The 64,433-nt window shown below is 34.2% G+C and overlaps 1 protein-coding gene across 1 annotated transcript; it reads right to left on the bottom strand.

Annotated features, from left to right (window-relative positions):
- Positions 1-13,452: 13,452 nt before the first annotated feature.
- Positions 13,453-60,715, bottom strand: LOC114632256 (ephrin type-A receptor 5). Its single transcript, XM_028780791.1, has 9 exons — positions 60,653-60,715; positions 51,172-51,239; positions 49,838-49,963; positions 48,948-49,133; positions 33,865-33,926; positions 30,145-30,354; positions 26,502-26,651; positions 15,645-15,838; positions 13,453-14,088 (listed from the first exon to the last, which is right to left on the bottom strand). The coding sequence occupies exons 2-9, from the start codon at positions 51,191-51,193 to the stop codon at positions 13,929-13,931; spliced, it is 1,110 nt and encodes a 369-aa protein (XP_028636624.1). The 5' UTR covers positions 51,194-51,239; positions 60,653-60,715; the 3' UTR covers positions 13,453-13,928.
- Positions 60,716-64,433: the final 3,718 nt, after the last annotated feature.

Below are 64,433 nucleotides of genomic sequence, written 5' to 3'. Positions count from 1 at the left end.
CCAGGTAAAAATGAATCACCCGTGATATCTGCTGTTAGAAGTTCTAATCCAGATGCTGGACTCCGAACTTACACTACTTAGACCTTTGAGGGTCCACTGACAAGAACATCAAACAGCTAGAGATTGACATCATTAATCTGAAGAAATCCCTCGTTTCACTGTCTGAAGAGACCTCCTAAAATCGCAAAGATCCTTATTGGACTTGATTTATTCTATTACAATAGAAAAGGCTGTGTACAGCCCTTAAAGAAGAAGGTTGCCTTTACATAGACAAGACAAGGAGGGTTAAAGAGAGTATGAAATAGGTCAGTGAAGGCCCTAAGAAAAATCAGAGAGAGAAAGAGACAGATGAATGCTGGTACAAGAATTGATTTTCAGCTTCTCCAAGGTTGTCAATCCTATTTCCTCCCATCTAGGGACCACTATTTGGGTTCTTTTTGCTCTTTTCTGCTGGTCCCTGGCCCTCAAATAGGTGAACTAATTCTAATTTCGTGGGTGATAGCATATAACTTTTGATTTTTATTTATTTCTTCAATGGATTTTCTGTTTTTTGTTGTTGTTTTGTTTTGTTTTCTTCAAGTGCATTTTGGATAACTTGCCACCGTGAATGAAAGTCACGTTGTATAATCTCAGTCAGCCTCTCTTTGCCAGACAATTGTTTAAATGTATGTTCAGGAATATGCTTTTATGGGGAATGTATATGATCATCTTTATAACTCAAATAACTTTATAACATAATCACATTTATAAAAGTAAACATATTTCTGAGAATAAAAATCCCATGAAAAGTCTATTAATTTAATATATTAGGAGAGACCAAGTAGGACCATCAATATTTTTCTATATTCAAATGTTTTTTATTTTATGAAAAAATATAAAATTTAATATCTTACACTACAAAAACATGTACACAAACTAAAAGCACAAAGAGATGCAGATGAGAACCGATACAAAACTCTTCATCCTTCCTGAATTCACTCTGAGGCAGGAACACAAGCTACCATAATGCCTACCAAAGAATCTGACAGGTTGCAAAGAAGTCTCTGACCTGCCTGAAAGACTGTGCCTTTGGTCAAGATATTCACAAAGGACAGAATCTGAATTTAGTCTCAGGCTATTACAAATCTAGTATATATATATACTTTTAAATTATTAATTGAAAACTACAGTAGTCTAAATGTTCACAAATAATTGACCACTCAAACTTCAGTGAATATAGTACCCAGCTTACAAAGATGCAACATATTTTGCCAACTTCTTTTTTTTTCCTTATTAATAATGAGAAAATGAATTTGAGTCTGGTTATTATAAAGACATTTTTTTTAAAGAAATAGCAGCTTCTTCTATGTGACAATTACGTGCTCATTCTGAATAAGAACACCCAATCATTGATGTGTGAAAAGACTTAGTTTTTTATCTATTTCTTTCCTGATGCATTACTATATAATTAACAGCATAATGGAGGAAAAAATATTCAATGTAACCAGCTGTGCTACTGCACAGAAAAAAACAAAAGTGATGACTTGTTCAGCTATCAAATTTCAAATAAAGCTACCATTCTGGTTCTGTTCACTCATTCGTTAGGATCTTCATTGCCATAATATTATCCCTACATCTTATTTACATTGAGGTTAAACATCTGGCAATGTCTATACAAAGAAAATTTATTATCGCATTTGCTTTCCCTCCTAATGTTTAGAAAGAACAAAATAAGAGATACTTACTACTATGAAACATCATATACTTACTAAGCCTCTAACACCATCTTTGCCATCTAATGCACCATTACAGCCAAAACACCTTCCAAAGGTGAATATTTTTCATTGTGCTTCTGAAAACCCACTTCAATGGGTGTACAAATACCTTCTTTACTGCCTTTTACTTCCACATAGAGTTTAAATAACCGACATGCAAATGCATAAGTGCTTAACTGATAGTAACAGCTCCACTTAACAGGAGATGTGAAGTTATATCTCTTTTATTACATAGTGGTTAGAATAGTTTTATAAACAGAGCTAAGGGTGTTTGGCATTATTTGTGGCAATTCCAAAGTTCTAGACACACGTAAGTTTTGATAAAATATTTCTATGTAAATTTTACAATGAACCTATTACTTTAGAACACTGGCTTGCTTAATAAAACACAGGAATTAAAAACACATGCACATTATAATTTTTTTAAATGGTGAAAATCTGTATCTTTACATTTCACATACAATTAATACATTTCAAAGAGGAAAAAAATGTCACAGCACATGCTAGCGAATGGCAAGGTTAGATATAAATTATGATTGATAACCATAGTTAACTATCTGACTTCACATAGGACAATTCCCTGTTGTTCCTTCTTACAGTACAGTTAAACATCATTTTACAAATCAGTTGTTATGTGGAGATTATGGAATCTTATGCTTTATTTTTTTTTCAGAGTCCATGGGTAAGGAAATGAATCCACAGGAAGAGAATTCACACCATCAGGATTTACCGAGTCTGCTGAGTGGCAGACTCACGATATATACTTCATGAGAACTGTCTCTTCTCCCCTCTTCTCACATTGATCGATGAGTTTGGCACTTGTCAATTGGTGACACATCCAGTGGTGAACAAATATTTTAGAAAGGCATTTTCTCCTCTTTGAGGGACAGAACACTTATAATTTACAAGGCTGTTTCTTTTAAAATCAGAATGACAGGCTTTAGAAACCCTCACCCAAACTGAGTGTGGATGAAAACTGTGTGGCTATTAAGCTTTCCTTCGGAATTATTCTCCGAATCTAACACTTGAATTGCAAAGGGAAATAAATTTGAATCAAATTGATTTATATTCTATTGTGAGAAAATGAAATCATCCCTCTAACAGCTAGCCTCTCATGTATATGTCTACCAATATTCTCAGCCCATACAAAGTTAGAAAACAAATTAGAATGTATTTTTTGATGTACCTTGTACAAGCTCTAAAACATGCATCTGTAAATGACTTTCTTTTGTCTTGAAGTTCTCAACATGACTCTATCACTTAGATTCAAAAAAGATTATTTGCACACTAGTAATTAGTTTCAATGGTTTTTATGTTTGTTTAGATATGTATAAATCCACTTTCATAATGATATCACTTTGTGATTTTTTACCAAGATTATATTAATCTATTCTCAATATTTTCTGAAAATGTCACTAAACTAACGGAATATTGTTGAACACTGTGTGGATTCACAGTGTTATTCAGAGAAGGGAATCAATGTATAATATAAAAAATGTTTAAACGCTTCACACCCTTTCGTAATTTTAATATTTCCTTATTTAGCAAGCAGCTATTTCATCCTTTAAAAAAAGGGAAGAAATAAATAGTCAGTTCCTCAATTATTTTCCTTATATGGATTCATATTGAAGTGAAACAAATACTTATAAGAGAAAAAAGAGTAGTGCTCACAAAATACTGGCATCACCCCTACAGATCTCACTCTGCTCACATGCTTTTTCCAAAGTAGTAAAGTCCTGATCTAAGTTCTGTGCTCCTCAAATATCACATACAATTCTCCAGATTTTATAATGCATAATAATATAAAATATCGTTCATCTTCCTATCATGATCACTTATGTGAACATTTCAGTCAAACGGCATGGATTTTTCCATAAACGTCAGACCTTTTCTGCTGTAGTATATAAAATATACCAAAAGACTGTCACAAACTACCTAAAAATTCTAATGGTTTAAATTAATCCTTCACATTGGTTTTTCCAAGCGTATTCACTGTTATATAATGGAAGACAAAATGTAATTACAAAGCACATAAATAATTATCAATGAAAAAAAAAGTGGAAACAGAAATTCTGAGCAAAACGGTTTTTTGCTTCACTTTTTACTGCTTTCTTGGTATCAAACTCTCTGTGAATGAGTCACTATGGGAGTGATTACAAGTGGACAAGCATACAGGAAGATTTTTGAGTACACTCTACCTGAATGGAATGCTAACAGTTGAGTACCCTCTGCCAGGATGGGATGCTAACAGTTGAGTATGCTCTACCTGAATGGAATGCTAACAGTTGAGTACCCTCTGCCGGGATGGGATGCTACCAGAAGCTAGCACAGTCATGTCTCTCTGCATTCTATGCAAGTGTGCTCTTTTTGTCAACCTTGCTTTAGAAGATACTTTCAGGAACTTAGGAAGGTGCAATTTCAAAGAACCATGAAAGACTAACGGTGATAACTTCTCTGTCACAGATAGCTAGGGAGTGTTTGTGAAATCCAAAGGGAATTTATTCTAGAGGCATTAGCTGTTCAAATAAACTAACTATTTGCTTTCAAAATAAGAGTGAAAGACACCAGTGTGAATGGGAATTTGGTCTACGGCTTCCTAATTCCTCTTACCCATAATAGAGCCTAGAACACCCTTTGCTGTGTGTTGCCAAAATTAAAACGCTATCCAAAAGGCAAGCAGAACAATACCCTCTACATATTCAAATATACACACATACACACATACACACACACACACACACACACACACACACAATTCCAATGTAAGTCAGTTCCTCCTTATATTGCAAACTATACATATATACACATTCATTACCTAGTACTCTCTAGAAGAGCAACTAAAAGTAAATTTTATAACACAGAAAAATAAATATGCACGCTGTATTGAACTTTTTCCTTGACCAAGAAACATGTTTATAAACTATTTTCTATAACTTAACAACATGAATTTCATTTTAAATTACAAACTGTATTTAAGAAATAATCTAATCATATTGCTCTTCAATACACTCATGTAGACAATTAAGACTTGAAGTAAACGTCAGTAAAATGCAGCTTTGCTTAGCCCACACATGGCTTTAAAACTTTTCCTTTCAAGTCAATCCCTGGAAGTTTTGAAAGGGGCTGCCTTAACAGTCTCTAAAGGTGCTGTGTCTTGATATATTTCATGTACAAGATTCCGCGGAAGAAGTGGGGGACAATCTAGTTACTATTTTGTTATAGGATGCTGATCCTCATGTTAGCTCTCTTTGCCGGTTATGTTTGCATCTTGAAAAATGAAGACATTAAGAGGAAGATCTGGAGAATTTAGTAAAATATTGATTATAAACTCAAAGGTTGAGGCAAATGCCTCCCAAGGTTTAGAAACGACCCTTTTCCCTTTCTCTGTTAAAATAAATCTCAAGGCTGTTTACAAAGTGCAGAGTTGTTCACTTGGAGAGGTGACCCATGTGCGGGTCACACTGGCACCATCCCGTTTACCAGCTGCACCTTCATCTCTTGAAGGCTGCTCATGATCTTCTTCTGGTGACCGACCAGAGTCACTCCCAGGCGTCTCAAATCCCTGCATGAAGAGAGCACACATTGGATGTATGTATTGATTCAATTTGTAGCACACCTCAAAATCTCACGCTGGCAAAGGGAAAAAGGTTTGCAGAAGTTAGGCATAAAGTAGTGACAGTTTTAGATATTCTCAGTCCAGTTCTCAAAGGTGGGTTCTAAAATGGTACCTTGAATAAAAAAGAATCTCTTTGCCGTCAAAGAAAATGAGCATTTATTCCCATGGATGACAGTCATCATTTAAATGGTACATAGTGATGAAAAATGAATGTTTATATCTTATCAGTAAATACTGAATTTAATGGGTACAGTTTCATTGAACAGTATTGAAAATGTGATCCTAAAACCACATTGAACATTATTTTTGCTAAAAGAAATATAAAACATAAAGTATTATGCCATAGCAATTGAAGACCAAGCACGTTAAGAGACTCACTCATCCCATGCAGCTATTACACACGAAAGACACCCTTACGCAGCAATCATTACAATAGTGGTTTTTTCACAGTATTCTGTGCCATATTTAAGTTTGGATTCAAAGTGCTACAGTTTCATCTTTTATTAAATCAAAAGAAGCTTTTGTTTTCTTGTGGCATTTAGGGCATTTGGAAGACATGTTTTCAAAACGGCTTTCAACCTAGATTGTTTTTCTAGGTTGAAAAAAATTATTGTTCAAAAGGAATGTTTGAATCCTCAGTTCATGATATCTTACATAGCTAAAAATTGGATTTTAAATGCTATTTCATAGACCAATAAAGGAAATTAGTCCTCAAAAGGGTTTTTGAACAAATTTAATCAATCTATGTATTTGGAAAATTATATGTATGAATTCTAGGAAAACTTAGCAATTATAATTCAAAATGCTAAATGACAAATATATCTAGCATATGATATTTCTTTAAGAAATCACCTTGCTAAAGACATTAGTCTATTAATGGAAAGTTTCTTTAATTAATGTTTTACCTATAATTTTCGTAGATATTAATACAATGAAAGACAATAACAACAAGATCATGTTGGGAAAACAAGGACGTGTCAAGTAGCACAAAGGTATCACTGCGCAAGAAAACTGAGAAGCCTTGTTTCTAACCTTGCCATCCTTGAAAAGAATTGTCTACTAAGAAAATTTCATATTTCTTGTCTCCTTTATGTTTTCTCAATTTCTTATAAGAGTTTTAGGAAATGAGAAAAAACAAACATAATTCTACTGGTCTTTATGACAATGTTAGATTTCTTCATTACAATGTGAGTATTAAATATTAATTATAAGATCTCATTGCACAATATATGGATAAAAATGACTGATGCGGTTTGCAAGAGAATCATCATTGAAACATATGTTTAATAAAAATTCACTTGGAAACAAAGCCACCATTATTACCACAGTAATAGATAACTGAAGATTAAAATACAAATTAAAAAACAATTATTTGAATTTAGTTGCATTTCTTTCCAGTTAAATTGATATTAGCAGGCATGCCCATTGGATAGGTGAGTCTATGACATTAGAGGACTATTCTACACATTGCAGGTGACTTAACAGCTGTCCTGGATTCTGCTGAACAGATACTAGCCTAAAAGGGAAGAACTCCTCATTATGGAGGAATAAAGTTCTTCAGACAGTGGTGAGTTACTAATGGAAATTCTCTCCATATTAAACACATCATGCTGACAGGACACTGATATAGCTGTCTCCTTAGAGGTTTACCAGAGCTGGACATATACAGAGGTGGATGCTTGCAGCTAACCATTGAACTTATCATGGGGTTCCCAAAGGAGGAGGTAGAGAGAAGACTGAAGGTGCTGAAGGGATTTGCGGCTCCATGTGAAGAGCAACAATACCAATCAACCAGAGCTCTCAGGGTCTAAACCACCAGTCTGTGAGCACACAGGGAGAGACCCATGGCTCCAGCTGTATATGTAGGCGAGAATGGCCTTGTGGGACATAGGTGGGAGAGGAAGTCCTTGGTCCTGTGAAGACTGGTTGCCCCAGTGTGGGGGAATTCGATGGCGGGAAGGTGGGAGTGGGTGGGTGGGTGTGGGCACATCCTCATAGAACCAGGAGGAGGGGGGATGTAACAGGGAGCTTCTGGGTTTGAGAGAGAATGGGGAAAATTAATAAACAATTAATAAACTTTCAGCTTTTTCATACTAGAAAGGCATCTCACAAAAATACAGAATTTTTAATAGTTTTAATTTATGGGTAAGTAGACACAGATTTGGAAATTTTAAATCATTTGACTGTAGAACACATTAGTAGACAAAGGAGATAGGACCAAAGCTAGGTACCTAACTATAAAATTAGCACTTAGATTTCTCATTATATTTGTGTGCAATTTTGGAAAATATTTCACACTAAATGCAAAAGTTAACTAACTTATAAAACAGGAAATTGTGTAAATATTGCCTGTGGAAAATAAAAAAAAACAATTTTAGTTCATGTTTTGTTGCTGTTTTCACTGAAGTTTCATAACGAGTCTTCATTTTAACATAGTTTTCATTTTTCAGGCAATTTTAAATATTTTATGAAAAATTGTGTAAAGTGAATATTTGTGGGTGTTTATGAGCAGAGTATAGAGCATATCCAAGAGAAAAAGGATTACATTTTGATGTTGGAAATAATCAATCCATTGTAAAAACATTTTTGAACTGAAAATTATAATTTAAAATCTATGTTTGTCATCTGCATAGTGTGATCCTAAGCGATAAACTCTAAGTCCTGAGAGACATTTCCTTATTTAAGTAACATGTATTTAAGTAACATAATTCATAATTACTCAAATAGAAATAACATTTAAAATAACTATTATTGTTTACTCTGAATGACTTCAAACCTAAAATGTACTGATTTTCCAACTCAAATGAAATGGACTTTTCACATGTAAGAACAATTTGATTTGAAGGTCTTTGTGTGTGTGTGTGTATGTGTGTGTGTGCACCATATTCTGACTCAGTTAAAGTGACACTGATTCACTAGTTTGACTTTTTTATATGTGATATACTTATCCTGCAAAATAATCCAATATGTTAATATAAGAAGTGTCCTATGCTGAAAAATTATTTGCCTTTGGATAATGAATACCGGTACATAGTGTGTGTTTATGGGAGTTACAATTAATTTCTCTTTTCAAGTGTTAGAATTAAAGGAGTGTACAATCATATGTGACTAGAAAATCTTATACAAACAAATTTTAAGTTAAATTTGTCCTAAACTTCCTATCTAAAGACACATAAAATAGCTTGTCTGCGTCAGTGTATTATCTGACATTTTCTGTACACACATGCATATGGCCAGAGTATTGAAATTATTTTCACCCTCCTTTGTCCTCTGTTACTTTTCCCCACATCCTTTGTTTATTTCTTTCCAAGAGATAAATGAAATTTATAAAAATGGAATTACAAAAGAATCACAAAATTACACTTTAAACATTTTTATGAATAATATACATTCTTAATAAACTTCTATGGTATTTGATGAAATATGATTTGTTATTTTATAAATTATGAAAGTGATATACACAGAATACAAATCAGTTTAATAATATGCTTGCAATAGAAATATTCATAATTGATTTTTTTCCATGCAAAAGAGAGAGAATAACTATTTAGGAAATTTAAATTTTCTTAGATACTTCGTAGGAATGTTACGCCTGCGTTTTAGAAAATTATTGAAGCTTGAATATCTTTTTTCCAGTCTTGACGAAGGCATTAAAATACTGTAAGTAGTTCGGTCTCACACATTTCACTATTTCCAACAACATTCTTTGATACTTCCATTGTGAGTGCATGAGTGCTGAGTTTGAATGTGGGCATGTGGTATATGCATACATGTGTTCAACAGTGTAGACATGTGTGGTTACCAGAGGCTGACATCTGGCTGGCTTCCTCAAGAGCATTTCTAGCTTATTTACAGTCATGTATTCATTCATTTATTTAATGAGAGTGTCATTTATTTACTGAGAGTGTGTTACTTAACCTAGAACTTGCTGCTGCAGATAGGGTAGCTGACTACTGAGTTGCCGTGGATTTGCCTGTCTCTGGTCCCAGAGATGGGTTTGTAAGACGCTTACCTCTTATGTGCTGCTTTATGATTGCTCAGAAAGTGCTTTAAGCAATAAGCCACCTCACAATCATAACAGTTTCTACTTTATTGCATCGTACATATATAAAGTGGGCAGATCAGTAGTAGTAATCAGAAATATTGGTAAGATAAATATCTTCATTTTATTGTTTTACGTTGTGTGTAAAACTGAAGTGGGTCCATTAGTGTACAATGATTCCTGGGATGAAATATTTTCTGATGGTGAAGAAAACAGTCCTTTTCTTATTTTGCTTTGCATCTAGGGCATGTCATGTCTTGGTAGTTTTAGATGTGTCCCCTTAATATACATTACATTAATGGCTTTGTGACCACTTGTTATCTGAGAAATACTTAGGGCTGTTTCTAGTGCAGGCACAGGACCCTTATGCACAGACTTACTTGGTTAAACATGATGAAAAGACTTAGAAGACTTCATTATACTGACAAGACTTGACATGTTTCAGATCTGTAACTGAATGTAATGCTGTTGCTGAGATCATATTTCGACATCTTTTCAGATATTGTTTTATGGAATTAAATAATGAGAAACACTCTTCATTGTGATTCTGAAGTAGTAGGATAAACTAAAGAGTAAGAAGTATCTGATACATATGGAGTACCCATTTGATTACTTAGAATACAGTGCTTGTTTGTGTGTTTGTGTGTGTGTGTGTGTGTGTGTGTGTGTGACAGAGAAACATATTTCAGAGAGAGAAAGATAGAGAGACAGAGAGAGTCAGAGATACAGATGACACACATACAGACAGAGAAAGAAAGAGGACACACACACACAAAGAGAGAGAGAGAGAGAGAGAGAGAGAGAGAGAGAGAGAGAGAGAGAGAGAGAGAGAGAGTTGTTCATTCTACATTGTGTTTATATACCTTGTTGCCATGTCATTAAGTTCCATCACTACTAGCTGGATAGTAAAAGGGACAAGAGAGGGAAATGAATAGTCACTCAACTTCATAAAATTTTGCCTTTATCAGTTTTATGAAGGAGCCTTGTGATTCCAGTTTTTTTTTCCTCACTTTTTTTCAAAAAAAAAAAATTCTGAATAGCCACTTATGAGGTCTGTGCAAGATAAATATATTTACCAAGAGCATATTCAATTGTTTTGAGGAGATGACATCGTGTTAAAAAAGTCTGTCAGAACTTTAGCTTAATTGCATAGAATACAGAGAATAGCAAGCTCTCCTATGTGTGCTTTGAGAACATAGTTAAATTATGTATAATGATTTCCTTCATGGGTTAATGAAGCTATTTGTGTTAAACTGCACAAATTTGGGTTCCAGATTTAGAAAACTGATGTTTTAGTATCATAGACTCTATCCATATAACTGTTTCAGGAACCTATTCTGTTTTCATAACATTATCATAATATTTAAACTCACTGGATTTTCCTCATTTTCTGAATAACCAAGGTTTGAGAGCACTAGCCAGAAAATAAATCTACAAAAAAGCTTTAATGATGCTCTTAATTGAAATCATTTTTTCTTTTTTCTTTTAAATTGGTTATTTTCTTTATTTATTTACATTTCAAGTGTCCCCTTCCTGGTTTCCTCACTTGAAATCTTTGATTTCACCTTTCTCCTTGCCTCCAGCTCAGTTTCCCTTGTCAATTGTAACTCACAGTACTTATGTATGATAGGAGAGTATTGCCATCACTTTAGCTATGATTATTCAAATATGATGACTGTATACAGACAGAATAGCAAAGTTTGGGAACAGAAGATAGGAGAGGGGAAAAGTATCTAAAGTTAAAAGCTACTCTTATCAAATATATCTTACTTCAAGATATTCAAGCCTTTAATATTTATTCCTCATATATATATATTGCCAAATAGTTGATGAACACAATAACCCACATGAAGGTCACTTTCAGCCAATGGTATAGTTGGAACAGTTTTCAATGCTTATATTTATACATTTAATATGCACCTAAACTTGTCATCAGAGAAATATATTTTGTATGCATAATAATTGTGCATTTGTTTTTTGATTGTTTTAACATTTTTATAAACATTTACACACGAAGAATGTTTTCAGTCCGTATTGGCTTCTAAGGGTAACATTGTATTGCCTTATTATAATATTTCCAAAGATCCATAAAATTAATATTTAGATATTGGGTGGCAACTAGGTATACAAGTTTTGTTCGGGGTATTCCAAGAGCGTGTCCCTGAATTGTGTGGCTACCTCATTTCTTTTGTATTATTTATCAACAGTGGGCAATTTTATTTTTCTCTTTGTTAATGTCAAAGAAGTATATAAATGATTCTTTTAAGCCTTTGACCAAGGAACAACTGATGATTCCTTATTTTGTGATTTACTTTAAGTAATGTCTTGATAAATATACCGTACTAATTACAAATACTGTGATCATAAAAAGTCACCACACGCAGCAGGGCATGCTCCAAATAATTTCAAGCTCTTCAAAGAAATTTACCTCTTTGATGATGGGGATTGAGCATGCCCAGTTCCCAGTAAGGATTATGATAATGACTATGGATCTCAGAAATTTGAAGTAATTTACAAAAGACAACATTTTTTGACTTTACTGTTTCCAGTCAATGACTAGAAAGGTGAACTGAAAGGGGCAGTTTAACAAGAAAAGAACAAGTATAAAGAGCATCTTCAGTCTTGAGAAAGTACACACATACTAAAGAGAGTCTAGGAGATTACAAAAATAGGAAAAAAAAATTTAAAAAAATCTAAAAACAGAACACAATAATATTAAACACATTTCTATTATTTTGAGGTCCCCAAGAACTGAAACAATTCACAGGAAGATAACATACACACACACCAAAATAAATTTTAGAATATAGACTAAATAAATTAATATTCTTGTATTGTCTGTGAAGGGATAAACAAAAGAGTTACAGTCCTAACTAAATATATGACCATGTATAATCTCAATAAAAACAGAGACATTGTTTAATGCAAATAATTTTATTGTATATGTACAAGTAATCTGACATTGGGTAGAAGAAATACCTACAGTATCATTTTAATATAAAATGACAAATGACTTTAATAAATTAAAATGACCATTTTTACTGAAAAATTAAATAGTAAGTATGTAAAAATAGTTTTAAATCATTAGGAATTTTTCTTTTTTTTAGTAACTGTCTTAAATACAGCACAGATGAGATTCTTGAGCATCAAAAAAATAATGGGCAAAACATTCATGGCTTCAAAAAGATGTGACTTAGTAGTAGCTGTGAGAATGGAATTAAGTAAACTAAGAAATCAAGCCAAGTGGTTGTGATTTTATGTTCGTTTAGTGATCAGTACAAAGGAAGACAGTGCTGAGACTGTGATATTAATCGGTAATAAATGGTACCCTGTTACCTTTCCTGGGGATGAGCAGTGAATTCAATGAATCAAGAATGCCAGAATGATAGGTAGGGATGTCTGGAGAACCTCTCAGTATTGGTACTACATGGAAGGATGGAGTGCAGACGGTGGTTTTGTGACTTAGAACATCCTAATATTTTAAAGTCCTTATAACAATATTTTAAACTTTAAATTCACAGGTCATTTGAATTCAGTTATATTCGCACAGGTTAAAACATTATTCATTTAGATGAACTCTAGATGGAACCATAATAGGACAATTAACTTTCACAAATAGCAATTAGGCTAAAATAATTACACATAAAGATTATATAATAAAGTACAAATGACTTACAATCTTAAAGAATTCAATATTTAGCTCTAGTAATTTTTATTTAATAGGATTCAATAAATTGTATCTTAAACGTGCAAACAGAAATGGGCACAACTGGTTCCACTGAGATTGTATCAAATTACAACACATCAGAGGCAGGATCTAACATATTCTCAGACTGCAAAATTTAAGTTGCACCATTTAGCTATTAAATGAAATTCCTGCCAGAAAAACTTTATTTAAGCTGTTACCTGGTTATTCACTGTTGAAAGCTGACATTTTGTCATTTGGAAATCTTTCTTTCTATCTATCTATCTATCTATCTATCTATCTATCTATCTATCTATCTATCTATCCATCCATCTATCTATCTATCTCTCTCTCTCTTTCTTTCTTTCTCTCTTTCTCTCTGTCTTTCACTTTTTCTTTTGTTTCTTTTCTTTCTTTTTAATCGTTTTCTATTTCTTTATTTTTTTTTTTGTTACACAGGACTAACGACACCAATTGTGCTTACAGCTTGTTTCGTTTTATATTTACATTCATATAACATAAGTACCAGTATAAAAACTCAAGGAAACATCTTTTTCCACAACACAAAGTACCAGTACTTTGCCAAAGAGTTGTGATTCCAGTTATCTGAACACTCAAGTGCTGTTGAATGAACAAAATAGCAAAGATACTGGACACAAGGAGCATGGACCATGCAGCTGTTAACAGCACAGGCTAAAAAAGATGAGGCTTCTTTGAAAGCTGCCACATATGGACACATGTTAACTTTTTTTCTCTTGATTGCATCCACTCTGGTGTCTGAATATACATTTCTTGCCCCAACAACTATGTAAAAATGATCAGAAAAACTACTCACTCCAAGGTCACCTGAGCCACAGCGTCCATTGAACTGTATCCATTTTCCATGAAAATCTCTGTGTATCGGCCCATTTTGATTGCTTCCAGCCATTCACCTACTGATCTGTAGGCCCCAGAACCCAAAGAACCATGTTCTGCCAACAAAGTAGATACTCTAGAACACACAAAACATAAATATTAGAAGTAACAAACTGATCCTTTTTGATTTGTACATGTAATGTTCAATCAAATTCAATAAATCATTGAGACAAAGTTTAAGTTATAGGAAATATATAAAATCATTATTCAAAATATAAATGGGAAAAATAAAAAATAAATCTTAGATTTTTATTTTAGATTATGAATACGGACTTATAATAAACTAGTAAATTTTCAAAAGATAAAGGAAATTACTTTTCATTGTTCATTTTTGACAGCATTAAATAATATTCATTTTGTAAAGTTTTAATATCCAGTTAAGGTTTCACATACACTTGATTTCAGTTTCCATATTTCTCATATGAATTTCAAGCTATGACCAGAATAAAATATATGTATAAGAATGTAAAATGGTGATTTTGAAAACTCAATATGATTTAGAACATTAAGTACATTTCTCCTATCATCTTTCCTTATATTCATTTGTGACAATCACTTCAACATCATTCAAATAAATAAATACGAGAATGGCTTAATATTGTACATGACCAAAGGGAATTTTAAAGTAGTTATTTAGAACATGACATATGGAATAATTGCTAAGAAGATATAGGCTTTAGCTGTTATCTTAGAAAGTTCAAAGAGCATCAACAGATTTCGAAGGTTCATTTTTGTCTTATGTTAAAATGACTTTCTGACTAGTAAGCAAGTGTTGCATAAACATCATAGAATTTATTCAACTTTATTGTAAGCAGCAGTTTTACTCAGTTCACTTTAATAGGCAGCCAAATCAGCTACTAGCATGATTTCCTTTCTTGTAAAAAAAATACACATCAGCATTAAATACACCAAAAGTGATAATCTAGTAAATTTCATAATTTAGAACCAACTTGATTTTTATTAGAGGGAACATTTCAATATTTTTCTGATAAGGAGAAAATTATATTTTGCAAGTACTCAATATTATTTAAATGTATTCCTTTTGCAATTCAGAAAAGTAGAAACTATGGTTATTGGTTTGTACACGTATTTCCAAGATTATTCATTTATCAGTTTTAAATCTTCAACTGAATACTAAATGAACCAAATATCTCTGTACAAGCAAATAGGTCCTCACTGTCATCACTGTTCATAAATTGGATGGTATGGTGTAATTATATGTAAATCACCATTGCTGAAATATATTCTAAAGAGTTCATGGGTAATCACAGTTAGACGGCCAGATTAAAAGGCACCAGTGCTTCCTTAGCTTTCTTTAATCTGATGTCTCTATCTGGACGTAGGCTCCGAACACATTTGAACCCTGTTTTCTAATGCTATTTCAATGGAGCTGTGCATTTATTTTCATAACAATGACAATTTACACAACTAGGTAAGGCAAATGTCCTTTTAGTTATAATTGCTCATTCTTTTTTACTTTCAAGGGTTGAAATATTATGGAAGATTATAGTTAAATAAACTAATGACATACAGACTTGCATATTAATACATAACTGACTAAATTGATAACATATTTATGACATCAACCTGATTGGATATACTCAGGAAAATTATTCAAATCTGGCCTTGTACCTGCTTGACGCATTCACCAATGTCTTCAAACTACTTGGGTTTCGTATCAGCTTGTCCAGCATGTTGACTATTTCATCAAACTTGGGCCGGCTGTTTCGATCTTTCTGCCAGCAATCCAACATTAACTGATAGAGAGCAGCAGGACAATCCATGGGGCTTGGCAGGCGGTAGCCTTCTTCCACTGCCTTGATCACCTGTGCAAAGCAGAAGAGAACCAGGTCCATACCACCACTAATGTAACATAACGCAGAAGAGTCTGAGAAAATCCTCCATCTAACTTCTGTCTTGATTCTTACCTTTGTTTTAGTGACCAAAATTACTATTTTATAAACCACAACTACTTTTATTTGCTGTGAAACATTTTTTTTTTAAATAGACCATTTGAACATGTTTAAAATTTAAATGGCCAGCTGGGAGTGAAGGTATGTTTGTTTTTTAATCTCAGCAATAGGGAGGAGAGGCAGGTAGTTGATTTCTGTGAGTTCAAGGCCAGCCTTGTCTACATACTGACTTATGGGATAGCCAGCACTAAGTAGAGAGACCCTGTCTCAAAGATCAACATCAAAGATCAAAATAAGACCAAAACCTAAATGCTGGTGATTTTTACCTGTAACTTTTGTCTCCACAAATAATTTACTAAACTAATTGCCATAAATAGTCCATATTTTAATCATTTTTACATTTTAGAATAAAATAAAGATCATAAGTTTTTGCAATGTCCCTGAATGTATATCGTCTTTATTTTTTTTTTTTAAAAAAAATGTATTTGCAGTCACATTTTCAAAGTGCTGGAATAGCAATTTTATTTCAAAAGAGACTTTTGGATGGTAAATGATGGATAAGTCTAAGGCTAAATTAGCATAACTGTCTCATGTATCATTTAATAATGTCAAGGTCTGACTGTTTATTATCATCTTTGGATTTCTGTCAGGAATTTGAAATGAGTATCTACTGGCAAAGGAATTACGAATATTTATTTTAAACACATGTATGAGCATCAATCCCTTTGTGGGGATTAAAAAAAACATGCATAATGTTGGTTCTGACATCAAAATATTTAACCGCAAATAATATATATTTGTATTTCTAAAGTCTCTTTAATTCATTTATAAAAATATTCCCAAATATTATTAAGGAATGTATTCTCAAAAACATATTATAAATATGCTTTCAGAAAGTTTAATCTTATCCCCCAAATCACTTAGGTACTGTTCAACTAACTATAAAATAGAACCAGCAAAAGCATTTTATAAGGATAATTTTCAAGAATTGGAGATAAGGCAGTTCCTTTACAATAAAGGGAATGAAGTGATTGAATGTGGTGGCCGATGGGAAGAAAAAACTACATCTGCATAGTGTATGTGACTAGAAAGTAGAGGTGAAAGATATCAGAAATCAAGGAGGTCAAGTGCATCACACTGAAAGGTGATTTCTGTTATCTTGAAGTTATCATATTCATGAAAGAAGTATTATCAGGTTTAACATGGGGCTTCTTTTTATCTGAGGTGAATGGGGATATCCCAATCATAATTTACCAGAATCTAACTGGTACAGTGACTACTTTGGGGATATAAATGCTAGGACCATAAGCAAAAGGCTTATAACAACCTGACGTTGTTATAGTTGCTATCCACCAAATAAATTTATAACATAATGCAGTCTAAGAAGCTCAATGTAGAGGCAGTAAAATAAGAAGGATCATTAAAGTAATCTGACAAATAATTGGAATACTGCAGACAAGTGACCTCAGCATTGTTCTATTGTAGTTAACCTATTTAACTTATATATATATATATATATATATATATATATATATATATATATATATCAAAAGGCAAACTCTGCAAGCTACTATTTTTAGCAACTGTAATTTAGCTGATGCGCTAAAAGCACAAGCAGCTTGGAAAATAAAAACAATAGATTAGAAAATAATTCCCCCCTCTAGGATGAACCATAGACCTGGGAGGTGAGAGATTCTCAGGACTCTAAGGGAGAAACCTTTGATGAAACCCCCTACATGATCTGGTATTGGGTGAGGGAAAAGGACTGAAGTCCTGAGGGCCAGCAGAAAGAAATAGGCAACCTTGGGAGGGAGGAGGTTGAAGGGACCCACTAGAATATAACAGAGACCTGGGAGGTGAGAGACTCTTAGGACTCAAAGGGAGGGACCTTAGATGAAATGCCCTACATTGGGGAGAGAAAGTTTGTAGAGCCTATCCCCTGCCAGAATGACAGGCCATTAAGTGAGAGATGGGGTTGCCATCCCACAGTCAAAACTCTGACCCATAATTTTTCCTTTCTGAAAGAACTGCTGGGACAAAAATGGAGAAGAGACTGAAAAAATGGATGTCCAGCGACAGGCCCAAAGTAGGATCCAGCTCAATGAGAGCCCTCAAGGCCTGACACTATTACTGATGTTATATAGCGTTCTCACGAAAAGGGGCCTATCATGGCTGCCCTCATAAAGGCCCCAAAAACCAGCTGAAAATGTCAGATATTTACATCCAACCAATGGACAGAAGCTGCTGACCCCTGTGGTTGAAAGGAAAGCTGGAAGAAGCTGAGGAGGAGGGCAACCTTATAGGAAGACGAGCAGTCTCAATTAACTTGGACCTCTGAGATCTCTCAGACACTGAACCACCAACTAGGCAGCATATACCAGCTGACATGAGGCCTCCAACACATATACAGCAGAGGACTGCCAGGTCTAGCTTCAGTGAGAGAAGATACACGTAACCCTCAAGAGACTTGAGGCCCCAAGGAGTGGGGAGGTCTGGTGGGGTGGAGGATAGGGGAGTAGGCACATCCTCTTGGAGACAATGGAGATGATAGGGGGTGGAGGTATGGGATGCAGAACAGTCAGAGGGTGGACTGGGAGGGGGATAAAGTCTGGACTGTACAAAAAGATTAAAGATAAACAAAGGATAAAAAATAACTCCCAATTGAAATTTGGAAATTGGAAAAAAATGTCAAACCTGACAAAGAATGTATTCATGGTACCATTTGTGCTTATACTTTAATGGAACTTCACTTATTTACTTGTGTGTTTTGTCCTTTAATTTTTTATGAGATGATATTTTTTTAGTGTCCTAAGGCTGACATAGAGGTCTAAAGACAGCAGCTTAATTCAGTAAATGTTATTAACTTAGTGAACATTTACTCAAAAATTAGTATTTTGCAGTATGCTATTCTCTCAATGTTTTCAATTGATTCTGTTCGTTTTTTTAGAGTATATGTGTGCCACAGTAATATTACACAGAGAGGAGTTGGAGGGCAAAATGATGGTTGCAGAAGATGCACATACAGTCCTCATGATTTTACCTCATTTACCTCACTTTACCTCATGGTAAGTTTTCAAAACAATATGCAAAACTTAAAGTATTATTTCAATACTTTAATTTGAGCATCTATTTTTTATATATAATTGTCAAGTGGATAAATTAAACCAATTTCTTGACTTTAATATAAGAACAATGGTTTTGTCTATCTGCTCTGTGTCCTAGAGGTTCACATGGTGGAAGCACTACCATCATTCAGTGGGTTGACAGGTGACTCTAGAAGAGGTAAAATCTAGTGGAAGTCAATGATGTCAGAATGGATCATTCCCAGTAAAGAATAATTACCTTTCTAATTGTACTGAATTATTTTTTTCCTCCCTGTTTCTTTATTATTCTTTGCTGCTTCCAGGAGTTTGTATCTCAGATGACCTGGCTGCATGCTGTTTGGACTTTTCATCCTTCAGAATCTTGAATAAGTCAATAAACCTATTTTCTTTATATGCTGTGGTGCTTTGAATGATAATGGCTTCCTAGGGTGTTATGTTTGGATGGTTCTTCCTCAGCTGGAGGAACAGCAAAGAAAGATTTAGAATGTACACATGTGTCACTGGGGGTGGGGAGGCTTTGAAGTTTCAACAGTCTCATGCCATTCCCAGTGTGATCTTTGCTTAATTGGCTTGTGTATCAAGATGTTAAGATCTCATTTGTTACTCTAGCCAATAGTCCTGTAATTTGCTTGTGCTGTAATTTGCCCTGTAACCCTCTGGAACCTTAAGTGCAATTCAATTCAAAATTGCTTTGGTTATGGGGCTTTATCAGAACAGTTGAAAAGTAATTGATACAGTAGTTTGCACCGGGAAGTGGGTCATATTTATGACGGGCCAAGTGATAATGTTCCTGAAAGAATATGGAAGATTTGGGATTTTTTGGACAAGGAAAGTAGTTGATCGTTGTAAATGGAGATAAGTGTGACTCCCTGATTGGATTTTGAAAGACTCTAGAGCTGAGAACTATGTGGACTACAGAGGCCTGATCTGTGAGTATGGGGTGGAGCGCAAATTAATAATCATGCTTGTGATTCTTTTGCAAATAATGTAGGTGGTTTCCGCCCTCTCCCTAAGAGCATGCCTGAGGTCAAGGCTAAATTTAAAGGTAGGGTCTACTTTCTTTGGAGGACATTTCCTGAGAGTCTAACACTGACTCTGTCCTGTAATGGGCAACATTAGTTATGCTAATGCAGCCTTACAATGAACATGAACAAGTAGGGCAAAAAGGAATACAAAATGTACAGTTTGAGAAGAAAAGGGGCAGCCAGGACGCTTACTATTAAACTCAAACCATGTGACGAGAGAGATAAGGAGATGAAGATTTAAATTGGGATAAAAGGGGAAGCGTTCCATCAAGGCAAAAGCCTGCACAAGGAAGCTTCCAATAAAATGAACACAAAACGACAAAAATACACGTCTACCAGCAGAAGACTGAGACAGAGGTAGATACTTATAGCCAATCATTGAAAGGAGGTCGGGGGCCACTATGGAAGAGTTAGAGGAAGGACTGAAGGAGCTGAAAGCGATAGCAAGGCCATAGGAAGAACAACAGTGTCAACTAACTCCGACTCCTGGGAGCTCCCAGAGACTAAGCCACTAACAAAAGAACACACATCAGCTTTTCTGAGGCCTCCGGGACATGTATAGCAGACGACTGACTTATCTGACCTCAGTGGGAGAAGTTGTTTCTAATACTGTAGAGACTTGATTCCCCAGGGAAGGGGGATCCCAGGGAGGAAGGGAAGTAAAAGGGAGAGGATATGTGAGGAAGGACTATGGGATGGGAGACTGGAATGAAAGGAGCAATATTTGGGATGTAGACAAATAAAATAATTAATTAATAAAAGAATACAAGTCAAAGGAACTGTAAATATGATTCAAGGGGCCGGGATACACTCCAAATTTGTAGCCAAATTTTGCATTCTTGTTTATGTAGCTCTGGCCTTTGAGCCAGGAAAGAAATATGAGTAAAGTCATCTTGCTCCCCGAGAACTGCTGGGCCAGGCAGTGTGTACCAAGGCAGTCCCAACATGAAAGAATGTTGTGAGAGGGCTAAAGACCCTAGAGGTCATTGCATAAAGCTGCAGACAGGAAGCCAGGATCTCACTGAAGGCTCCAAAATGTTAGACATGCAAGAGCCATTACATATCGGACAAAGAAATCGGGACACAGACAGTGGAACTAGCCAGAGATGCACGCCACAGGAAGTAAAGCTGCCAAGCTAGAGCTATCTAAATGGTTAGACACTGGATAGAGAGCTACAGGATTTGGTATTTGTTGTGTATTATATTTTGGTTTATTCCCTGTCTCCCACACCCCACCCCAGCCCCCACCAGATATGTTAATGTATGTTCCATACCATTGTGTTTTGGAAGAAATAATTTGGTTTTTGTCTGATTGTTTGGTTTGTGCTTGGTTTTCTTTTCGTTTTAAAGGGGGCTACGTCACTGGGGGGTGCGTCCTTAATTTCTATTTGTACATTGAGATGTGAGCTCTCAGTGCCTCTCCAGCCAAAGTATTTACTGCTTGCTGCAACGCTGCCCAGGATTGAGGAAGCCCTAGACCTATGAAATTAGAAGCCCAATTAAATGATTTCATTTACAAGTTGCCTTTGTTGTGGTGTATTTTAGTAACAGTAGAAAAGTAATTAAATATATGCTATTTTGGCATTAAATATTCTGCTACTATAATACAGAATGCTCTAAGACAACCAGTTATTTATTGTGATTTACAGAATCTGATATACACATATGTGTATAAAATATCCACATCAAAAATTAGAAACTGTATAGGATTGGTAGTAGAGGTACCCCCATTACAAAAGTAGGTCGATGCACTTTACAGCTCTGTATTCTTGTAACCTGTTATGGACATTGTAGTTTATCAAAAGCAGTAATAAATCTATTGAATTAGCACTTGCAGAATTAAAACAAAATGAATTGAAAATAAATTGCCCATGAAAAGACAAAGAAAATCAGATGCAGGAGTAGAAACCAGATTAGTATAATTATAATCTATCTTGAATTTATGTCTTTAATAGAACATACTTACTCATATGTTCAGGAATACATAACAAAGAATGTCACTGTGTTTAAATATAAAAGTGTTACATCATGAAATATTAATTTTTTTATTTTGTGTTATGGAAAGTCTTGACATATAAAATGTTTTCTAGTAACAAACTGGATTCCACTAACTATAGGATACTCTCAGTTCTTCGGAGTTCATGGATTCATATTTCTTAAGATCACCTCACTCATCCATGTGCATTTTCATTGTGACTCCTTTTGCTCTGTGATGCTAGAAGCAATCCTGAATCAAAAGGAGATGATTGTGTTCTGTATTATTCCTCTTCCTGGCACAGAGGAAGATTCTGTGAGATTTAGAGTATTTTTGATGAATTTGTAAGATTACACTTTATGATAACAAAATCCCTCTTTTGAATCAGATCATATCAGGAATTAATATCAAGGTTTAATTGATAGTATCAGGATTGTAGGGATTATATAATCTTAGGACTTAAGTTCTGAAATTGTAGAATCATCTCTGAGGTTGTTTTTTGTTTGTTTATTTTTATGTGATTTCTTCCCTCCACCATCCCCCTCATCAATGAAAATCAGTGATTATTGAGTTCAGTGTTTCTGATGTGTGGTTGTTTGTGTAAAATTTAGGGAGAAGTTGAAGCACAATCCACTTAATACAGGATCCAGAAATGAACTGTCACTGATGACTAAAAGCAAACAAATACTACTCTACATTGTACTTAGAGGCACTTTTTCGAAAGATTTGTGAGTAGATGAGCATTTGTTGTAAGGTTCATATACATGAGTAGATCTGACCAAAACTTACTACTAGTATTCCTTTTTATATTATACTTGAAGATACAGCATTCCTATTTCCTTCTATTTTTTCTTGAAATGTTAGTTAGAAAATGATAACCCCCCCAGAATAATAAACTGAAATAAATGAAATAAGCAACATAAACTAACAGGGAATAAGGACTAATGATAAAAGCAACAAAGATAGCAGCCGTGACAGAAATATTACATAATGCTACAGTACCAAATAAGCTATGAATCACCAAAGAATTAAAAATCTAAAAAGTATAAAGATGGCGATTTAGTATATGAGATACATGCAGATATAGATCACAGTGGGAAGAAAGATGAGTATATAGTCCATAAGTCCTTAAGCTTCCAACCCCAATGTCTTTTTCCCTGCAACTATATTGTCGACCTACTAAAACACTGACATGGATTTACCTGCCAAATTGTGGAGTTGACCAGGGGCTTTTAGTACAGAGTTTGCTAACATGCACTGAAGCTTATTCTTACACTTAGGGTACTTGGCAATGTCATATGTTTCTATTGTCATAATAACACAAAATGAGGGAGAAAGGATCTATTTCAGCTTAAGGTCTATAGTCCATTCCTGAGGGAAATCAGGGTAGGAAATCAAGGCAAGAGCCTAGAGGCAGGAATTGAAGCAGTGGCCATGGAGAAATGTTGCTTATTGGTTTACTTCTCATATAATTCTCAGTTCGTTTTACATAATTCTCAGTTCGTTTTCTTATAAACTTGAGGACTATTTACCTAGGGATGCCACAATGGCCCGAGTCCTCCCACATCAATCATCAACTGAAAGAAATATTCCTCAGTCCTGACTGAAGACCCAATCTTACCAAGATATTTCTTTTTAAATTGTTGTTCCCTGCCCTCAGATGATTCTAGCTTGGGTCACTTCAACCAAACCCTAGAGAATTCAGCAAATTTGGTAAGTTTTGGGTAGCCAGGTAGGTGTAGCTAAAAGGGGAGAGACTTGTGGAGAAAAGTAAAACATCTAACAGTGTAGACTTCCTGTGTCTGGACTCTGGGCAATCTTAGAAAATATCCATAAAGATACACAGCAAAATTCATCTTCAATCAGAGTCATAGTTTGATCTATGACTTCATCTATTATAATTTCAACTCTACCTGATATAATACAAAAATCTGGTATGTGGGGACTGAAGGATTCATTGCACAATTAAGAAGGACTATTAAATCAGAACTCAAAATATCTCAGGCATGAGGAGAAGTAACTTTGGAGGCTGGCAAACAAGGGAATGGTATTTCTATAGAATGATATAGAATCCATACATGGTATGGCTTGTCGTTTGAGGGCTTTGTGACAGCACATACAAAAGAAAATGAACCTTGGCACAAATTAAAAGCAAAACTACGATGGTGCAAAGATGATGTGAGTACCTGGTATACACATGAAAAATAAAGATTTGTAGAAAACAAATCTTTGTCTAGCTATCTTCAATCTAGATTAGTCGCTATGTATTGAATTTTATATCTAATGTGTCATTCATTTTGAAGGATGATATGGTTGGGACACAGAGAGCATTGGTACATAATAATTCAATTTCTATAAATCATAGCAATTGTGGTAAATCATAGATTTTAAAAAGTATGTGAAAAGTTGATATGTCTACTGTAAATTTCATTATTTTGTGACATTAAGAAAATCACTGAGCTTCTCTATGCCCCAGTTTTCCATTGAAAAGAAGAAATAATAATAACATCCCTGTAATGTGTTAAGTATACATATACAAATATAATCTTAAAATATTTATTTATATAGGTTGAATTTATAGACAAACACATATTACAGGAATTGAATGATATTTTTTGATGTAGCTCCATGCCTTAAAGCTCAAGAATGAAGACAATAGAGACTCTTCTCCACTAGTTGTAAAGAAGTATATGTCAATACTCACTTTCTCAATCCAAGTGAGTTGGTTACAAAATAAACTATAACAATTGTAGGTGACTACAGAGGGCTGAAGGAACTCATCACTATCATCTGCTGAGGCCATGGGAGAAAAATACTAAGATGTAAATCCAGAGAAAGCTGAGATGTTTCTCTGGCTACCCACTTAAGGAAAATTAAAGAATATAGACTTGGCATTACAGCCTGAATTAATCATTACAAAGTTGGAGAAATGGAGTGCTCCTAGCAGGAAACACAGGCATGCTGAGGCAAGAGATCATGAGAAGGGAAATGAGCAGCAAGATACAGTAGCTTTAACATGTCAGCTACACTGCATTGTCCTCGTTGGCCTTTCCAGAAAACTCTTATAGGTATCTTTGTAGAACATAGATAGACGCATACCTTAAATAAAAAGTATTAATGTGTATTGATATCCAGGTGTTTGTTCATAACAGGTGTTAACAACTTATCAGTAAAAATCAAATTTGTCTGAAGTTTTCTGCTTCTCTACTTAGACAAAACTGGATTAATCCAAATACAGATTTGTATAAATGAAAAGGAACAACTATTTGCATAACTTGTGTTGCTATAGCCCACAGTTGGGGTTTATAGCTTGAAATGCACCTGAGATATAGTTTTGGCTGGGCTTCAAACATCAGTGTTAATTGCTTGTCTGGAATTATTGTTGCAAACAAAATGAACTGCAAACTCATAGTATCTGCTATGAACTCCCGACAGCACACAAAGGAAAGGAGATGCTACAATGTTAGGATACAAGAAGGAATTGGAGAACAAAAACAATGTTTCCAATAAGCACACTATTGAGTTAATATTGTTCAATATACATAATTTGCAAAGAAATAATGAGCTATTCGTTGGTAAGTAGTTAATATCATACTACTAAGGAGTTGTTCTTAACCTCCTAATGCTGTGATTGTTTACTATAATTACACACGAGCATGGATCCCCAACCATAAAATTATTTTCACTGTTACTTCATAAGTGTCCTTTTTTTATTTCAATGGGTCATAATGGAACTATCTGATATACAAGAAATCTCATAAAGGAGCCTGTGAAAGAGTCATTTTACCCCCAAAGGGGTTGTGAACCACTGGATGAGAATCAGTGCTCCAAGGATCATCAATACAATCTATATGTCTATATAATTATTAACAGAAAGAAAATATCAAATTTCATATTCAGAATTAAAGAGGATGTATTGAATATTAATGATGGGAAATGATCAAAGCTAAAACTATACCTCTCCTAGCCATCATAACATAAGCATTTGAACTTGGAAAGAAAACTGTTCAATGTTTTCTTTCATGTTAGCTTTATATACTTCTAAAAATTAATTATATTTCTATTGTAACAAGAATATTCACATTTCTACCTATTAAATGCACAGTGTAACTCATCTTATATTTCAAACGCTAGCCATTCAGCACTCATTCTTATATGGTTGCTCCCATTTCATCTTCCGAAATAATATGGACATGAACCGAGTGAAGCAACACTATGGTACAGCTAAATCTACTTGACAAGAGATTTGAGGAGTTTTTTTTCCTTACTTTATTTTCCTTTATCTCATCTCACATTTAGCTCTTGCATAAAGGATATTTCAATAGCAACGAATGCATCAGAATGTAAACAAAGTATTTCATATTTTTCAAGTAACTGTCATTTCCACAATTAAAATACTACTAAGAGTCTCTACTCAAAGGACAAAACATTTCACTCTCAACTTGAGAGAGAAAGAATATCTCTGTACTTACATCCTGATTGGTCATCTCCCAGTAGGGTCTCTCTCCATAAGACACAACTTCCCACATTACAATTCCATAGCTCCAGACATCACTGGCAGAGGTGAACTTTCGAAAAGCAATTGCTTCTGGGGCAGTCCATCTGATTGGAATTTTGCCTCCCTAAAATTAAAATCACACACATATACATATATATGTAAATATACATATGTATATTCCTATATAAATATTAATATATACATATATTCATATTCTTGCATACTTCAAGGATATCTAGGGATACTGTGTCTTGTTTGAGAAGATCTAGAAAGAGATGTAACATTTTTAAGTGAATCTGTTTGACAGCAGGCAGTCTCTTTTCCCATCTCCCAGCCCATGAGCACTTGTAGACTAACAACTAATTGGCTGTCGGGAAGGTTTCTGCTATAAATTCTGTTTGACGCTTGGAAAGCATACAGGACCTACATCTCAATTATAGTGCTCAGGATGGCAGCTCTGAGTAGGGGCGGGAGGTATTCAAGCACATCAATACAGTGTATGCTGAGCATTGGGAAAGTCAAGGACTCTAAATAAAAGTTAAGGGCTCTGCATGCCTTTTATTAAAGTACAGAATTATAAGTGGAATGTCTCAGTTGTTAAATAAAACTCTGAGTTATTTAACAGTTTGTAAGACAAGCAGGGGAATTCTACATACCAAACACTAAAAGATATCTATCCCTTGACATATTTTATTTCTGTAAAGCTTGACTTTTCTCCTTTTAATAATATACTTTGGTTTTTGCTCAGTTAGAATGTTGAACCTAAAAAAATGCTATTGTTTAACTGAACTAATCAATAATTTATTGAGCTTGAGGTATTCAGGAAAAACTCATTTTAAAGTTATTTTTCTGTCTATTTGCTAATGCATGTTGAAAGAGACTCAGAATTTTTTTTGTAAAAAGATTACTTTACACCTGTTCATTGTAGAAAAGAATAATAAAAAGATAGCAAAAAACAAAAAAGAGAGAGAAATTTCCACTACAAAACCAAACTTTCAAGCTTTTGGGGGAAATAAGTTTAAAGTTATGATTAACATTTTGGAAGGAATTAAACTTAGGCTTAATATATTTGTACACACACACACACACACACACACCACTCAAAATAATATGTCTGAAATATTTTTTTGGAAGTTGTTTTGCCTAGTAAGTATATATAAAACACACAAATGTACATGACATGCTTATTTTATTTTGATTTATTTTCATTTGTCTATTTATTTATATAACTTTTTAATTTTGAAATTTTTACTTCTGTGTAGTGGGCGGGGAGTGCATATGAATGGAGGTACTGCAGAGGGTCCCAGATTTTCCAGGGCTGGAGTTCCAGGTGGTTTAGGTTGTCTGATGTGCATGTTATGAACCTAACTCATGTTTACCTCATGTTCTTTACTAGAGCAGTATGTGCTCTTAACAGCTGCTGTCACTTCCAGCTGTTGATTACATTTATATTGCTTTGTATTTTAAAATAAAAATCTTGCTTTGTAGACTAGATTGGCCTTGAAATTTTGGCTCCCAGGAATGGTCTTATCTTAGTATACTGAGAATTCAGAGTGCTGGAAAATTGTTATGTTTTGCATGTTATGATTTAATTACCTTTTCCAATTTGTAGTTTATTGATTATGCCGAGCTTCATCCCTAAATTGTTCTACTGTTTATTGGAATAATACGTGTGTATCACTAACTTCTGAGATTCACAAGGCCGATTATTTCTCATTACACATATTTTCTACAAACTGCTGCCACACGACTTTTGTAGAAGGAAGCTTTGAACATATTAGTGTCTCTGGTTATTCTTCAAGTGTTGCTGCATAACACAGTGACAAGGACCTTGGAAAAATCTACTCTTAATTTAACTAAGACACCCATCCATCACAACAGCAACAGAGTTACCATAACCTCAATCTTGCATGGGCCAACTTTATTAAGTGCAACTCTAGTCCCAGGAGAATTCTTAATTGAGTTTTCATTTAATGAAAATAATGGTAGTAATAGGTGTAGAAGAGAAGAGACATCTCATCAATTAATTCATTGATTTAGTGAAATGACCTTTGGAAGTCTTTGTTTGCTTAAATTACTTTTGCTTTTTTCCCATGTTACACATCCTCAAAAATCCATGTGCCACAAGTCAAAGTTGGCAAAATGAAACAAGCTAACCACATAATCTCTTAAAGAACTTTTTATTAGGCACCAATTTTTACACTATAGTTTTATAAAAAGACATGGAATTCACAAATTATAAATTGTGAATTAGAGATGATGAGAGTGTCATTTTGTATTGAAACAAAGTTAGTCTATCTATACGCTGTAAGTATATAAAATACTTAGATTTTGAGGCTATCCAAGGTGATAATACTGAAATCATTTAGAATTCCCTAAACTGTTATTAAAAGGTTCAAATGGAAAGGTCCACAAAATCTTTTTACAAAAATCGTCACTGTTTTCTTCGGCTAATTTTATATCACATTATCTCAGGGAAGAATTTGTTTGCCATAAGCTGTATATTTATGATAGCTATTATACTGTGAGTAATAACCAGTACTCCATAGATGTAGGCTTAATAGTTCTTATATGTTGTAAATCAAGCAGTGAGACATTTCAATAGCTCCAGAAAATCAAAACTTCTACAAGAAGTGAAACTTTTTTCCAACAACATAAACGAGATGAAGAATAAAATACTTTTTAACTTATTTCACAATTGAGGACACTATACTACAGATAATTTAAATTTTCCAGTAATACTATTTATATGTGTTAATGTGTGCATACACCCATACCTTTTCTTCATAAATATATCAAGTAAGCATATATATTTTAATATAAGAAATTCTGTATGTAACTTGCATTTTATTTTAAATACTGTATAGCACACACACATATGCATACACACACAAGTAGACATTGAATCTTTATGAATTCAGGATTTGTGTTATTTGCATATGTCCTACATAGGATTTTTACTGCTGCAATAAAAACACTATAGCAACTTGTGGAGAGAAGGATATAGTTGTTTTATGCTTGCACATCACTGTTCATCAACTGACATCAACTGACGTCAGAACAGTTTCTCAAACTGGGCAGCATCCTGGGGGCAGGAACTGATGCAGAGGCCATGGATGGCTTCTTACTGACTTGTCACCCGTGGTGGTTACTCACTCTCCTTTTTATAGAACCCAAGACCACCAATCCAGGGATGACACCATCTATAATTGGCTGGGCCCTTCCCTAAGAATTACTAACTAAAAAACTAAGTAAAACATAGGCCCGCCAGGTTTGCTTAGAGCCCAGTCTTTTCTCATTTGAGGCTACCTTCTCTTCAGTGACACTAGCTTGAGTCACATTGACATAATACTAACCATCATAATAGCCTTAAGAAAAAAATAAATTACTGAGATTTGGAAAGTAAATACTTTTATTATATAAGTTTAATATTTGAATTTTCTTGTACTAAAAAACGTAGAATTGGATTTTCTATTGTTTCTCTCAATTCTCTTATGTTTTCTCTGTCTGCTCTGGGCCTTTTTGGAGGTATGCCTTTTTTTGCTACTTCTTTTAACATCTTTAAAAATTAAATGACTCTAGTCTAGTGTGCAGAAATGCATTCTGTTAGATCTTACCCTTGTGGTGTAGGCTGCCTCAGGATCATCTTCCAGTACCCTGGAAAGTCCAAAGTCAGACACTTTGCACACAAGGTTACTGTTGATTAAGATGTTTCTAGCAGCAAGGTCTCTATGCACGTAGCCCATGTCAGAAAGGTACTTCATTCCTGCAGCGATGCCTCTCAGCATGCCAACAAGCTGGATCACAGTGAACTGCCCATCGTTTTTCTGCAAAGACCGTGTAACGTTAGGCTAGAGGTACAATTCACAGGAGGAAAATTTGGAAAACGCCTTCTTTCAATCTTCAAATTAATGTTAACACATTTCAAAATGCAAATGTGATTTCTACTCAAGGAGAATGAAAAACATTAGAAACCACAAACTTAACTGATTATAGTGATCTGGTCAAATGAAGCAAAGACTTTGAAAGTCCTTCAAAACCTCATTCAGTACACACACACACACACACACACACACACACAGACTGCAAATATAGGCATTTCAGAAAGAAGGATTCTGTAGGAGAAGAAAAGGGAGGAGATAGTGTAATAAAATATGTAAAGGACTAAAATTCATTATATACAAATAGGAAACCATTAAATAAAAAAGTACACAAATAAATGTGTAGGTATGCTTTGAACAAACTGTGTACCAAAATCTATAGGAATTATACAACTATGTTCAAATACATTAAGGATATAATTTCCTTCATGAAAATATATATTCAAGGCAAAGACACTAGTATTATACTTCCTATAAGGAGTATTATATTAGTACTATACTTCCCATATGGATTTAAATTTAATGGCAAATTAGCTTCAAAAAGAAGAAAAGCAAATAGCCTTAAACTAGCATAATGTGGTAATGGCAGTGCCCTTGTTTCATAGCTAATACTCAGAGTCTGGTGATGGATTGTTCAAGAAACAATTTTTTATAGTCATGCTATCTTTTTATAAGAATTTTCTATGTAATCCTTAATTATTAATGGCCATAAACTACAAATGTGCATAAAAGCAATATAAAGAAGACACATAAAAATGATACATTATTACGTATTCTATTCAAGAGGTAAACATTTTGACTTTTGACTTGGTAATATCTCTGATGGCATGTGAGTCTATAACACCAATAATTACTTGAATACTGAAACTCTGTCAACTTTTGCTTCGTTCAGTTGAAATTACCAGCCATCCATATTTCCATTGTGTTATTCCCTAATTATTTTGTTCTTAATCATTTCTGTTTTTTTTTCCTATAGGTTCATTTCCTATCCATGTTTCAACATATCTTCATTGTCTGCATTCTTGGCTTAATAGTTCCAATCCTATGACATGTATATCTTTGAATGGTGTATGGTACCTCATCTTATAGGCTATTAAAAGCAAAGGGTGTCATTTAAAAAGGTCCAGGTTGTCTTTTATTCACTGCATCTTCGTTATTGTCAGACCTCAGAGAAATTTGTTCATTGTTCTAACTCAGTGCCAACTTCAGTTAACACTGAGTATATTTTGTGGTAATTTTTTAAAAAGTTATCTAGATGAGTAAAGGTGAAATAACCTGAGAAAATACAGGGCTTTCTGCAGGGTGTATGAGAGCAGGGATAATTACTGACCACTGAGTGGCAAAATGTCAACACTTTCTGGAAATTTGTTGTTTTTGTCAAAGACATTAGTTGCAATAAAGTTAAGTGAACTCATGAAGCTTCACTAGTAGCTGGAATCACTTTGGATAAACTGATGATGCAACTCTGAAAGACTGGACAACCTGCAAATGAAGACATGTAAACCGGCAATATTGTAGTACATTGGTGTGGCTTGAGGATTAAAATAGAAACCTTACGTAATAACGAAACATGACAATAATCCCTCACAGACTCTTTCAAAGTTGCCAACAATTTCATAGCAGTCTTTTCCCACAATAAGAAGCAACACTCACGGTATTGATTGAACTTACAAACTTGCAGACTATGGGTTACTCAGATATGAAAATGTGACATTACTTTATGCAGGCTATTTACAAATAAAGTGACTTGATATCAATATTTAAAACCAGCAGGTGTGCATATAACTGTTTCATCCCTGAAGCCCAGAACACATGATTGTATTAGCTATAATCTCAGGCTGACCACATTTCTGCTGATCTTTGGAGGCATAGTTGTGCTTTACAGATTCCAGTTTGATATCTTCAGTAATGATATGTGTGAACATTTTACATACACTTTTTTCCAATGGCCCTTACCATGCATGTTGAAGAGTAGAGTGCATCTATATCATCCACTCCAGGACAAGGTACATAAGGAAAAATTGGGGGAAAAGGATGCAAGATATAAAGGATGAGGGGTGCTATGAGGTACTGTCTTTTAGACATGACTTAGTCACAGCACTAATTAACTCACTGCAGCTGTGGTCACATGCACAAAATCTGAACAACACAGCATTTTTCAATATTCTATCAAGTATAGGGGATGGTAGCAACAAAGTCTATTCCCTCTTTGAGACTATTCGCTGAAAAACAGAACATCTTTTTCAATGTGGTAGCTACTGGCAAGTTGTGCATGCTCCAACAAGTGACTTGACTTTTCTGCTTCTCTCTCTCTCTCTCTCTCTCTCTCTCTCTCTCTCTCTCTCTCTCACACACACACACACACACACGCACACACACACACACAAACACACACACATACACGCACACACACACAGAGCAACACACACATACACACTCTCCCACACATACACACACATACACACACCAAACCTATGTATGCATACACACACACACACACACACATCATGACAATATACTAGAATTAGAACTTATGACAATCTACTGGAGTCAGAACTTGCTGGTAAGAAGAAAATTATCACTGCGAGTGAAACATGGTTAAGTGTGGGGATGAATGAATAGGATCAAAACCATTTGACATGTATGAAACTGTCAGAGAATAAATAAAAATATTTTAATATTTTGGGTATTTGTATGACTTTTATTTACTGTTTCCATTTTTCTTGTTTCTGTCCCTTTCCTCCCTTAATTTTCTCTCTCCCTTTCTTTCTTTCTTTCTTTCTTTCTTTCTTTCTTTCTTTCTTTCTTTCTTTCTTACTTTTGTGTAACAGGATACTTATTCTGCTACATTGTATTCGCAGTGAAGCTCAGTGATTAGGCATTAGAAGAGGAGATGGAGCTGGGAGAAGAAGAGAGGAAGGGGAGGACAGAAACGAGGAAAGGGAGGAGACAACTGGAGAGGAGGAGTGAGAGACAACCTGAGGAGAGAGAAGTGGAAGGACAATGGAGGAGAAGGATGTGACCTAGAAAAACCACAAGTTATAAGAGACCTCATAGATGGGGAATAAAATAGAGTAGTGGTAAATCTGCCCAATCTAGGTGTGCAGTTTGTATTCATAATTTTTGAGTTGTGTTTTCTTTGATTAATCCTATTTGGGTTGGAGATTTACCCCAACACCTCCGATCATTTCTTTTCTCTATTCATCCCTACTTTCATTTTATTTAAAGTAATCATATATTTAAATAAAATTACAGGAGCATACAATTGGATTTCTATAAGTTTTCTAGGAAAAAAAAAGTACCATACAAATACCCATTACTTATGGCATATAATGGTGTTGGCGATTTTATTTTAAATCTATTTAAAACTTTACCATTAAATTTGCTCAATTTTAATTTCAGTTCATGAAGAAAATACATATGGCAATCAGTAGCTACACTAAAGCTAAACCTTACCTTTAAAAACGTGTCTAAGGAGCCATTCTCCATGTATTCCGTCACTATCATCACAGGTTTGCCTGGAAAGAAGCACAGTGGAGCCAAGTATGGTGAAAGAGGGCTACATTCCTGGTTAAGTGTATATATAATACATTATATTATATATTATATTATATATTATACATATATTATATATTATAATATATGTTTTGGTCATGTTTTTCCCACACCATCAACAGCTCCCAGGTCCTCCCTCTACTCACAACCTTATGTTCTTTCTCTCTCTTTCTGAAAACAAGACTAACACCAAAACAACATCAAAAACAGAATCCTACAAAACTATTATCAATGATATATAAGCAAGATTTTAGCAGTCTCTATATATTTGTGTGTGGTTTTGCACATGCAAATACATATATTCATTTCACCACTGTTGTTATATTTAGCTGCACACACACACACATACGTGTGTGTGTGCGTGTGTGTGTGTCTGTGTGAACTTGTATATGAGTGAACTTGTGCATGAGAGTGCATGGATTCATGTGTGTGGTCTGGAATTAAGAAGAATATCTATATAACATGGCTAAAACTCTCTTAACCAACTAAGGCGAGGTTGTCCTAGATTTGTTTCTGTTGCTGTGATAAAAGCTTGACCAGATGCAACTTGAGGAGTTCATTAGACTTTATATATCCTGAGAATAGATTAACATAGCAAGAATTCATGTCAAGAATTCATTTCTGTGAGGCTGAGAGGCATGGACTATGAAGGAAAGTTGTTTAGTGGCTTGCTCCTAGGCTGACATTCAGCTACCTGGCTTATGCTCTTCTGATCAACTGCAGAGAAGTGATATCATTTAGAGTTTGCTCTCTTACATCCATCAACAAGAAAAAATATAAAAAGACATACAGATATGCCTATACACCAAACCTGATTGTGACATTTCCTCAATCAAAATTTCTTCCCCTCAAGCACTTAGTCTTTATGTCAGATTGAGAAAGAACTAACCAGTACAAGAGTATTGAATTGAACCTGTAGCTTTATGTGAATAAAATACTGTGAATGGTCAGGGAACTCCGAGGATTTGACTATTTCTGCTGCCCAACGGTAGATTTACAAGCAAGCCATTGCTGTCATTTTCTTGTAGATGCTGGTAACTTGAACTCGGGTACCTATTCTTGTATATCACACATGTATTCATGAAGCCATCTCCTCAGCATCCAGGACATGATTATTTTTTTATGTGATGATCATTTACTCTATGATGATATGAATCAAGGAGAAAATGGTATGAAGGGATAAAATTACATTTAAGAAAAGTACATATATTTGCCAATATCAACACTGATTCATGTGTAAAATGTGATAATTCTACTTCAATTGATATAATTGTACATTGTAGCAATAGTACTCACCAATGTCCGTAGAACATGCTTTCCTTTCCAACAATCTTAAAAATGAACTTGTCTAACTGTCCTATTTATGATCTATTCAATACAAACTCAGAAAATATATCTTCCTGCCCTTTACATCTTTCTTCTAAGACTTCCTTTCTTCCTATTCTTGACTACAAATGCCATGTTTATCAAGCCACTTTCCTCAATAGCCTGTTCTAATTCTCTGAGTTATGTGAAAGTTGTTTTAGAAATGAGTACATCTGATGGAAGAGATTCACCTCCTTTATACCTGGTTTACACAAGTAGACAGGGGTTTCTCCACACTGACTCTGAAGATAAGCTGCTAGGCTGGTAGTCCTTGTTTAGTAGAATATTTAATTTTAGGTCTCAATAGAACAGCTTGAAGAATTTTCAGGGCACAGGGAAACTACTTTGGCTTTTTCAATCAGAGTATTTCAGAGATTGGTTCATAGCTATAATCATGGAGATCAACTCTCAGTGTGGGCTGTTCCCCAAGGAACAGAGACAAATGAGAAAAAGACTTTCCGAAAAAGGTTTAGATGGACATTCATACTGTTTAGTGGATCAGAACTCTAGATCTGATACTACCAGCTCCTTCTCCCCAATTAATGCTCAGGCCCCTGGGGCAGACACTCATCCTTTGTTCTGAGACCTCTGATTCAAAGGTCATTATGCTAGCACTGTCAAGGGCTTTCAGTTTACCAGTATGCCAGGGACCTCCTCAGGAGCCAAAATCACATGAGTTAATTTTGTTTAAAAACGCTGCTGATTTTATTTGACAATCTGTAGAAACCTGATTAATATACTCAATACCACATGAGCTTAAACAAGTCTTCTATGCCTGGTCTTTCAGCTGTTACAATGATGTTAATCATGGTTTCTTTCTCAGAAATGTAAGTTTCTCTCTCTATCTCTTCATCAAAGAAGTTAGTGTACTTTTTACAAGTTTGCTATATGATTTGATTTGCATTATTTTGTAAATATTATAAATATTTTATCTCTGAGATAGTATTCTTGATAGATGTAGGTAGCCTCCCATAATAAACCCTATCTTATCACCACAGAATTTTGTGTGATTCTTTTACATAATATGTCTATATAAAAATGAGAATAAAAAATAACAAAATTCTTTCTGTATGATAAGAAAATAAATAAAACATTCACTTTTAAAATTCCGTAATAATCTCATTTTTTAAAATATATGACATTTTACTTTACAATGAAAATACTTTCGGTAAAATTAAGCATTAATTTAAACTATCTTGAGTTTAGAAAAGATCTTTGACAAGAAAATTACTAACTTTTATATCCATTATTTATATTTTATACTTCCTATTAACAGAAGTGAGTTTATAAAATTATGAGCAGCACTGTTATTGACATAATAATATTCTCAAGATGAGTCTTTTAGGAATTGATGAATTCAAGACAGAGTTTGCATACTTAAGCATAGCAGTCTACGCAAGTGCAAAGTTAGCTATAGAAAATCTGACAAAATAATATAGAAGGAAAGAATTCTTCATTTTCTATCATTTAAGATGCACTGTTTAGCATCATAAGTTGGACAGTTTAATTTCTCACTCAGATGATTATGTTCTTATGAAATACATTAAAGGCAATTTTCTTTTAATGGAGTGTTATGGTGTATTATAAAGGCAGGAGAATTTTTTCTCATCCTCTTTAAAGCTTAACAATTTCTTTCTTTTAAAAAATACTCTGTGTGATATATTTTCAGAAATTGTCGTAAGAAGGGACTAACATTCAAAAGGGGCTGTCCGATATGCCCAGGTTGATCGTAAAAAGAATTCAAGTTGAAAACTGGAAAAAAACCAAAAACTACCTTGCTTTCTATGATTATGTCATGAAATATGTGGAAGAAAGAAAGGACTATTGTTTTACAATTAGACTTCCAAGTGCTAATAGTCAGGAATTATGAAACAAAAATTGATGATAGTTATGATGTGGGGAAAGATAAAACTTTATCTACTGCTGGTAGGAATTTAAACTGATTAAGTGACTATGGAAATCAGGATAGGATTTCAGCAAGAAATTAGAAATTGAATAACAAAATGATCGAGTTCTACTATTCTATTTGAAAGACTCTAGTTGTAAAGAAACATTTTTACATATGTCTAATGCTCAACCATTCATAACAGCTAGGAAAGAGAGCCAATCTAGATGTCTCTCAAGAGATTGCTGGATAAATAACGTGTGGCATCAATTTCTTGTATCAAAAATGAAATGTGACATTTGTAGAAAAATGGGCGGAAATAGAAATAATTGTTAAATAAAAAATAAGATAGATGCAGAAATAGGACTCTGTACGATGTCCTCTCGTATATGGAATTTAGACTTAGACTTACAATAGTGTGTGGTATGGTGTGGTGTGTGTGTGTGCATGTGTGCATGTATGTGCGTGTGTGTATGTGTACGTGCGTGTGTGTGTGTGTGTGTGCATGTGTGCATGTGTGTGTGCGTGCATGTGTGTGTGCATGTGTGTATGTGTGCATGCGTGCATGTGTGTGTGTGCATGTGTGCATGTGTGCATGTGTGTGTGTGTGTGTATGTGTAAACACAGGACAAATAGAAGAAACAGGTCTATAAAAGGGGGGTGATTAGAAAGGGAGCTGTGGGATATGAAACACTGAATAATCATAAGAGAGAAAGCAGGAATGTGCAAGAAACGACACTGGAATATCTGTGAAGTGAGATCAGAAAACGGGTGACTGGAGGAAAGGGGGAGGTCAGCTGGGGAGAGATTCTGGTAAGTATTAAAATAAACATTTTCAGCGCTTATATCAGCATAACGTGAAGAAAAGTCAATAAATATTTGTAGCTTATTCTCATAATCAGAACTTCTTCTAATTTGAAATTTATTTAACGATAGTGATGGTTCTTCTTTAAAGGAGTCAGGCAGATATTACAATGAGAAGAACCGTGTTTGTGGTTCTTTGGGTCTTAATCTGATACCTCGAAGATCATTTTGGATTTTTATTTTTATAAATCAGTCTTCTTTCAAGAATCAAAGATTCCTATGCTCCTCCAGGTCTGATAGGCAAACAGCTTAGACACTAACATCAGTGCTGTTTCAGACTTTATTCCAGTGAAGTATCTTGTTACATAAGATGTGTCTGTTATATTCGCTTGCTTTTTGAAATCACTGCTTACCAGGGATGAGGGTGAATTCTCACCAGAAGGAAATATATGAGAACATAGTCTAACATTAGCTCATTATCACACAATGTATCAATTTTTCTATACATTGTATCTGAAGTAGAGGTAAAAAAGTATGCACTTGCTGAAGGTGATTGCTGATGAAACCAGGAGTCCTAATTTTTGGAGATCAACCCAAGTTTCCAGAAATCTTTCTCAGTTAGGCTATTCCCTTTAAATCCACCTAATCCATCCCTTCCCTTACAGAAATGATCCAGAGGGTTTTGCTATTACAATAAGTTACAAGAACTGAATTCCTACCGACTTGTATGGATCACAGACTGTTTTAACTCATAATCACAAACAGACATCAAAACGATGAAAGAAAAACACTGTTCTGTGACTGCTCTTACCTTATCCATCCATCACCTTTTATTTTGGTACTTTGCACTGTATCTTCTTAAAGCAATTTCAATTTCTTCTCTCCTTGTAATTTATTTTTTCTGCCTGCGTTTGTGTATTTTAGACTTACTAGTAATGGTTACAAATTAGAGGTAAAGAACGGACTCAATCATCCCTTAGCGTCTGTCAAGAATTGTTCCAAGACTCCCATATAACCAAGTCTGCAGTTGCTTAAGTCCCTTATATAAAACTACATGGTATTTACAAATAGCCTGTGAACATCCTGAATTTACTGTGTTCTAGATTGCTTACCATATATAATATATTATAAGTGCTACAGGAATGGTTTCATTTTTTTTAAAGGATTGATTGCAAGGGAAATGCCTGCACTTGTTTAAGAGAGAAACAACATTTTCCCCCAAGCAATTTCCATCTGCAGCAGGTTGAAACCTTGGATATAAAACCAGCAGGAGGCCAACCTTGTTTACAACTGTTGAGCTTCAAGGTCTAGAGATCAGAAGTGGGACAGATGTCTTACAAAAAAGTATCTTAAATTTGTATCTTAAATTTCACCTCCAGTTCTCCAAACTTAGAAGAGAGAGATTGTATTGCAAAAGATCTCTATAATCAGAATGGCAACTAACAATGAAAAATACATGTTTAGGGAAAAAAAAGAGATTCTTTCCAAATGAGACAGGTGGCTCATCTAAGTGATTTTTTCAACCACTATTATCTAATTTTAAAAGTCATATTAATTAGGTATGATAGTGCAGGTTGAAATGTCAAAAGCAAAAATGTAATTTGAGAAGTATGAGAGAGACACAAAATGAATTTCTAATTTCAATGATGATGGAAAAGCAATTAAAGTGGATGTTTGCAAACAAGTACAAGATTCTTTTGTTGATAAGAATAAGACTCTTCAGGTTCCATTAGATTATTTTTTTATGCCTGAGTCATTTTAATGCTAATTACATTTATTTTGGCTTATGTTTTGTCTCAGTTGCTGCTATCCAGCAAAACTGACATGGTAATAATTACCATGGCTTACTCTAACCGTTGTAAATTCAATAAAAGTGTATAAATCATTTTTCATTATCCAGCTGGAGGAAGAGAAATGGTGTAGATCTGCCAATAATTTTGAAAGCATATTATCAAAAAATCCATATAAAAAGAGCTTATAAAGCATATCAAGACAGGACTTTAATCACAGAGGATATTCAATATTGCTTTGTGTTACTTCCTGAGGACCTACCCGGGGCAATCTATGCAAAAGAGGCACATTATTCGTTGAATTTGCTTTTAGTATTGATGTTCAAAGCTAACTATTATTTATTAATTTATTAATTTCTCAGCTTTACAAGGAGCTGTGTGATTAGTTGTCACTGAAGTCCCATAATTGCGATATGACAGTCAGTTCTGAGATCAAGTGAGGTTCTGAAAGACTGTTACTACAGTTGACCAGAGAAAGCATTGTAGAAAGTTGAGCTGGAGATATAAGGAATGTTCTATTTATTTTTAAATGATGATAATTTTAAAATACATATTTCTAGACCAAATTCTATCTTATGCTCTAACATATGTTCAATTTTTTGGTGTCCTTATATAGACTTCCTAATCATGACTGTGTCATACAAAGTATGTAATCATTGACTCCTTTCCGCAGGAATTCAACTTCTCTCATAATTTTCCTTTTGTTTCTCTCACTGTCTCTCTTTGTCTTTGTCTCTGTCCCTGTCTGTGTGTATCTGTCTATCTGTCTATACTTCCCTTCCTTCACCCAAGCTCCTTGTTCTGACACACATTAAAGGCAATCTATTATGATATGAGTTCCCATTTCACTTGTAAGAATTATGTAAGATTCTTTAGGCTAAGAAGAATACATGTAAGAATGGAAATGTAATTTGTTTTTATGAAGGGCTACAAGAAGAAGGAAATAGGACCTGCTACTCAGTCAGTTTTCATTTGTGCAGGGATTATTTATGGAAGTTCAAGCCATCCTTTGCACAGCATTTTGTCAATGATAATGAGTTAAAAGTTTTTTTTTTTCTTGTGGAAGGCAGCTCTCAGTACATACTTTTAATTATATTCTAAAATGAATTAGTTTGTTGTTTGTTTTATTTTGTTTTCTTTGTTTTGAGAACATGGTTGGCTCTCATTCTGTACTTTTGTTCTGCTAGACTTGCTGCCTAGCATGCTGGCTTCAGGTTTATGATTGTACATGATTGGGTTTGTGAATCTATAATTCCAGATGACAGACAACATGCTTGGTTTGTGTTTGTGTGTGTGTTTATGTGTGTGTACGTGTGAATGTATGTGTGAGTGTGTATGCTAAAATCTACTATCCATTTTTAAGAAAGGTGAAATACGGGTTTTCTCATGGTTCAATCTTGCTACCCATATGCCAAAGTTATTTAAAGAAATCTCTGTGAAATCTCAGTGCAGTTCTTACTTCTCACACGGTGGACCACGATAAGTAGCAGAGGCACAGCCTGTAATCTTGTTAGAAATGGAAAATATGTGTCCCCAGTGAAGTCAGTTGAAGTAGATCTAGCAGTTGAACAATAACCCAAGAGGCAAGTTTTGTTCTGGGAGACGTTAAACAAGGCTACATCACAAATCTGTAGTTAAATCTGGACTTATGTTACTTGTGTTTAGACTATCTGATTTTATGAAGCCATTAGCTCATCAATAAACACTGGCACCACTTCAGGCTATTAGGGAGGCTTTCATTTAGAGGCATCATAACTCAATAGAAAACAAATGTCATAGGGATTATTTTGGGAACACTTTCTAAGTGGCAAAGGACTAAATATACGCCCCTATCTATGGCTATATGTCCACAGTTTCATTTTCTTGTTCCACAGTATTTAGCTTATATTCTGTTTTGTGTACTGACCCTTAGCAGTTTAAAAATGATTTTATTTTAATCTTAAGAAAAAACTAAGAATAACATAGGTAGAGCCACTTAAGTATCAGTGATCACTGCCAACCAAAATATAAGGCAGTTTTCCCATAATTGAAATAGAAAAGCAAACAGAACAACAACAAAGCAGAAAAACAAACTAGCAAGCTACAAAATTGCTAGTTAGAAAGATTCATATACATTTTAACTCTGTGGGGTGATTACTTGCTGTCTGACAGATTATGACAAATCAGCTGTAAAGTTCTGTAATTTTAATTAGAGCCAATACTAAATAAACAAATCTCCATATGCTTCATCTGAGATGAAATGATAAAATTTTAAAGATACAATTCAAAACTTTCTATCAAAGGACATTTAAGTGTACTAACAAAAATATTCTCACAAATGGGTATTCTCAGGCTATAAAGAACCTGTTTGTCTTGATATTTCAGAAGTTGGATGTTAATAAATTATGAACTAAGTTTAGTTCTAATTATAATAATTATTTTTAAAGAAAGTATAGAATCTAAAACCTCAAAGCCAGTCACATTGTTTAATAATGAAATTCTTGTGAATTAAAATCAGTTCTTTCTAATAATGATTTGTTATTCAGCTGTTATCTATTGTTACAGATTGTTATTTTACTAAACGACTAGAACTTACTTTTCTTTAGAAAAAATATCTGCTGTTAATTTTTTTTAAAAAAATATTCTGCATGTACTTCTTCAATGACTGCAGCTATCCTAAAAAGGAAAAACAAGTACCAAATCAAAGATATGATGGGGTAGTCTGGCCAGTGATTCCACAGCATCTGCCTGCCTCCTCTTGTCCAGTGTGTGGATAACTGCTACAGACCACCAGGTAAGGCTATGTAAGTAGGTACTGGGAACTGAATTGAGATTCTCATGCTGTGTGACAAGACAAGTCTTACTAACTGACCTATCTCCATGTCATAGAATAAAAACAATGTGAAATGCATTATATGAATTATACATTTTTATATAAATTGAATTTATTTATTCTTTTATATATCGATAATGATATGATTTAATAAGTAGTATATTATTGTAAGCCCAATAGAATATATAGTGTGTAGACTTTTACACTATAAAAATCTAAACTATAGCATGCTTTCACTTTTGAGTGTTTTGTACCCAAGCAAATGTCATCTTCTGCGAACCAAACTTGAGCATCAGTGAGTGGCTACATTCCCTGGTTTTTGTCCATAACATTCAATAGCCCAGTTCTTTGCTCTTTGAATATAAAAAATAGTGAAGTCCATTTTTGAATCATATTTATCAGTCCCAAAGTACATACCTGATGTGTATGTAGCTTAACTCCTAATTTTATCATATGTAGTACATAGGGCCAAAGAAGCTTAAGAACATTTGAAACAAATTTTATCCATATACATTTTGATGGTTTATCCTACATGTCAGTTCTTAAAAGTACTCAGAGTGTTTAGCTCTGTGATAGATACAAGGGTTTATAAATACAGTCGTTTGAAGTAGCTCACTGTGTCGTAAAGGTGATAAACCAGGTGCAAGCGTAAATATAGAGCAATGTACAGTGAGAACAAGTGGCAAGGAATCCTCAAGCCATTTATAGGACTGCCTCTGGCTGGGAGCTATTCCTTTAGCAAATGTGTGAAATCTCTGTAAGGTTGGGCTTTGATTGGGAACATTCAAATTAGAAGAATGTAAGAGCTCCTTCCTTTGCAGCTCGCCCTCTGAGCTGGCATGCTGATCTGGATCTGGTGATAGTATTTCACTCAGCTATTTTGCATCACGGAGTACCAACCTTTTGCCATGCAGACATTCAGACTTGAAGGAAGAGTGACAATAAGTGACTATGACCCCATGGAGAAGATCACAGTGAATTAATATTGGAGGGCAAATGAAAGTGAAGCTACTGAATGAAATAACATGAAAGGGGAAAATAATTTCCTAGAGAGAATGTAAGGGAGCGTGGAAATACAGCAGAATTTCATCAATTAAGTATGCATTGTAATTAAGGTGTTTGCTTGTCGCTACTGAAACATGACAGAAAGGCAGTGTTTGATAAAGTCTGAGGGCAACAGGTGAGCAGAGGTTGCTGTGAAATTGCCAAAGCTGTGAGGCGGGAGTGGGTGGGGGAGCACACTCATATAAGCAGAGGGAGGGGGTTGGGATAAGGGTTTAGCCGAAGGGAAACTGGGAAAGGGGATAACATATGAACTGTAAATTTAAAAAATCCAATAAAAATACTGTTAGTAAGTTTTTAAAAAGTTCATGTAGAAACATAAAAAGAGAATATCTTGAAGTCTGTTGTAATGACATTAATTAAAATAGAAGTGAGGGTCTAAAAATGATCTAAGATCCTCTTGCTGAAGAAACTACATTGCTCAGACATAGGACTGAACGGAATAATTTGGGATTTGAGGAGAAAGCCTTTTCCTTAGGATTACCTCTAATTGAGTCATGCACGATGCGCGGGAGGGAGAAGATAAGCGGCCTAAGTCCTCTCCGACTCCAACCACAAACAACCACAATGGCCAGCAACGCAAGATATTACAATATATGAAATAAGGCCACTTATATCTGAGGGGAGGCTAATCAAAAGGCATGAAATTGGGGTTCATATCATTTCTTAAGGAATGAATCATACCTGGAAACATAAACTTAGTCAGCTACCCTGGTGAGGCCAAGAACCTTGGAGGAGAACTTACTATCTCCACTTTCTTAAACCAGTATAATTTCTGACTACATTCTAAATATTCATCCCTATATCTGCACAAGACTGTTGCTTTCAACCTCAATTAATGAAGCATCTCTTTTTAACAGAGAATCATTATTGAAGAATTCAGAATGGCTAGAAATGCAGAGTTGAAAGGAGCTGATTGTGGCAACTAACGCTCAAGTGATACAAGCACATCTCAACCCTTACGAGTAAGATTCAGGGAACATCATGGATTAAGGCACAAGAAGTCTTTGTAAGAGACATAGGACCAAGAACGTGTGCTGTGAGATTGTCTCTTCCAAGGAAAAGAAAACCAGGTAAGTAAGTGAGACACGAAGTCCAGCTTTCAGACGTGGAGGCTGGTGAAAAGTGGAGAGTGGACATATCTGGATTGATGCACTGTGTGAAACTCTCAAAGAGTGAATGAAACCATTATATTATTATGTAAAATGAAAACATCCTTTAAGAAATAAATGAAACATGAAAGATCAGAATGATAAATGTTTCTAGTCCACCAACATTTTCCTAATACTTCACGGATCCATTGTCAATTGAACTGAATATCTCATCATCCTTGAAACAGGAAGATAATGTGATGGCTACTTTAAAGTTATTCAAATATTTGGTTAAATTTGTCTACTTCATAAAAGAAGTAAATTTATTTCTACATTATTTTAAATAATAAATAGAACTATAAAACGTTTTAGCTCAATAGAAACTTCTATTCGTTTCTTGAGTCTATTGCAGTTTCCAACAGCAGGAAAACATTAGCCTGTCTAGCCAGTGAGTCCCAGACATCTAGTGATCTCTACCTACACGACATTGGAATTCCAAACTGAGAGCATTCGGCTTGACTTATTACATGACAGTTGGAGCCTGAGTTTAGTTTCTCATCTTTGCCTGGTGAGTAATTTATTGACGTAGTCACCTCTGAGCCCATGAGAATAAAGTTAACTAAGCAAGTAGGATGGTGAGATAGCGTAGTATGTAAAGGGTAAGTTGCTTTTCCTGCACTCATGAGGACTGAATTTGATTTTCAAGACACATGTTAAAAGGGCAAGCATAGTGGTTTGCACTTATAGCTGCAGGAGCGAAGCAGATGAAGACAGGAGGATCTGAGGAGCTCACTGTCAGCCCTGTCTAGCCTACATGGTGTGTTCCAAGTCAGTGAGATAGTCTGTCTAAGGAAAAAAAATCGAACAAAACAAAATAGTTCAAAAGGACAGAATGGTTCCTGAGAAACAGCATCTTAGTCTGACCTCTGGTCTTCCCATTCATCCATCCATACACTTTAAATTCATGAATATGTGCACAGTTGAAAGAAGTAAGTTTTTTAACACTTTGAAAATATGAAATTTAGGTCTTTATTTCTTTTTTTATTTTCTGGGATTTCATTAATTAGTAAAAATTGCCACTGTGTATATCCATCAAAGTGTCTTGCACTGCAAATTAATCAATTAAGCTGAAACCTATGGAATTTTTAAGTCATGAGACTGTCCTTATATTATATATATATAATATTATATATATATATATATATATATGCTATATATATATATGCAATTTCATAACAAAATATCACAGAAGGAATCAAAATGGGTGCTTAATCTTTTGTCACACGCAGTGCAAGAATAAAAGAGAAGGATCGTAGTGACATCATTCATGGGGTGCTACTCCAGACTCCTCGCTTCGGCTTCAATCAGAAAAATCATAAGAGTTGGTTGCTCTTATGGCTCGTTATCTGTGTGCTGCAGGTTGAGAATAATTGCTGAATAAATTAGCATCAGATCAGAAAGCATGAAATTAAGGACACAAATAAAGTAAGTCCCAACATAGTAAATTGAAAACAAGTTGAAGACTTCCTAAGTTGAACATCAAGGGCTGCATTTAAAAAAGAGAAATACAGTTTCAGTTAACACAGATCACGAAGTTGAAACCAAAGACATATTTTCAGCTTTTATATTTGCTTTCCTAAGACATAGCCTTCCTTTGGGTAGCAACATCAAGCAGAATATTTCATTAAGAGAACCAAAATTGAAAACTATCTTCTCCTCTGCAGTGTCATTTTTTAGACTAGAACTCATATAATCTGCATATGATCATTTGTTGACTTCGGCATTAGCTCCTAATAATAAATGCTTCAAATGCATAAAAACATATGAGAATTTTGCCTGTGTTATTATAGGAAATTGTGTCAGTTAAGTTCCCTGGTACACGGTTGTATAAAGACGGTGTATAATAAATCAAGAATGTGTAAATATGGTGAATGTATTTTATAATTTGGAGCATCACCTACTACTCTGAAACACAATTATTTTAATAAGTGAAAATATGTGTCTATTCACTAATATAATTTTTGCTTACACAGGTTTACTCACCAACATACACAAAAGGACATCATGACAATCTCTATGGCTATCACTTGAGGTAGGCATTTTTTACCTTCTTTGTATGATGGTGAGGCTCCAGGTGTTTAAATAAAGTGGCTATTTTGAAACAGATTTACTAACTATCCTACACTAACTATCCTCTCTGAGGACAACTCTCTGTTTTGTTAGAGTACTGAAAACTGTATTAAATATAAGAAAGAATAACTCTTAAGATTTTAAGAAGAGTTTTGGACCAAATAAGGGAACGTTGTAGATTATTGCAAACATCTCGATAGCGCTGGGATGACCAACAGATGAGCAGGAATGAGGAGTGACTGTGCTACATGATTTGTGGAATTTCAGTAGGAATCTGAAGGAATTTTGAAGACAATGAATGTGAGGTGCATATTTCAGAAAAAAATATATTCAGAGCCAAATACAAAGTACATACTGGGATAAGGGGTTCCTGGGCAGAGTGTAGGGTGATGGGGTAAGGGGATAACAACTGAAATGTACATAAAGTATCCAATAAAAACTTTAAAAAAGAAAGATTTTATGTTTAGTGTTTAACTCGTATCTTTTTTGTGTGTGAGAGGAGCACATGGGTCTCCAAGAAAGCACATGTATAACACACATAGCATTTTACAACAACGCTGCATGTGCACTGATAGGGCAAAGCCAGCTGAACCATGCAGTGAAAACCATACAAAAAGATGGAGGTTGGGAGATGTTTTTTAAAGCTTTCTCTAAATACAGTGTCGGATGTTTAACTTTGGACAATCTTCAAATATGCACTTGATGTTTCTAAAATTATTAAGCAGGTGACTGTGGCAGTGAGAATTTTTAAAAAGCTTATCCAGCATTTTATTGGTCATATGTCTAATTAAGAACTAAAGTAGTTTCTATAATTTAAATTTTATAATCCTCCCCATCATTAAAATAGATAAAGTTACCTCAGAACAAGACATTAAAGGTGTCATGGTGTGGTATAGGTAAAATTCATAACAGGCATTGTCCAAGGAAGTACTCATTGACTAAAGAGCCATGCTTTTTGTATTATTATATCCATTTGATTCTAATTCATACATTCTCCCCTGCCTGTGTGTATATTCAGAATTATTGATATGACATATGCATGTCATATCAGAGAGAGTTCTCTGAGCAGGTTATTATGAGTACTAACTATGAATTATATGCCTTATGACAACTTAATATGGAAGAAAGTCATTCCTGGACTAGTGGGTTACCAGTTAAATTCTTTATTGAGAAACTGAAGGTTAAAATATTTGAAATAATTTATGGAGAGGCACACTACAAAATATATTCAGGAGATGTTAACAGATATTTAAACAGGATGTAAAATTCTTATAATTCTGAATTAAAGTGCTGTTTTTCTTTTATTAAAAAAAGGACTAAAGAATAATAAAAGAAAGCATGAGACAAATCTTCTAATTAAAAAGAAAAACAAATTAATCCTTATGGATCTTTTGAGGCTGTTGATGAACAATTAATTCCAAGTAGCACAAAACTAAATAAATAAAGATTACATAAACAGATCCTGAGAGATAACTCAGCTGCTGAAGGCTAAGCTCACAACTAAAAATTCAAAAATTATATAAATAACTATAACTAAAAAGCGTAATCTATTTTATTGTGTTGTTGTCTTACTGAATATATTTTTGTCTTTTGTTTTGTTTTTATTGACAGTGAATTTATGATAAATGAATATACTTTTATAAAATGAAAATTTTGGGTTGTTACAGATCATCTTTAAGAAAAATCTACTAAATATATGCAAAATTTGTATTGTTTGAGAAACTAATGCTTCTGTTTGGTCAGTTCTTTTAATGTGGAACAGTAGTTCTGTCTGTGAGCTCTGAGCCCAAGGGTCGTTTAAGACTGGCAAAACCCACAAATCTTTTCACTAAATTTCTTAACTAGCAAAATTAGAGTTATGAAGTAGCGGGAAAAATAATCTTAAGGTTGTGGGTTTCAGAACATGAGGAATTATATTAAAAAGTAGCCACGTTACGAAGATTGAAACCTACTGATGTAGAAGCCAAAATCATTTAAACAGATAGCCATGATTTATACACACACAAACACACACACATACACACACACAGTGTGACTGTACTTACTTTTAGTCACGACGCCTTCTAGATGGATGATGTTTGGATGATCAAACTGACCCATGATACTTGCTTCACCCAGGAAATCTCGGCGCTGCTTTTCAGTATAGCCTACTTTCAGAGTTTTGATAGCCACAGGTAATTCTCTTTTTCCAGGTAGTTTCAAACGTCCACTACAAACTTCGCCAAATTCACCTTGTAATAAAGATAGAGAAACACTGTATAAACTCATTTAGAACTCTTATTCTACTAAAAATTCTAGCAAAACGATAAACTTGTGAAGCATTAAGTTTCCGATGGAAGAAAATAAATTAAAAGTGGGACCAAATATCCACAGTAGTATTAACAAAAGTAAATGTCACTTTTGGAAATGTCTTCTGTATGTGTTCCAAAGACACCTTAGGGCTTACTTGCTTAAACTAAACAATCCTAAATGTAACATTAGATAGAAATTAAAAGAATAAACTGACTATAATTCATTTTGGTTTTTCTTCCTCCATAGTCTACCAGGACCTACTACTGATATTAAAAAAGAAAAGGGAATAAGACAATGATTAATTCAATTGTGTAAACACATGGTCAAGATGAATTGAACAGAGCAAATAATTTCTAGTATTACAAATTCAATATATATATATATATATATATATATATATATATATATATATATGTATTTCTATGTGAGTAAAGACTCTTTACATGGTCCATTAATAAGGCAGACATTTGCTCACTTAAATATCAACTACACAGAAGATAGCATTGAAAGATGATCAGTTACAGACAGTTTTGAAAGTCAGTTGCAAGAGGTTAGGGTTATTCTATGGGAGAACAAGACATTGATGTATTACACTCTGTAGTACAAACAAAGCTGCAACGTCAGAGTTTAGACATTTTCATACCTGCTCCGATAACTCTCTCAATGGTGATACACGAAGCTTCAATCTCCTTGGCAAATTCATGAACAGCTTGATTGGGATCTTCGTAAGTGTGCGGATCAATGTAGGTCCTTACTCCTGGCAGTTTAACTGTAACGGTACATGGGTGTTCATGTCGTAAATAAGGCTGTGCTTTTTTGAATTTGTGAATAGTCAAGTGTCACTGAACTCTGTTACTTCTAAAAATGGTTGAGTTGCAAGAACTATACTTTTTCCTGATTTATGATACTTATAAATGGAGCTATTTTCTTTTATAGCTTAAAATTTGGATGTTGCCATACATAAAAAAAATGTATACATGATTGCATATTTCTGTAAACATATTTCAAGATACTGTTCAGAGAGTGGGACTTGGATACATATTGAGACCATGATGATTATTGAAGAAGGCAAGAAAATAACGGCTTATTTGTTGGTTTTCTCTATAGAGTCATGTTTCTAGGTATTGTAACAAATCATTAAGAGTGATTTTTAAAAGACCAGTTAAAGTAACTTCTCTTCTAGTGCTTCTAGAAGAGAAGTCCAGAGGAAATCAGAACTTCTACTTCTCACTCTGTGTCTGTTCCCATAGATCTGTGTATTACCTGAGCCCCAGCTACCATTATTCACACCAGGATGCTGTTTCAAAGACTGATAGCAAAGACATTGGACTAAGAAGTGGACGCCATGCTTTTAATATGTTATGCATAGTTCTGGTAGACAGACTGAAGTGAACAATCTCTGCCTCTAATCAGTTCTCCAACTGACTCATGCTATGTACCACTTACAGGAAAGAGAACATTTTACAATACTACAATTAAAGCTCTCTGAAGTTTATTTGTATGCTTCATAACGAAACGGGATTTCATACGTTTCTTTAAAAATGTGGTCCCTTTCAGGCCATTTAAGCCAAGACTGCTAACAGAGAGTCTCTGTTCAGCAGGAAATCCCTATTACAGTCCTGGAAAAAGAAGGAGCTGTAAAACTTTCATTCATTAGGCCAGATTCTGTGATTTGATGATGAATTTTCACTCACACTCCATGGAACTTAGAGTCTACCTGAAATGTTGATTCGACATAGAGTAGCATTTTTTTTATAATAAACAAGCATTTTTTATTTTAATGATCATAATGGAAATATTTGTTTTAGAACCAAATAAACCAGTCAAAGGTTGCCCAAAGCCATGAGCTATAAATGCAAGAAGTACTTGCTTGTTTGATAGGCGATGGGTTTAGTCAATGACTACAAATTGCCTAACCTGAGCCGCGGTCATCATCACAATAAAGCCTCTTGCTTTTATTTTGCACAATTTGCTTACTGTGCCCGTTATGAAAGTGCATCTTTTCCTCTTCTGGATCCTGCTTTGCTTTGCTGTAGCCGCACCGCCTAGAACAAAGCGAGCCGCAGTTAGCCACATCCAAACACAGCGAATCAATCACATCTCCCCAGGAGCAGCAAATGCAATCGGACGTTTCTCAAACCCAGAGCCAATTTCCATGCCAGTCATAAGAGATGAGAACGACACTCATTTTGAGTGGAACTCACTTTTTGAGCTGCTATTTTTTGATGCCCAGCAAATCGTGTTACCTAGATTATACTGTTTAAGCCTTCTAAGCCTATTTTTAAGTTCATTACCTCGTATACCACACACCAGGCATCTTCTATTCTCTCTTTCATTTATTTCCAGCTCATTTGCCACTGCCTTTTCCAGCTTTAATTGCTCAACATTTCCTCTTGCTCACTGTCTCCTACCTTCAGCACCCTCATTATATGTATATGTATATGTATATGTATATGTATATGTATATGTATATGTATATGTATATGTATATGTATATGTATATGTATATGTATATGTATATGTATATGTATATGTATATGTATATGTATATGTATGTCTCAGACCGTCCCCATTCCATTTATTGATCCTTACCCTACCTGCGTTAGCAGCTCTTTTCAATCGTATTTACTTAGATGATTATGTTATTGAAGAGAAACACAGATTGCCTCTTACCTCCATCCCCTAGATATTAGTCTCTTGCATTTCTCATCTAGCCGATAATTTGAAAGCGTATGTAAACTTCTCTCATTCTCACATCATGGAATGCTCGTAACTGACTACTTCTTATTTTGTGACTACATATTACCTTATGTTTCTCTCTCTCTTCTCTCTACATTTATAAATGGATATTTTCAACGATCCCAGGCAAAATCTCTGGTAGTCTTCATTCTATTCATTGATTTGCACTCTTTCATTTAACAGCTCTGGGTTAAGTTCTTGGAAAGTTATTTTCTCACTTCTTATATATTGCTTTCGTGGAGGTATTCTAGGACCTTTCAAACTCATTGGACCTTACAGAAAACCTGTGTATTTCTCTCTATTTTTCCAATTGTTCCCATCAATTTTCTGTGACTAATATCAATATGACTTTGTCCCTTAAAATTTGAACATTAATCTTATGTTCTTTACTATGACTCAGTTTTCCCAAGATCAATATGATATATATCCTAAAATCTGTCTCCTCAGTATTCTCCCGACTTCATCATTAACAACCTTTCATTTATTATTTGGAAGTTTGTACCTTCAAAGAGCATCTGTCTATTCTATAGTTTATTTCCTAAGGCATACTAGCTATTCTTTCTTGATTTATATTGGTTTAATGAATATTGTTTTTCTATGGATTCCTGCTGTCCTGGAGTTCACTATGTAGTCCAGACTGACATCTAACTCACAGAAATCCTCCTGCTTCTGCCTCCAGAAAGCTAAGAGTAAAGACATGTGCCGCAGTGTACTCTGACCCTCCAACGTGTACTGGATATTCTTATTGCCAAAACACACTACTTAAGATATTATTCTACTGAATTATCTTCCTACTGTAGTCATCAATAAATGATAAACTATTGAAAATATTCTGCACATTTTCCTAAAATTCACATTCATCTTACTAAACATAATCTAAAATCTCCAAGACAGTTCTCCATGTTTTCATACATTTGACTTTATTGGTTCCTTTTTAAGTATATTCTTCAGGACAGTGTCCAAATATTGATTGCCTTTCTAAGTTTTACTTTGTGTATTCCCCCCTGAACCCCCAACTGCAGGCAGCTCTCCCCTCTCATGGTGTGATTCTCACACTCTCGTGCAATACCCTCATTTTAGTATGATTTTTCTTCACTACTTTTACTATTTGTCAGGTACTTATATGACAGGAGTTAGTATTCATTTACAAATTTCATCAGTGGACTAGTATCTGATTAGGAGTTGGCATTCAACATATTTTTACATTGATGAATGAAGAAATGAATGACTGAATGATGTTTTGATTGTGTCTACACAATGACAGGTATTTGGAAGATGACTATGCTGATGAATAACGAGTGGATGTGATACATGATTAGCCATATAACATTAAACAGCCGGAAAATATGAAAATATTTAAATTATTTTCAGTGAAACTCAAAAGAAGTGATTTTACTATTCATCAGATCCCACCACAAAACTGAATTCATTAAAAATTTCACTCATTACTGAATTAAAAAAATGCAACCAGAATGACTAATTATTTCATTACAAATTTGGTTGACGATTATTGTGAGCTATAGGTACAATGTTAAATGAGTCTTTATCAAAATTGCTCTTTGGTTTTGTATATGGGGTTATTCAAAACATATTCATATATTTTAATATAAAAACTACATAGTTTGTTTTGTACTAAACAGGCATAACTCAATGACAAACATAGTACATCTAATGTCATGTTTTAAAAAGTACAACTACCAGTATTACGTTAAGGTACTAAAAATTAAATTGTATACTACTTCTAATGCATTTTTTGGAAAGCAAAAATAATGTGAGATATATATTTAAAAAATAAGACTACAACGTATTTCTTAATCTTATTACTAGCACTGGCTTGATGCATTTCTTCCTGTAAAGTTCTTAAGACTTGAAACACCTCATCACAGAGTGAGGTAGATAGAAAAATGTAGGAAAAAATACACAAAATTGCACAGAAATGAAATTTTGTCCATTCCAGATAATACGTGCTATTTCACTATGTCGTTCCTAGTTTGGTTGTGTTACACATGTCTTTTTATCTCTAATGTGACTCTGGAGAGCAGTCATTGCTCTTTCTTATCAACAATGCTCTAAACACAATCACATAAATTTGTCTTGAAACTTTTGCTACCTTAGTAATACTGGCAGAGACTTTGTTGTAGGAATTCTAAGGAAATCTAAAAGGTTTATGTATCCTTACAGTTTACCTCTGCAAACAAGGATTCATTTCCATTCTCAAGACTCCCACTTGAAAAGTAAATACATTAATAATAGGTTTTTCAAAACTACATCTTCAATAACCTTTACTGTTAAATAAACCTCATAGATATTTAAATAAAATGCAAATGCTTCATATGAAAGAGAACATAAAACTTCAGAACTCATGTGAAAAAACATCTGGGAATACTTTGGTGAGGATTGGTTTACATTTTATTTTCTAGAGGTGAGAGTCTGGGGGGTAATAGAAAGGGGTTGTTTTAGACTCTGAGTGTCTCTGGAGCTCAGTAACATATACACTGCATGTCACATTAACACATAAAATTAATTTCTGGAACCCCTAAAGCATCATTAAAACAAACTTCAACAAGACACAGCTGGTGAAAGTGCAACTGGCAGAGGCAAGCACTCCAGTAGTGGTTCAGCCTCATTAACAAGGCTTTGCATAGAAGCATGCACAGTCAATATCATCTTCTCTACCTGCTCCAAATGGACAAATTTAACCAGTCAAACAGTCAATGGATATTTCACTCTGCACATAAACTGTTCCATGTTCTCAGAATATTATTTTTCTTGAACAGAGAAGATGTTTTATGTTCCTTCATGTAATATGTCATTTTTGATGAGCTTTAAAATGATTTTTCTAGAAATGTATGGAGTGTTTGTTTTGACAGAAGCCCTCTGATGATGTATTCCCTTGTTTCTCAAGAACACTTTTATTTCTGTAATGAGACAGGCTATGAAATGATGTATGAGCCTAATTTATATTCATTAATTAGCACTAATTAAAACTTCCAGAGAGGTGCTTGACATATAAATATAGTTATGACCATACGTAAATTTAGAAAATTATTAACTTTTTTCCTTACCCATCCTAAGAAACAAGGTGATATATCTTAGGGAATAGGAATACTGATCTTGAAAATCTGGTTCTAGTGATTAGATTAGTATTTGGACTTTGGAAAATCCAGAAACCCTGAAGAGATAAACACTCATCTATGTAGAGCTGGAGGTGTCAACAAATAACTTATTTCTGGGTATAAATTTACATTTGACAAATTTTGGATGTAAATGTAAGACACTCCAGAATACTGAGCAATACAAAAAATATCAGTGATTTGTTAATAGCACTCTTCTGGCTAATGATGAAATGGTTGATGATGAAGAAGCCAAGGTTAAACATAAATCCCGACTCTAACAACACCCTTTTATAAAATCAGAGTATCGTATTATCTTAATCTATAGTAATACATTACTTCTTTCAAATTAAGTAACATGGCATGGAGTACAGTTGTGGGAGGAAGTGAATAGTTTTGAATTCAGGTACTTTTAAAAGATTGACGCTATGTATAAGATTGACGAATGGAAAGAAACACCTCTTTATCATTATTCTGTTTTGTAGGGTAATAATAATGTGCCTTTGTTGATCTTTATGGAGAAACTTTTGTAAACCCAGAAATGTGCAGTGGCACTAGAATTTGTGTCTTCCTCATGGAAACGTGCACAATGCAGTCTTTTAAAATAAGGGGTCACTATGTAACAGATTGCTGGCCTGAAATTTGCTATGATAACCAAGCTGGCTTCAAGTTCACAAAAGTCCACAGACATCTGCCTCCAGGGTGCTAGTCTTAAAGGCCTGGACCACCACTCTGAGTCAAAGTATTTTCTTTAAACCATTTTTTTGTACCTTAGCATTCACTTTTTCCTGAAATAATGACCTTAACCTTTAGTTAATGTTCAATTTAGAGAACTCTACATCTAGAATACTAAGAAGAGTTAGTCACAGCTTTAGAGTAAAGTTTTTGACTTTTGTGTTTCAGAATTCTCTCCAATTAAGTCAGGAGTTTGGGGTCATGCTTTTAGTCTCAGCGCAGGGTAGGGTGAAGTAGGCAGAGCTCAGTGAGTCAAGGTCACTTGAATTACATAATTTATTTCATCTCAATGTGCATTACAGAGGGAGTTCATTCCAATGGGTTGAGTTGGGGTGAAGAATTTTATCCATTTGAAGGAAGTCTTACTTAAGAGCTCAATTAACTCAACATTGTAACATAAGAATGCATATGAACATTAGGTTTTATTCACAAAACACTGCATACGTAAATTTTGTCTTATGGGATGACATTTTTCAGTAAGTGTACAGTCATGCGATGAATGAGTACATTCAAATGGGAATTTATTGGATATTTAGGTCTTCTTATTAGCAGAAGATAATGATTTTCATCCGTATATTTGTCACATATATACAAGAATGCAGAGATCCCAATAAGTTTGTGGAGTGGGACATACAAACTAAAATAAATAAATAAATAAATAAATAAATAAATAAAATCACCTCATTGAAACTTCTTAATTGTATTTCTCAGAAGAAATATTTCTACATGGAAAAAATAATCTCCTTCAATGTGAGGATGGCATGATGAATATTGTATTAAAAAAAAACCTTTATAAAACACCATAGTATATGAGATTTGTAAGTGTTCTGTTAACTTTTCCTTGAAATCCCTTTATGATCGCTAATAATAAAAAAACTGAACACTTTCAAGGTTTAACCAATCCAAGGATGAATTATAGCTTATTGTCACTGCTGAATTAAAGTTTAATTCATTTAGAATTTTAATATAACAATACATTTTATAAAGTATGATAGAGTACTATTAGTTTCAAATTTCCTGCATGATTTATACAACTATTCCAAGAAACATGTAGTTAATATGAGAAAGTGTAGTTATGTGGAAAAGTTAATAATATGATGCATCAAGGAATTCAAATTCTATTCAGTTTTAAATTATTCTTTTTCTTTTATCTTAATATATATTTTGTTTTTTATTGTATGTATGCAGGTGCATCTTTTGGATGTACATACACATGAGCACAGATTCCGGGAGACATTAGAGGAGGCATCACAGGAGTTAGAGGCATGGTGTGCCAATGTGTGTGTTAGGGATCAAACCCACTCCCTATGAAAGAATGAGATATACTCTTAATCACTGAGCCATGTCACAGTTCCCTTGTTTTTATTTTACCCTTTCTGTTAATATTTGTATTATGAGATTATGTACAACTCATCTTTTATGCCACTAATTAAAACAGTTGTAAATACAAAAGTTGATTTGTATTGGCGATTTTTATGCACAGAATTGGTAATCAGAAAACAAAATAAGAAATAAAAAACAAAGGAGAAAACAGTATCTCTAAGTTCAAAATGCAAAAAGCCTTTTTTTTTTCTTTTGGCACTCAGATCATATGAAGACGAATGTGGAAATATGAATAAGGTGAAAACTATTGAGTAAAGGCAAGAATCACACATGGTTTGAATTTAAGATACCTAATCAAATGACTACTTAGGAACAATTATAATTCACATGTGTTGATAAATATTCCATACATATTCAGCAATAAATTGTAATGTCTTATGAATAATAAGTATAAATATACTATATTAAAATTCAATATTGTTTTTGAAAAATAGAATAATTTATTTTGAGAAGTGAGGCAATGATTATACCCAAGCCTATAATGATAAAATAAAAAAGACAAAGCTAGTATTTAAAAAATATTCTGAGGATTATGTGGGCAGGCTCCTGTTGGGAATGGTTTAAATTCAGGTATCTAAGTTACCTTCTTATATAGCAAAGAAATAGCTTATGTCAAACAGTAGATTTTAGTCAAAGAAGGAAAGCGTTTGGAATATTAATGCTGTATGTATAGATGTTACGACTAAGAAAATCAGCTGTAATGATAAAAATAATTTGAGATCAAGAATTGAAATAAGATGAATTTGCAAATTTCATCTTGGAAATAATGAAAATAATGCTTTGTGTTTTCCTGCTAAAATATATAACAGAGCAAAAAAAAAATCAAAAGCTTAGAAGTCTCTGAGAAATTGAAAGTATCTGTACTTCATAACTAAGAATTTGTGTCAGCTTTGTTCATATCATTATTTACACAAGTATGTTTCCTAAATTTAGCTCCAAGAAGCTCCCTGTATTCCTCCAATCTACTTAAAGGTATTTCTAAGGACTGGTGTGTCTGCAAGGGGAAGTTACAAGGTATGTGTATCACATAATATTAAGATCAAAATCACTACATATATACTCACAATAAGTTTTCAAAATGAAAAAATGATATACCAAGATCTACCATGTCTATAAATCTCTATAAGTGAGGATGACAAAATTCGTCGAGAACTATTCATATGGCAACTGAAAAATCTCATATTGCTACATATGCAAATTCAGGTGACATTTTAAGAAATGCAAGTCTCCCATAAATATGAGTATTAATTAACACTTTGTTGTGAACCTGAGCCCCATCATTTTTATCTAAATGTTTTTTCCTCAAGAGCAAAACAAACATATATGCCAAAAAAATCAAGTAGATTTTTCTCCTACTCGGACCACTGCTTGGTGAAATAAGTTAAGAAATGTCTTTATCATTGGTTTTTCACTATGAAGAACACGACTCTCACTTTCTTCGAACAAAACAGAAAAAAAAGATTGAAAAAATTATGCGCATATGTGTATGCATGTTGATGTGTGAATGCTTACGTGACTATATGAATGCGTGTGAGAGCACAAGTACATGTGTATATGTCTGTGTGTGTATGTTTGTGTATATGTGTGCATATGTGAATATGTTCTCATGATGGAGATCAAAAAGTGATAACCTCAATGAAGGTCCTCACCTTCTGTCTTGATTGAGAAAGCTTTCCATGTTTGCTGGTCCATAGAACAATACTGGTCCAGAAGCTTCTGGACACTTTGGTAGTCATCTGCTATATGCCTAGGATCTCTGCGATTACACATAGACACTGGACTAATACACTCAGTGTGTCTGCGAACCTGAACTCTCATCTGCATGCCAAACTGCCAAACAGCAAGTGTTTTATATCCACTAATATATCTCCCATATCCATTTTATTGTGGAGTATTTCACTGTAGTTAACTTTGTTTCTGAACCATAGACTATTAAGTGTTTAATTATATATGAGATTTACTCGAAAGTTAACAAAAAAATCATCTTGGTTTTCTTGCCATACAAATTCTGTTTATTTTGCTTATGACAATTTCTGTAACTAGCTATATGTGTAAAAGGGAAAACATAATTTGGAGACCTTTTTGGTGTCTTTGGTTGGTGGGTTTGTTTTTCTATTTGTTTTCCACAGCATAACAGAAAAATAAACAAAATTATTTTATTTATAACTCATCCCCTGTGTGATTTCAAGTGTATGTTGTTTGCCACTGAATCCTGATGCTAAGAAGAATGTGTTCCTCCAACATTTCCCAGTGTTCAGGAAATCTGAACTTAGTGTAACTTCAAACCTTTTTCCAAATGAACAATTTTCAAGAGACTAAGAAAAAGCCATATGAACTGCAATAATCTGTGCTTGTTTTTCTTGCTGTCTCACATCTCTGATCTCAATTCTATTACCTCTTGTGCGTTCAGTTCTGTGAATCCCATTCCACACACAAATTTCACTCACCAGAAAAAAAGGTAGACTCAAAAAATGTAATAATTTAAAATACCTCTCTTGACTCAGTGGCTAATGCACTTGCTGATTCTCCAAGCAAAGTGAATTCATTTCCCAGAATCCATCAAGTCATACACAAACATCGATAACTCTAGCACAAATGAATCCAATGTCTTCTTCAAGCCTCTGTGGACACCTACACGCACATTCACTAACCATTATTGACAATTTTTACTACAAATGAAAATAATACACGAATTCGGGGACTGAGACTCTAGTCATCTAATCAAGAGAAAACTGTCTATATTATTTTAAAATCTATCTCACTATGATTTAGCAGTCCCTCAAAATGTAAAAATAGATTCCCTTATACAACCCATCTTAAAATATTAAATTTGTAAGCCAACTATCTATTTAAATTTTCTTTTATTTGCAAATAATTAAGGTTATCCGGCTAGGATGTTGATTATAAACATTATTATTATTATTATCATTATAGTGGTATCAAAATAGGAATATCACTTCAAATATCAAAAATAATGCAGTCTCATTTATTATCACGTTGCGTTTCCCTCATCAATTCACATGCATCCATGATAATTACGATGAGAGAAGACTGTGATCACATTATGGACACCCCATGGTTCTCAGAGACAAAATTTGTGATTTTACTCGGACAGAAGTAGCATTGTACTTCCATGTGTGATATGGATATATTGAATGGAACAACAAAAACAGTGATATGTTAAATATGACAGATGCGGTACTCCTTAGAATCTCTACTTCAAATCAGAACCACTGGAGAGCCTGGTAGAAGAAGCACAGGTCATGGCCGATAAGCTCCGCTGTACTCATAGTACCTCATTTGAGATAATCCATTGTCAAATTACTTAGAAGTCACTTTTGAGAATGAGGTCTATCTACATTTGTCAAAGTTAAGGTATCTGTTTCACAGAGTGGTAAGATGTACAAAGATGGAGAAACTACAGAAATTCTGCAAGTAGTGCACAAAGGTGGACATCACATAGGGGTAAAGTGGGAAGGAACACTAACCATATTAGGCTTGGATGGGCAACAGCGCACAGGGAAGAAGCCCTCCCACAGCCACAATCGCAGCAACTGTAAAGCAAACAAGAGAGCCCAAAATAAGGAAGCGATCCCACTCCCTCCTTGCAGCATAAAGACACTGTGGGTTTTAATCAGAGCTCTGTTTACCACTCAAAGCGTACATTCCTGCAGGTATACAATCAAATTTTTCCCAAAGTGCCATGTAACTTAAGAAATCTTTCAGAATGAGAAATACAGAACTGTTTCTAAGTAGCTATTTATTTTTTTACTTTACTTAGAATGATTATTCAGAAGGAAACATGATGAGCCAATATTTCTGAATTAATTATATGCAATCAATATAAATATGCAAATACACATTCACAAAATTAAGTATTTGCTTCCTTATGAATTCTCTCAGTTATATTTTGAATACAGTAGTAATTATCGGATGACGGATTTTGCCCGTAGTCTCATGTTTAGAGTGAGAGGGTCTTACCCTTTCGACCCACTGATGTTTATTCCAGTGAAACTACTTATCATAGTCTATAGAAACTATAATTCTGGGTGAATCTAAAATAACTTATGAAAACTATCGATTTTAATTTCCATTTTGAATGTTGAAAATGCACTACTACCAAATGTATCATTTCAGATTATAGATATATAAAAATAAATTATATATAATGTGTACTTTTGGGGGGAATGTTGCAAAACTTAAAATGGCCTTTACTTTCGAAATACTGATAGAAAAAGCCTGAGAACATAAAGTAAATTATCTAATAAAATGCAATTTTATTGGTAGAAATCATGCACACTGATGGCACAATGTAGCAAAGAAGTGATTTAGTGCTTCGGTGCCTCTCTCCCATTTATTTTTTGAACAGCATTTGTAGTAATTTCAGCAGAACTGTAATGGGACCGAGTAATGATATCATACACCAGCAGGTCCAGGCTTATGATTAAAATCTTCCTATTTTGGACTTTATTTGAAACATTTCCATCTCATTTTATATGAAAATTCAAAAAGGAAAATCCACACAAACTCTAATATATTTCCAAATGCTTATGAGAACAGAAATGCATTTCCAAAAATAATACCAATGGATTCTTTTACACAAGGCTATACAGGTCCATATGTTTTATTTCATTCCTTCCTTCCCCCTTCTCTTTCAAAGTACCATATAATATATTAATTCTGAGTTTTGATAAGTGTCTGAGTATTTGGTTATTGCTTGATATAAGGAAATTGATACTATAATATTTCTTTTAAATGTAAATATTTGTGATTGTATATTTTAAGATTAACTCAAATTATATATGTAGGTACACATATGTAAAAATTAGCATACTTCACTCTTCAGTCAGATTTTAATGTATTTGTGTTTGTGGAAAGATCTGTTAGCTTCATCCCACCTCTATGAGTAGGATACTAAGGTCCTGGGTGTCTAAGTTTTTCCAAAGCAAATTCTAGTTCAAGACAAGACCAAAATTCAGATTATGCCAGTAGATCTGCCATTTCTGCTCTTGGCTAGCCTGCCACATAGTTTTCCAGAACTTCCAATGACTAAAATGACATGCATGTAAGTTTGCTACTGCTCCTGCCTCATGTCAGCACTCCAGTGGTGGGTAGAAAAGCACTGACCCGTGGCCCCCACCAGTCATCACTCCAGTCTCTTTGTCCTGTACTGGTCTACTGAGAAAGGACCTTTCACTTGCTTGTGTGTCTCTTTTATGATACTGCTAATACAGAGTAGAGTTTGATGATGACTTACATACTGCAAAGTGAAAACAAGGGCTGTTTGGACCTGTAATTTATTTATTTGTTTGTTTGTTAGCTTACATTTTTATTTATGTATTATTTTATAGTGTTATTTTCTTAAGATGGAGATAATTGTTTTCATTGCTTTTACTTCTAAATAGAAATACAGTGAATAACAATCTTCACTGATATTCACTATTAACCATGTGATCACCATATTACTTATGCCTACTAATATAGAACACATGAATATATGTTCATTGTACATACGCAATACAATTCAATAAGTAAAACCAGCAATTATTGAGGTAATGCTATCCAGTTGGTGTTAGTGGATAAATGGTAATTTCATTTCCCATTAATGTACAAATTTCTCAATGAAGAGTTTAAGAGACATATAGAATTTTGCTTTAAAATGCTATGACAGTCAAATATAATTGGACATTATCAATAGTAAGAATTCAAACAACTACAAAAACTTTATGACTCTATCAATAGTAAGAATGCTTTATTCAGAACTCTTAGCTGTAAAAAGTATGATTTTTATGTTCATGGATTAGACTGAATGCCTCTATTTTCTCCCCTCCCTCTCCCATGTAATTCACTATAATAATAACTTTTTTAAAAAATCTCTACAAACGGTATTCTTGAAATTTACTATTCTTTATATCTGTTGTTACAATTTTGCTTTACTATTGATATGTTTAATAAAACAATTAAAAACAATTAAATATGTATTCAGCCATTTCTTGGAACATTGCTTTAGATATTACTGACTCCATTCAGACTTATTTCAGGATAGCTGAATAGATAAACAGGTAACTATGTTAACCTATTGGTATGTGAGTTGACAGCTATGAAACAGTGATAATAATATGCCCTATTTCACAGGACTGATATGAGGCCCCCAACACATAGACATCATAGGAGGGCCGGGTCTGGGTTCAGTCAGAGAAGATGCACCTAACCCTCAAGAGACTGGAGGCCCCAGAGAGTTTAGAGGTCTGGTGGGGTGGGGGTGGGGGTGGAGACATCCTCATGGAAACAGGGGTGGGTTAGGGAATAGATATGAGATGTGGAACAGTTGGAGGGTGGATGCTGAGGGTAATAAAATATGAAATGTAGCAAAAAAGAAAAAAGAATAATTAAAAGGAAAGAAAGAAAAATAAAGTGAAAGTACATACATATGACTTCACTCTACATGGAACTCTTTGGGGCAAAGTAGATATAATTATTTCCAGCAATATCATAATTAATATAAAAATATACACTTATATCAAAGAATAACTGATTTTTGTCATAATTTATGTCCTATTGTCATATTAAGTAATCCTCATTATAGCATAATTACTATTTAACTACATGCAGATAGTTGGTCTAATTTTTAGGGGCAGCATAAGTTTTAAAATTTCCACAAACTGCATTTTCTAAAGACTTAGTAATTAAAGTCCTCTTGCATTCATATGTTATTTTAAAAATCAGGGAATTTGTTTTTGTGTCTTTGTGAAGCAGATAATAACTAAAACAATTCCACAAACAAGTCACTCAACATAAATTCAAAGGTATTTATTTGCCACAGGGACACCATACCAGCAGGTAACATTAAAATGTATGTTTTCCTTAATCAATGAATAGTTCAGAAGAGACAAGTTGAAAATTCCTTCAAACCTAGAAGAAAATTAAAAAAAACAAATTCCAAATGTGCTAGAAATAGCAGCCGATAAGCACTCTTGGAGCTTTGGTTTAGCCCAGGCGTATCTGCATTCCTAGATTCTCTTAGCACCTCGAACTCTGCAAGTAATGCTCGGCTCTTTAAGAAGAGGATGACGACTATAGGTCTAAAATCACTCAGTCCGTTCAGGCTTATAACTAAAAACATATTTTCTTTTTAATAAGATGCCTATTTTTCTGTTTGTCTTCTGAGATTAAAATTTGATAACGGAATTTTCCATGTGTGTGTTTTTGTGTGTGTGTGTGTGTGTGTGTGTGTGTATGTGTGTGTGTGTGTGTGTGTGTGTGTGTGTG

This window comes from Grammomys surdaster, unplaced genomic scaffold (assembly GCF_004785775.1).
Source record: "Grammomys surdaster isolate TR1022 unplaced genomic scaffold, NIH_TR_1.0 372, whole genome shotgun sequence".
Classification (NCBI taxonomy): Eukaryota; Metazoa; Chordata; class Mammalia; order Rodentia; family Muridae; genus Grammomys; species Grammomys surdaster.
Note: the sequence above shows the minus strand (reverse complement) of the source record. Positions and strands in the feature narration are given on the sequence as shown.

What these genes read in the sequence shown, in the direction of transcription:
- LOC114632256 (XM_028780791.1), bottom strand. Translation starts at nt 51,193, where the DNA reads ATGCACTTTCATAACGGGCACA. An exon ending in AGAAGGCGTCGTGACTAAAA is followed by an intron (nt 33,927 to 48,947) that starts GTAAGTACAGTC and finishes GCTTCTTTCCAG; the next exon opens with GCAAACCTGTGATGATAGTG. An exon ending in AGGCAGCCTACACCACAAGG is followed by an intron (nt 26,652 to 30,144) that starts GTAAGATCTAAC and finishes TTTTAATTTTAG; the next exon opens with GGAGGCAAAATTCCAATCAG.